At 44.1% G+C, this 72,089-nt stretch overlaps 1 protein-coding gene across 1 annotated transcript; it reads left to right on the plus strand.

Moving 5' to 3' along the window:
• The first annotated feature begins 8,379 nt into the window (after positions 1–8,379).
• LOC138266876 (thialysine N-epsilon-acetyltransferase-like) lies at positions 8,380–40,983 on the plus strand. Its single transcript, XM_069215591.1, has 6 exons — positions 8,380–8,756; positions 24,831–24,882; positions 34,278–34,361; positions 34,692–34,793; positions 38,244–38,284; positions 39,915–40,983. The coding sequence occupies exons 1-6, from the start codon at positions 8,694–8,696 to the stop codon at positions 40,089–40,091; spliced, it is 519 nt and encodes a 172-aa protein (XP_069071692.1). The 5' UTR covers positions 8,380–8,693; the 3' UTR covers positions 40,092–40,983.
• Positions 40,984–72,089: the final 31,106 nt, after the last annotated feature.

Below are 72,089 nucleotides of genomic sequence, written 5' to 3' on the forward strand. Positions count from 1 at the left end.
GCTGCCTATGGGCTTTGACATGATATAAGACATTGCATTTTGTATTCAGCTTAGATGCCTATTGGCTTTGACATGACACTAGACATTGCATTTGATATTTAGGTTAGCTGCCTATTGCCTTTAACATGACATTGCATTTGATATTTAGGTTAGCTGCCCATTGCCTTTAACGTGGAGTTAGACATTGCAGTTGAGAATAGTTCTGTATTTTTCCAAGCTGTGTTTTTGCACCAGAGAACCAAGATGTTTTGCTCTCACAGTAGACTAGACCTGATAAGAGAGAGTACATGGGCGTCGTTTCTCTTCCCTTGAGCTTGGGAACAGGAGTAGTCTTGGAGACCTGGCCAGTCTCCAAAAGGCTTGCTCAGTTTCCCAGGTCTGAGAGGAGGGGGCACACCTTTGTAACGAATGTAACAGGCTGCAGAGAGGCAGATTCGAATCTGCCGGACCTCGTGCTGGAGCTTGGCGCCAGTTGCCAGCATCCCGTGTGGGTAGATGACACTCTTTCTCGCGGCTGACAGGGGTCTCAGCTTGCAGACCTTAGAAAGATGTAGCTGTAAATAGTTCCTACACGGTGAAGTATTTGTTTTGCTTTGCATTCAATATCTTATAAATATAACCTGCTGTGTATATTGCAAACTGATATATTTTGTTTGATTAACGCGGACTTGAAAGCTACTAATTCGTCATTCATTCATAAACATTGTGGTTGGGGAAGAATAAAATAACAATAAAAGTCTTCTTTGACCTCACAAGTGCATTTCTAGTGTGTTATGTTAGTGCTTAGAAACTAAATAAGAGGAAAGCACTACAATTGGTACCAGGAGTGGGGTCGGTCATTAAGAGGTGATTAAGAAGGGGTTTGACGAGTTAGTAGATTTCTAAGTGCACACTTTAAAAGTGTAATTGTTTTTTTGTTGTTTGGAGAATTACAGAAATTGTTTTCTGTTTGGAGAATCACAGTAGCACGGCAGACCATGTCTGAGAATACATGTGTTGATGAACTGCCTGATGGTGCTAAGAAAAACTGTGAATTGTTTTCTGTTTGGGGAATTACAGAAGAAAATGCATGTGTAGCTAAAATGCCTGATGTTGTTTTGAGAAATAATTCCTGTTGTATATATGTAGAAAACGTGTGTTTTGGAAGTAATGATGACAGAAAGGTCTGGATACCTTTATCTGCTTACAGAGAAATGCAGGAGAAATGTAGGAAGTTGGAACATGAAAATAGGAATTTACGTGAGCAAATTAGCCCGACTGAAAGTTATAAAAAGGCTGTTTTTGAAGAATCTTTCTTGTCCCATTCCAGTAATGAGGGGGTTAAGACAGCTCCGAGCTGCACTGAGTTTCCGTGTGAGCCAGGGTTTTTGGCAGCCAAAGTGCATTCCTTAACTGATAACAGGGACGAGAGACCAGAATGTGATTTACGAGTTACGTTGCAAAATGCACAAGTAAAACGAAGGATTTTAGAGCAAGACACCCCGAGTTTCATTAGCTTGTTTGATTTTTGGAAAAAGAATAGCCCTCATTTGAGAGAAATCCTAACACTTTTGTACATGGTCACTGTGAAAAATAATATGCAGCTGCGCGCTTGGGATTTGGCAAATGAAATAATGCAGACTTTAGGTTTCTGCGCAGTGCAAGAAGGAAATACTTATGTATATTTAAATCAAGAACAAGGAAAGAAAATAGTGCCCCTAGCTAGAATCATACAATGGATCTGGTACTTGCAAGACAGGGCTAGAGTACCACAGGTAAAAGAATTATCAATGAAATTGTGTGCACCATTTGAATTCGTGTCTACTGAAGATAAAAAGCATGTTTGTTTTACTAATGATTCATTGACTGAAATGTTGCTTTCTGGCACAGTAGAAGGAACAGAGTTGTATAATGTGTGTCAGATTTTAAAGCAAGAGCTACGTGAGATGTGTCATTTTTACGCTGATTTTTGGTTCTTTGATAATGTTTTAGCCACATGGCTTGTACCTAACTGGTTCAATTACCTTGCAGATGTTAATGAGAAAAATGCAGAGAGAGAAGTGTTCACCCAGAATTCTGCCTTAGTGGGGATGGCTATGTGGGTGCCCCAGAAATGTGAAAAGGCCACTTACAGGTGGGCAGAGATGAGAGAGATGCACATTCCCCTAGATTTGATAAAAACTGTGCAGCACGCACAAAAGCAATCTGTCATGCAAGCAGTCACAGAGCAGTTGGGGAGAGGAAAGTTACCAGAACAGAAATGGCAAATTGATCAGGTTTTAGGGAAAGTGATTGCTGCAAATTACCAAGGAAAAATCGAAATTATGCTAATACCTAGAAAAGAATCTGATTCATTCATACAAATTGGAGACAGAATGGCCCAAATTGACAAAAGTGCAGTGAATGGAGGTTTGGTAAAGAATGAGTCTGCCCCAGCCCTTCTGACAATGCAAGAAAAAGGAAGCTGTGGCGCAGCAGATAAAAACCTCAGTACTGATGTGTGGGCCGAAGCCCCAAGTGACCCTCCAGAACCTGCAGAAAATATAACAAAGGGCCCCAAAAACGTCCTGCTGATTATAAAACAGGGAAAGAAAGAGGAAGGGTGCAGTTTAAATGAAAAATGTTATTTGCAAGAAAAGTCATACTTGTTTCTTTTGCAGATCCGACCACGTTTCGCCACTGTCCCTGAGTGCGCTGTGTGGTCCCCCTTCCGGTGTGTGCGTGTGGGGTCGGGGAAGGGACCGAATCCCCAACCTGAACCTGGCTGAGTAAAGTGCCAGCACCATGGATCCATTTTGCGCAAATTGCGCCTTCAGTTCAAGTTCAACTTGTTTGATTGCATTCTTCAAGCTGTGATTTCTTTTTTTTTTTTTTTTTCCCTCTCGTATGGAACTCTGACTTTTGCTTATCTTCCAGCAAACCTTTCAGGTGGACCGTGCACCTTTACATGAGCAGAACTCATGTCACATCAAATTGCTAACACTGTTGAATTAGAGACTCATTCAGAAAAAAAAAAAAAAAAAATGTGCCCAGTCTTTTCTATGTAGATGTATCTGATGTGAAAAGGTCATGAAATCAATGTGTTAATTCACTTCTATTGCTTTACAGGGATTGCTTTGATCATAATGTTTTTTTTTGTGCTGATGTTTTTTTTTTTGTTTGTTTGAAATATGAGATATGTGAAACAAAAATTCATTGGTCAAAGGGCGGAATGTCCTGCTATTTGATGGAGTTTTGTTTTGACCAATGACTTTGTGTTTCACCACTGCGCATATTAGTTGCTCAATGTTCACCAGTAGCACATGGTATGTTTTATTCAGTTTAGCGCCTATGGGCTTTGACATTGCATTAGTCATTACATTCTGTATTGTGCCTATTGGCTTTGACATGGCATTAGCCATTGCTTTCTGTATTCAGTTTAGCCGCCTATGGGCTTTGACATTGCATTAGCCATTACATTCTGTATTCTGCCTATTGGCTTTGACATGCTGTATCCAGTCTAGCCGCCTATTGGCTTTGACATTGCATTCCTATTGACTTTGACATGCTATTAGATATTCTGCCTATTGACTTTGACATGATATTATATATTGCATTTTGTATTCAGCTCAGCTGCCTATGGGCTTTGACATGATATTATATATTGCATTTTGTATTCAGCTTAACTGCCTATTGGCTTTGACATGATATTATACATTGCATTTTATATTCAGCTCAGCTGCCTATGGGCTTTGACATGATATAAGACATTGCATTTTGTATTCAGCTTAGATGCCTATTGGCTTTGACATGACACTAGACATTGCATTTGATATTTAGGTTAGCTGCCTATTGCCTTTAACATGACATTGCATTTGATATTTAGGTTAGCTGCCCATTGCCTTTAACGTGGAGTTAGACATTGCAGTTGAGAATAGTTCTGTATTTTTCCAAGCTGTGTTTTTGCACCAGAGAACCAAGATGTTTTGCTCTCACAGTAGACTAGACCTGATAAGAGAGAGTACATGGGCGTCGTTTCTCTTCCCTTGAGCTTGGGAACAGGAGTAGTCTTGGAGACCTGGCCAGTCTCCAAAAGGCTTGCTCAGTTTCCCAGGTCTGAGAGGAGGGGGCACACCTTTGTAACGAATGTAACAGGCTGCAGAGAGGCAGATTCGAATCTGCCGGACCTCGTGCTGGAGCTTGGCGCCAGTTGCCAGCATCCCGTGTGGGTAGATGACACTCTTTCTCGCGGCTGACAGGGGTCTCAGCTTGCAGACCTTAGAAAGATGTAGCTGTAAATAGTTCCTACACGGTGAAGTATTTGTTTTGCTTTGCATTCAATATCTTATAAATATAACCTGCTGTGTATATTGCAAACTGATATATTTTGTTTGATTAACGCGGACTTGAAAGCTACTAATTCGTCATTCATTCATAAACATTGTGGTTGGGGAAGAATAAAATAACAATAAAAGTCTTCTTTGACCTCACAAGTGCATTTCTAGTGTGTTATGTTAGTGCTTAGAAACTAAATAAGAGGAAAGCACTACAGGCAGAAATACAGGCCTTGTCCATCTTTGAGATACCTTTGAGGTATCTTTGAGGTAGAGGCAATCCTGCAGTGTGAGCAGAAGCACGTAGTGTGAAATGCTTTTGGTTAGTGGCGAACAAGCCCTTGAAAGCTGAAGCCTGGCTCGAGCCAAATGCCTGCCTGAGGCTTAGCTCTGGGTCCTAATAGACCCTCGAGCCCAACAGAATCTGAGCCCCTCCCTCTTAGTAAGGAACTGGGTGTCTGAAAGTCAACATTGTGAAACAGAATCACAAATACATTGCCTCTTGGCATCTCTGACCAGTAGACAATGCACCAGTGTTGTGAGTTTCATATGGTTGTCACACAGTGTTCATTTTATAGGCTGTGAAAACCATCATTGTGTTAAAACTATAAAACACCCACACAGAGGTGGAGGCAATGTGGTGTTAGGGCCAGATGTGCTGAATTTAAAACCAGGGGAACCGGGTTCGAGTCTCGGTGTCGGCTCAACATCCTGTGATTCTGGGCAAATCACTAAATCTCCCTGAGCTTACAAAGCGAATGCAATCTTTCTACTACATATGAAAAACAAAAACAGAGGGAGCTTAAGGGAGGGGATGGAACAGTGTACCTGTAATTTTCCCCATATCAATCCATACTTTAACAGAAAATATAAGAAGAAAGTCCTTTAAAACGTGCTCTAGAACGCTGTAGTGATCCCTGAGTGATCAGTAAAGTAAACAAAAGCAGTGAGGCCATGTTCCTCATGAATACAGACTTTATATGAAGTTCTGTTTAAGGATGCTGCCTGGCCTTCACAGATTTTAAATATTAACAAATCACCAATAGTATTCTTTTGGAAAGATGGGAAACCATATAAGCCAAAGCCAATGCAGGGACCCTTTACATCTGTAATTACCCCTTTGATCCCCACCCTCTCAGGTCTGGACAGTCTGAACATTGTCAGTGATGGACTCAACAGGGCAATTTGATTTTCCCCAGAGGAACTGGCAGATAAATACGTACTGGCCTTTGCAGAGCTCTTGGGCCTGCATGAGACTTAGAGGGTGCAACATTTCAGCCCCTCCTCTGCCTCCCCCACCATCACCAGCACAGTCACGGCTGCTGCAATCATGCATTTGACAACGCTTGCGATGGCGCATCTATACTAGGAGAGAGGAGATGGGGGGGGCGGGACAAGGACTGGGGTGAAGGTGCACTGTCCATTCTTTCCCCACCTTTCTCCCAGTTGCTTTCCTAAACAGGTCTGGTGTTAGACAAGGCCCTGTGATGTTCCAAAACCTATTCATTACCCTTACCTGAAGTAGGTTCTGTGGTTGTGTCACTCACATGCTGGTTTCCGCCCACGGCAGCATACAGCATGGGGGCAGTGGGTCAGTCTATACCTCAGCCACTGGTTAACTTCCCTTTGAGTTACTGCATTTTGCTCTTTCACAACGAGCTCATTCACACACAAGGTAGTTTCCTTCAGTCCCAGCGTTTTAGTTTTTACTTTATAGTTACTTTAGTGTTGCCTTTGTGTGTAGACTCCTAGGTGAAAGCAGAACCTTTCTACCAGATTTGAGAACAGGCCACATCCACGATTTATCAATCCCCGTCTCTTACCAGTACTGCTGGAAACTCATTGTGCATGGCCCTTTGTTAATCTAAATGCTTGTATTTCACAACTCAGATGGCAGCCATTTGACACTGTTCTGTATTAGGTTATCCTCTTCTTATCATGCATGCACCTCACAGACCGGAAGCTTCAATATTGTACATAGGAATTCTTAAGCAGACCATTCTTCAGAACACTTTTATTCTGGTCGGCGTTTCACCAATGGTTCTTTAACATACCTGGCCCAGTAAGAACATCAGCCTTTCTTGTGTTTAATGTGCAGCACTTGTAATACTTTTTTTTATTCCCTTCATTTCATTTTATTTTTCTTTCTTTCTGTTTCCTCTTTCCTTCTTTCTTTGTTTTTTCTTTCCTTCTTTCTTTCTTCTTTCCTTATTCCTTTCTGTTTTTCTTTCCTTTTTCTTTATTTCCCTCCTTCTTTTTCTTTCTTTCTTTCGCTTTCCTTTTGTTTTATTTCTTTCTTTTTCTTTCTTTCCTTACTTTGATCCTTCCTTCTTCATTTCCTTAATTTGTCATTCATTCTTTCTTCTTTCTTTGTTTTTCTTTCCTTCTTTCTTGCTTTTGTTGCTTCTTTACTTTCAACTTTTCTTTTTTCTTTATTTGCTTCTTTCTTTTCTTTCTGTTTTTTCAATCTTTCTATCTGTCTTTCTTTGTTTACTTTCCTGATTTCTTTCCAACCTTCCTTCACTCTTCTTTTTCTATTTCTTTTCCCCTTTTTCTAGCTTTTATAATTTCTTTTCTCTTTCCCTGCTTCCTTTTTTGTTTCCGTCTGTTTCCTCCTTTTTTGTGTTTTTCCTTTTTTCCTGGTTGTTTTCCTTCTTCTTTTTGTTCCTTCTTTCATTCTTACCTTCCTTCTTTCTGTTTGTCCTCCTCTCTTTCCCTCTTTCTCAAAGGCAATAGACTGGCACAGCCAATGACAAAACTATGGATTTTGTAAACTATTGAATTCTTAAGTTTAAAGTTTTTAATACCTTCTGATTGCACTAACATTATGTGTATGACAAAGGTACTTCCAGGGGCTTTTAGACAGACTTCATCCATTGGTCTGTTGTTGTGTCATTCCCATTTTTCTCCAAACCCTCAAGTATGCATCGACAGGCAATGCCTCAGCCCACCTCAGCTATTGGCTGACTTCCCTTTGAGGTACGGGCACGCTGTCATTTAACAATGGGCACCTCCAGACAGAAAATAGTTCATTTCAGGGCCAGGAAGTACTATGGTAATGTTAGCTTTTTTGAGACCAAAAAACATGTTTGTCTCGAAGAGTGACAAACACTGACAGCTTCCAGAGCAGTACAGTTTTCAGTAATCTATAACAAATCAAAAAAAGAATTGCAAAATGCTGGCAGCCATGTCAGACCTATTGGCTTTGCCTTTTATGTCATGTGGTGGTTGTTGATGTTTTTTTTTTTTTTTTTTTTTTTTTTGCAGGCTCAGCTCAAACTTGGGCTCTTTGAGGCAAGCCAGAACCCTAGAGTTGCTCTTTCCATGAATAGTTTGGCTCGCCCACATCTACTGCTGATGGGCCCAGCTGGCTTTAGCACTGATGGTGCCCAGTGCAACCGTCTCCCACCTACCCCTCATGACGTTCTTGTCCACAAATTCTCTCACTACCACTCACCAAGAGTGTCCCCATCTCTTCACAGCCCCTCTCTCTCATATACATTTCTCTTTTTTTTAGCGCTACTCATAATTCACTCACAGTCAGTGATCTGCATGGTACATGTCATCCGCAGCAGGCACATTAACCCTCTGTGATACTTCGTGATGAGTCAAAACTGCCACTAGAGAAAACTCGGATCTCTCACCAGCGGGAGCATTAATCACCAAAGTTGGCTAGACATTTTTATTGTTGCCTGAAAACTGCTAGAGGCTCAAAGAAGTTACTTATAAACACAGCGCCCCCACACAAAAAAAGAAGTCGGCGCCAGGCGCGGCTGCAGTGGTCTCACCGCCCTAAAGCCGGCCCTGATATGGTACTTCAGTCGAGATTAGATAGTTTACATAGCGTCTCATATTTTGAGATGTATAACGAATGCCGCATATATTTTGTGACTGCACGGGAGGGCCCGTGGTATAGTGAGGAGTGAACTGCTGTGCACGGAGAGGCGAGCACAAGTGGTTGAATATGGGAGGATGGAGAGACGCGAGGTGTCCCGCGTCACCACAGCCCCCTCCCTCCCCTCCTTCCCTCATGTCCTCAGTCACTAGTGCACGCCCTCACCAGGGCCTGCCTCCGACTGTACCAAGCGTATCAGCAGACGGGGGGGGAGGAGAGCTCGGATCCGAAATGAAATGTCTCAGGACCCCCCAGAGCCCCGGAAACCCTCACCCTCTGAAGTCCGGGTATTGAGGAGGGTCTGAGCAGGGCCAGGCGGGGGCACGACCAGGCTTCGAGGCACTGTGGCACGTCAGCCCTCACGCTCCCCCTCCCCACTTCTGGTACAGCCAGGCAGCCCCCCCAGGGTGTAATGTTAGCCGAGCCTTGGACGCAGGGGCCGGCTGAGTGCACAAGGGCTTGGCAGTGTCACCGGTTGGACCCTTGCAGGGACCAGACCCCGCAGCATGGAGTGCACCGTCAGGCTGGCACTGAAGGAAGACTGCAAAGACATCCTAAGGATGATTCGGGTGAGGAGGGATGGGGCGGCCGGAGGGGCTGGGGCGCAGACCTTTATGGCACGCGCCCTCAGTGGCGGGCAGGAGGGGTTAGACACAGGGGGGAGAGAAAAGGGGGGCAGCCCCCTGTCACATGCACTGGGGTCCATACACTGCTTAAATTGTAAATAAAAACGTGCCGGTGCCCAAAGCCCTCCTCTTAAACACGCGGCTGCTGCAATTATATGTGCGAGCGTTGAATACTGAGGCGGTACACCTGAAACCACCTCGGGTCTCTTCAATCCTTTTACAGGCACTCCCTGCCCCTTCAGCTCACTCTTGCAGCATTCGACTTCCTTCCTTTGTGACGCTTTTTCGTTGTTCTCTTCCTCCGTTTTTCCCATATGTGTCTTTTGCTCGCAGAAAATGCTTGAGGCAGAAAAATACGTGCCGGACCTCAAAAATTAGTGTCGGTGCTCAGCACCGGAAACAACCAGCACAAATTAAGCACTGGGTCCATACTCCCTCATTCGTTCACGGGGACAGCAGGGGTCAGAGACTGGAGAGAGCAGCCCTCATCACCGGCAGGTGGGCGACCCCCTCTTCTGTAAGAGGCAGAGACTGCATGGACCAGCACCCAGTCACTGACTGTGGGCGTTGAGGTTAACCCCAGCAACATAGTGTGGGACAGCTCTTAGTCTGCAGAGAATAAAACCATAGTCACACGGGTCAGACCTCAGGCAGCAGAAAATAGGACCATAGTGACTGGGGTCAGCCCTCTGTCAGCAGAGAATAGGATCATAGGCACAGGAGTCAGACCTCAGTCAGAAGAGTCACACGGGGCAGACCTCAGTCACCAGAGAATAGGATCATAGTCACAGGGCTCAGATCTCTGTCAGAGGGTAATAATCACCATAATCACAGAAGTCATCCCTCAGTCACCAGAGAATAGGACCATAGACCCATGGCAGACCTCAGGCAGCAGAGAATAGGACCATAATCACAGAAGTCAGACCCCTCAGTCAGCAGAGAATAGAACCATAGACACAGGGCAGACCTCAGGCTGCAGAGAATAGGACCACAGACACAGGGCAGACCTCAGGCAGCAGAGAATAGGACCACAGACACAGGGCAGACCTCAGGCAGCAGAGAATAGGACCACAGACACAGGGCAGACCTCAGGCAGCAGAGAATAGCATCATAGACACAGGGCAGACCCCAGGCAGCAGAGAATAGAACCACAGACACAGGGCAGACCTCAGGCAGCAGAGAATAGGACCACAGACACAGGGCAGACCTCAGGCAGCAGAGAATAGGATCATAGACACAGGGCAGACCTCAGGCAGCAGAGAATAGGATCATAGACACAGGGCAGACCCCAGGCAGCAGAGAATAGGATCATAGACACAGGGCAGACCTCAGGCAGCAGAGAACAGGATCATAGACACAGGGCAGACCCCAGGCAGCAGAGAATAGGATCATAGAGACAGGACAGACCCCAGGCAGCAGAGAACAGGATCATAGACACAGGGCAGACCTCAGGCAGCAGAGAATAGGATCATAGAGACAGGGCAGACCTCAGGCAGCAGAGAACAGGATCATAGACACAGGGCAGACCTCAGGCGGCAGAGAATAGCATCATAGACACAGGGCAGACCCCAGGCAGCAGAGAATAGGATCATAGACACAGGGCAGACCTCAGGCGGCAGAGAACAGGATCATAGACACAGGGCAGACCCCAGGCAGCAGAGAATAGGATCATAGACACAGGGCAGACCTCAGGCAGCAGAGAATAGCATCATAGACACAGGGCAGACCCCAGGCAGCAGAGAATAGGATCATAGACACAGGGCAGACCTCAGGCAGCAGAGAATAGGATCATAGACACAGGGCAGACCTCAGGCAGCAGAGAATAGGATCATAGACACAGGGCAGACCTCGGGCAGCAGAGAATAGCATCATAGTCAGAGGGATAAAATGTATGGAGAATTAATCATTCACACTCCTTGTAAGGTATACATCATTCCCAAGAAGGTTTCATAGAAACCTTTCGAGAGCCAAGTAACAACTTTACAATCAACAGAGGCACACTGCTGAAATGACCAATGCTGAGCTCTTAAACCATATCAAGGACCCACCCAACTGAGTTGCCAAGACACACACGTATCTGCTTCTCAGGCTCCTTTCAACAGTCAGCTGACTCCCACCCTCCGGTCTTTTTCGAGGTAGTGGTTAGATGTTTGACACTTCCTGCTGCCCAGAAGCCCACCCGCCTTCACTCGTTACCTCCACGCCTTTTCCCATCTTGGTAGTATGTCATGCAGTGCCCACAACGATGCACAGTGTAGCGCCTAGAAGCTTCTTGCACCATTAAAGCGTAACAGATAGCGCCAGTGCACTAGAATTCAATGAGAGTATCTGCCTGTACTCATGAATGAAGGTTCCTAGTGCCGACTCTCACAGGCATCCTGTCTGGGGTCCAGGACCCCCCAGCCACCCGCTGTGCCTGCGGGAATGGGGAATAACATGCAACAGGTGCAGGCCATCGCCCATTCGTGCATAGATAGAAAAATGCACACTGCAGATGTGCAAGCTGTGCTACTGCTGCATTGGTAATTTGTGGGTGTGCAGGTTACGCCCTAATTTATCAGCCCAATCAGGACGGGGCCCTTAGTGTCACATACCCGGATGGTCTTGTAGGCTGTTTAGCAGTCATATTGTTGGGAAAGGATATTAGAGAAGGGACCGTGGGAGTGACCTGAGCACTCTAATGGGAATTTCATAGTCTTTTATAGAGCTCTGAAGACCTCAAAAGCCAGCAAAGCGCTACCAGTACTAAAGGGCGTTCTTGTTCAGAATGTTATGTTGTGGCCTGTGGTAGAACCACAACATAGCAAATGGTTTGGGGGCGTCGAAGAATAAACGCGCGACACAGTGTGGCTTTCAACTGGTCGGCGTAGTCAGGTCAGGCCTGGTCGAGCAGCGCTCAAGCAGCACGGGTCCCGGTCTGCTCGCTGCGTGGTTCCCCCTGGCCTCCCGACCACGCCTCTCTTTATTTATAGTTCCGGGCCGGAGGACACGGAGCAAACCATTACACAAACAAGGACAAGGTAGAACCCATCCGAAAACATCGGGGGATTCCACCAAGTCCTCTAGAGCAGTGGTTCCCAACCTGTGGGCCGGGGACCCCTGGGGGTCCGCGAAGCCTCCTCAGGGGGTCCACGACTGCTTAAAACATTTAATAATATTAGGTCCCAGCTATCAGTAATGACTCCTCCAGGGTCCCCGTGTTCCAATAATGATTCAGTGGGGGTCCCCGGGCTCCAGTATTGATTAAATGGGGGTCCACAGAAGTCAAAAGGTTGGGAACCACTGCTCTAGAGGAAACAACCTCCCCCCACCATCCACACAGAAGAGGCCAATGTTAAGACCTTTCTGAGGGGTTGAATGGGGAGCGGTCTCGCCTCCGTGATTGCATCAGAGACGCTGCTCGATTGAGAAGGTTGGACACTAAATAATGTCCTATCACTCGCCCTAAGTTGACAGGTTTTTTGATTGTGGGGATGCGTGAACTAATGTGCAATTACCTGAGCTCTGCCAGGCTGATGCTTTTGTAAATTATCCATGGTTCACTCATGTTCTGCTTTAGCTGTGAGTGCTGCAACCTTAAAGCAGATGCTGGGTGTACCTGGGAGCCAGTGCCTCTTTCATAAAAACAGAAATATGGTCATTCCTCGTTTTTTTACCACTGACCTAGTTACCCAGTTTTGGGCCACTTTCAATGTATACAAATTGCCCTTTTGCATAGCGGCTCACAGAGGAGTCTTGCAATGTAAATCAGCCCCAATTATCACTCATGCTTTTTTTAAAAGTCAAATATGTATATTAAGTTTTCAAATTGTACAATGTGGCAATAAAACTCTAAATTTGATAAGAGGTGCACTTGGGAGTGTGCACGGCCGCTCAGAGTTGCACCACTGATACACACCTATAAGAATAGCGGAGTTACATATGTGACACATGCATAACTTCCCATGCACCATGCAAAGGCAGGACACTCCCAGTGCCAAAAGGGGGACACGGAGGGAAACATTGTGGCAAGCCGGAGCAGCGTTGGGTACCAGTGGAACCTGTATGCGTTTTCCCCATGAGTGAGGTGTCTGTGAGTTTTGGGGGAATCTCTCCACAGTCTCTCCCACTGTTTGGCTATTGTGGGAGTTCCCAGTGCAATTACCCATCCACTTTGGAAGGGGAGATTTGGGGGGTTTGCAATCTTGCAATGCCCTGTAGGTGTTGGAAATAAGTACTTTGGTGCAGCTGAATGAGCAAATCAATTTTTCAAATGGTGTGAGGGTTCGCGTGGCGGCTAGGGCATTGGGTGTTGCAGTTGAAGGTATTGAGGCGTGAGGGTTTGGTTAGATGATATTCAGTTTTGCATTGTTAGAAGGATTTCTTGGTATCCCTTGTGAAGAGATCACTCAGTGTTCCGCATTCGCCCTGCTCCCACTCAGGGATCCAAGTTGGGGCACGCAATGGAGTGAAGTCAGGATTCCGAGCGATTGGGGTGTCAGGGGAAGAAAAGGTGGTGAGACCCCTTTTCACGGCTAATTGATCCAAGATACCTAGTACTGTCCTGGTGGGAGCATCTACGTGAGGACTTTTGGGCCAAAGGTGATGTGGGAGCCAGGCCAGATCCCAAGGGGGCGTCACACCACCGCTCAGTCCATGTGGTCTGCCCCTTACCACCCATGCCAACAGGTAGCTTGGGTGTCCTGCTCTGTAGTCGTCCAGCAGGTTAGGGCACGCCAGGCCACCTTTATCCCTAGGTAGCATTGAGAGTTTCACCGAGATATGTGGTTTCTTGCCTCCCCATATGAAGGACAGAATCTGGTTTCAGAATGCAAACATGTGCATTGTACTGCATCTTTATCCATAGTAGACCAATGAAACATGAGAAAAGGTTCTGAATGCAAATACGTGCACTCCGCATGGGTATTTGGCCAGTTACAGTTCTACCTCCCCAAAGTTGCTTTCTTGATCAAAGCAGATGGTGGAATAATCTGGAGTTATGAGTAGGTCCTTCCAGGGTTGGTATGATCCATTTTGCCGCGTCTCACATAATATTATCAATTTCAGATTCAGAGTGAAAATAAACTCAAAAATCTCGAATTGGTATTTGGATGCGGGTTACGATTATGGCACAAGCAACCCAGCATAGAAGAGGTTACCTTGTTGCTAGGGGTGCGGCCCAGAGGGTCTCCATAACATTTTGAAGTAAGTCATCACTTGGAAGTATACTAGTTTAGATCAAGTAAAATGGACATTTTGGCCTAGGTGGAGGGTGGAGAGAGATCTTGGCCTCCTGAGATATGGGGCCAGATGTACAAAGCTATTTAGCGGTCGCAAATGGCAAAATTTGCTAAATGGCCTTGTATCATGTACAAACCCGATTTTGCGAGTCAGTAACCCACGACATTAAATAGGGTTTGCAGCTCGCTATTAGGAAGGGGCGTGCCAAGGGCTTCCCTTCCTAATAGCGAGTCGTAGGGAGGATGTATGATTGTTTTGCGACCGCATTACCGGTCGGAAAACAATCGCAGTTATCACCAATTTCAAATTGGTGGTAACCCATTCGGAAGCAGGATGCTTTGTGAATGGGGCACCATTATTTTTTCAGAGCAGGCAGTGGTCCCACGGACCAATGCCTACAATGAAAAGGAAACCTTTCATTCGTTTCGTTTTTTTGTAATGCATCCAGTTTTCCTTCCTTTAAGGAAAATAGGTTGCATTAAAAAAAAAACATTGCTTTATTTAAAAAGCACTCACAGACATAGTCTGCTGACCCCAGCAGGCCACCATCCCCATGACTGTAGCCAATCCCAATGGGTTGCAAATTGCCACCTGCCTTATGAATATTGATGAAACAGGTCACCTGCGACCCATTTGCGAATCGCAAACAGTGTTGAAAGCACTGTAGTACATTAGGGATTGCGTGTCACAATCCACAGTGGTCGTACACCTGGCCCAAAGTCCTCCGGGATGGAAATGATCGCCTACAGTAACAGAAGGGATGCAGCTCTCATAGGGAAGGGAATGATTTCTTGGCGTTCATGGCCTATTCTCAAAGGTAGCCTAGATAGTAGGGATATTGAGAAAAAAAGTTGTAGCTGTTTGATTTTATGTTAATGAGTCCAGATTGGAAGTTTCTAAAATTGGCGATTTCAGCAAAGAGAAGACCAAGCTGCAAGGCTAGTGATTCTAGTTTGTTAGCAAAGCGCTGAAAGCTGTTGATGGCATTTTAAGTGCATGATTGAGACCAAGAAAAAACTTGAAGTTAGATTAAATTTAACAAAGCTGCCTGCCCAACCTGGCTGAATAAAGGAATCCTTGAATTACCACCGCCACTGGCAACAAAAACTAAGGTGCTGATTCCGAGTTTGGCGGTCTTGAGACCGCCAGACTCGGGGTGGCCATCGGACCGCCGCGGTAGTGGCGGTCCGATCCGCCAAACTCCGACCGCGTCCAAAATGCTGCGGTAATACCGCCAATACCGCCACGCTGGAGATGGCCTCCAGCCTGGTGGTCCCGGCGGTTGTAATCTGCCAGGGCAGCGATGCAAGCAGCGCTTACGAGTTCCATTCCGCCAGCTTTTCCATGGCGGTTCACACCGCCGTGGAAAAGCTGGTGGAATGGGGTTGCTGGGGGCCCCTGCACAGCCCCATCGCACATTTCACGGCCCAAATTACGAGCAGTGAAATGCGCGACGGGTGCGACTGCACTGCCACATTGGCGCCTGCTCCATTCCAAGCCGGCGTCAATGTTAAGGCCCTCTTCACCGCAGGGCCGGGGGGCGGAAACACTGTTTCCGCCCCCCGGCCCTGCGGTGAAGTTGGAATATGGCCGGCGGTGTCCTGACGGCACCAGCGGTCAGGTGGCTTGTTGAGTATGGCGGGCAGCAAACTCGGAATCAGCATCTCATTCCCTGGCAGAATTTATCACCTAAAAAGAGATTTGTAGTGACCCATTGCTGCAAGGCAATCCTTAAAAACTTCTCATTGGGATTACCAGAAGTTAGCCAAACACTTTAAGTTGTCAGACACGTCATTTTTCAGTTCAGGGCTTTCCCTTCTTACAACCCAGTGCATTCTGGGAGCTGAAGTAATTTCAGCGGGCCAACCCATCTGAAAACTGTGATATGTAGAAGGGTATCTCAGGGCTGAAACCTGGTGCCCCTGATGGCATGGAGTTATATGGTCACTTCATGTTAGTTGAACTGCTACCACCCATCATCATTTAAAGGAGCATTGATTGAGCCCACAATGTAGCCACAACCATTTCCAGCAAAAGTAAACATGTTGAGCACACGTGGAAAAGTACATTATTCGAGGGAGGCACACCTATTGTGGTGAATGGTGTTTCCTTTATGAGGTGGAGTAGGGCTGACAAACACAGAACCGCCAGGCACCTAATCATTAATGAAAGTGATGCTAACCTTCAGCTGCAGGCAGTGTGAACGACAAGTACATGTTCAAGGTAAAGTAATAAAGAAGAGTAAACATTGCGGGAGCCTGGGTGGCACGCTTACAGATCCCATTCTTTGACACAACACAAACCGTGTTTGTTCAGGGCTGCAGCTCGAGATGCAGAGAAATAATCACACAGTCACCCTTTCAAACACCTAGCAGGTAGTGAGACTAGACCAGGGTTCTGCAAAGTCGGTCCTGGAGAGCTGGGTCCTTGCCAGATCTTTAGCATCTGTGTGCAGCTCAAATCTTCAGCCCTCTCTGGGTTAGTCCCTCACTCTGTTAGATTCTGGACACTTGTTAATTGGGTCTAAACAATTCATTAAGGTGTGTGGCAGGAAGGGTCTGTATTTGGGTTGAGTCTGCAAATTGTATTTAGCAAAAGCTGTGCTTACAGACATCAACCATAGCTACTGGGGACAAGGCAACAACAGCACCTTATTGCAGCAATCGTGGGAAGCCTCTAGACTTAGGTCACATGATTAAAGTCTTGTAACTGGGAGGCAGGTGAAGGAAACCGATCCAGAGGAGGGAAACCAGCAGCAAGTTTCATTCATTTGTATTAAGCTTGTTACTGAACACGCAAAACAATGTCTGAAGGTTCTTATACCAACTACAAAGCCCGCCTTGCTGTGGCGCGAAGGCTCCTGGTTAATTCCTTCACAAGGCCTGGTAACAGTGATGTGCTAAAGACAAGACATTATCTTTGGTGGCAGGTAGCCATCCGACAAAGAGTTGAGAGTAAATCTGTGCACATCTTCAAATTGCTGTAGGAGTGGAGGCTGTGATGCTGTGGACCCTAGGCCCTCATACTGCTAAATAAGGTGACGCAGAGACATAGTTAGTGTTCGTGTAACTGGTCACGGCCACGTGCGCCCAGGCCTTTTTATTGTCGGGGTCACCTGACTGGCGACGCCTGTGATGGATTGATGGGTGTGGGGAGAGTGTAGAAGCCAGCCCTCAGCAGAGTGCAGGTGGAAACACTAGAACGTGTCCAGCAGGACGCTACAGAGTTGTCTGCAAATTTGCTGCAGTTCATTAAACTGTGTGAACAACCACAATGGCTTCGGCACATCAGGTTAGAGTTAAGGAAAAGGCTCTCTTAGGTTGTATTGCCAACAAAGAAGCCCTAAGCAGCCTGAAGCTGGCACTCTAGGCAAACTTCTCGGACATTTTAATTTAATTTCTTTTTCAAATTTCATTTTATCTTAATATTTAGAACATCTGGAGTTATGAAAAGGTCCTCCCAGGGTTGGTATGATCCACTGGTCCTATCTGTTACGCTTTAATGGTATCATCTTCTCCCAAATCCCCCCTCCATAGAATATGTCATTTCCCTTCACCCCTCCACGTACCATAAATGACTTTGAGCTGCTAGTTACGGCTTCAGGCAAAGCAGTGAGTCTGCTTCCTGAACCAGCCAAAATTCACTGCTGCTTAGCTGTTAACAACACAAAACGATGAGTTATATTAGGTTTTGCATTAATTTCAGCCACTGGTAACCACTCGAGCCCCATTCCAGACCATTGTTTATTAGCTTGCCTGTGCCCGTATTGATGTATGAGCCATATACAAATCAAGCTTGTTCCAGTTGCAACAGGCCAAGCCCCCCCCGAATGGGAACACAAGCAACTTCAGACCACTTTAGGTCTTTTTTGGCCCCATCAGTGAGGTGCAGAGTGATTCCCATGGCTCAGAAAGCTCAGGTTTCAATTCTGGGCATATAACACCAAATAAACACAACAAGTGATGTGTAACATGCTTAAATTAATCTCAGCGGCTGGCAGTCATTCTAGGCTGCATTCCACTGCATTATAGACTAATTTGTGCAATTATAGACAGAAGACAGTGATATGAAAACCAAAGATAGCCCTATCCCAAATGGGAAGGTCCAGCCCAAACCGGTAGGCCACATTCCATCTGAAATAAAACACAAGCAACTCCAGACAGGTTCCGGCTATGTTGGGCCCCATCAGTGAAGTGCAGCCTGATTTAAATGGCTCAGTAAGTTCAGGTTGGAATGGTAGATTCAACCTCATTCCCTGGTAATCTCTCTGGCTCATATTTCATTCCATCATTTTAAGCTCATCTGTGTCATTACATATAGGGACAGCCATATGTAAGTAAACCTAGCCCAACATTGAAAGGATAAGTCTAGCCCAGAGTGCCAGGCCAGTTCCCCTGTGAATGGTAACAAGAAATTACAGACTGGTTTGGCCCTGTTGGGCCACATCACTAAGGTGCAGAATGAGTCCCATGGCACAGTTCTTATCTATTGTGCTCACTTCCATTCTGTTCAAATTAGAACTTCCAACTTTGGCACCTCAGAAGGACTTTTAAACAAGCAGATGTAATGTCTTTCCTTCATTCCACATCTCCCTAGATATATTTCTCCTTTGCCCGAGCTAGTGTGCTCTGGGCGGCAGCCCTCTAGCTTAAAGAAATCACAGCCATGAGTTACACCACTTCTGATCAGACAAGGGTCTGCCAGCAGGTAATAAGAAATGACGTCATCTCGGGCCGCTTGGCAAGGGTGGTGGCATCCAAAGGGTATAATCCTGAGGGTCAGGAGAAGAGGAGGAAGGAACATTAACCTTAGTGGGCTAATGCGATAGGCACTATTCAAGGTTTTAGGGAAAGCCTCCCAGTGCACCAGAGCCCCTTACTCAGTCATCACGTCTCCTTTTTGGCTTTACTGAAGGTAAGTGTGTTTCTGCTACACTATAGCACCTCCCTCCTACTCCAGGATGCAGGCCTTCGCAAGGACCATCATTTGCAGGCCGCTCAAGGCCACTCACTTAGTCTCCTTAGGTGTTCTAGTCCTCTTGTGGTCAGGAGGCTGTTGTCCTCTTTGACCTTTAAACAACACAACTGACACAGAGCTGCCAGTTGTGTTGTCCAAGATGTGGTTGTTAACTCTTGGTTGTCCCTGATTTGTGTTGCTTTAGAATGACCTTCCCGACGTCCTTTAAACATGTACCCCACTGATCCTTATACCCCAACTTCTAACCTCAAGGATCTTCTGTGCTCTTTGCTTAAGTACTGGTGACATCAGCAGCTCCACCTTCCCCGTTATCTGCTCCTTTTCCCTCAACTTCGCTATACCGATTCGAAGAACTGCTCTTGACTTAACTGCAAAATGTAGGTTCGGGTTGTTTCTGATGGATATTTCATCTTGTGAATATTGCCCAGGCATCAGACCGGATCCAGAAACTTTAAGCAGTACTCCTGTGCACAGGTAGATGGCATTCTGCAGCTCCACACTGATGTTGTTCTGCTTCGGAAGTGACAAGCAGAGCCGCCTATGAGTGTCGCACATGTACAATGACATCAGCACCTTATTTCCGTGCCTTCAGATGCGGATCCAGAGTTACTCCTTGATCTTTTCTGAATCTTTTTTTAATTTTCAGATGTTTTACTACTGTGCATAGGAAAATCTCACCTCCTAAGACTAGAGGGTGGAAAGCATGTAGTGATTGTTGCAAATGGATGTCTGTGATAGATCCCCATGGAATGTGTGTCTGGGACCCTAAGTGGGAGCACGATTCCAGGGACTGTGAGGACTATGCCTAGAAGAATCAGAAAGCTGTACTGGTTCATCAGGTGAGGCTGTATGTCAGCAAACATTGGAAGGCTCCCCTCCATGGCTGGTCAAAGTTGAAAGAAAGGCCCCATTTACGCTCCTGAAGTGATTCACATGGCAGTTCATCCGTGCATTAGACACCTTCGGGAATGTGCGCGAAGAAGCACAAGAAATCGAAGCAGGAATAATGTCCTTCCCACTATTCTCGAACTCTAGAGAGGGAGTGAGGGGACCAACCCTGTCTTGCTCCCGATCTTCATTGGAGGCATTTCCAAGTCTGGTCCCAATACAGCTCGAATTTCCAAGTCCTTCATTGATGTTGCAGCAAATGGCGGCCATTAGGGAGGCCATGCTGTGCATTATTGGCCCTTTACTAGCTCTCTGTGGCACAACGTTGGGCGCCAAGGATCTACATGAACTTTGAGTCGGACTTCTGCTGGTGGGTTTGTTCACAGTGCCCTTTATGCCCCTCAAACCTGCTTTGGGGTCTGCACAGGCTCCTGTACCGATTCCAGCACCAGCCACTGCTCCAGCTCCCTCTACGTCGAAGGATTATTTGCAGCCCATTGTGCTTTTCAGCGTCGAGCAGAATCCGCTGCAACCAAGGCCATACCCTACTCCCAACTCAGTGCAGTCGGCCAGTAAGCTTTCTGATTTGGATACCTTGCCCTTACAATGTGGTAGGGCTCATTTTACACATTCTTTTCGGCATGGACTCGAACGTTGGCAATGTTAATGAAGGGGATGATTTTGACTCGCGGTATGATGAGAAAGACTGGTATAAGGACCCACAGGATGACTGTGGCCTGGATACCTCTGGTCTTGTTTCTCCCCTTGGCACCACCATCGAAGAAAGCACGTCCTTCGCTGTAGTTATGTGGATGATGGCCTTAGCACTAGGACTACAACTACCTATTATGGAGGTGAGAGCTAATGTTTTGACAGAGGTATTCCAGCCTGGCCACGCACCTCGAGAACCTCTCTTAAAATGTGATGAGGCACCTCACAAACACCCTCTAGGGAATCATGTTCTGGACCACCAGTTCATAGGCTGGTTTCTCAGCATCATAACTCAGCCCCACGCAACCCTGACTTCCTTCACAACATGCCACCCCAGAGAGTTTGGCGGTGCCAGCCTCTGCTCATTAAGTTAATCTGAGTGGCACCCCCACCTTACTTAATTGTGAGTGTAAGAAAATAGAGGTATTTGGCAAATGCATCTTTTCATCCACGAGTCATGCCTGATGCGACACCGTGGCGCAAGTCTTACTGGTACTTCCAAACAGGTTCTGGACGTCCTTGTCTCAAGTTTTCCAATTTAGCTGCAACACAGCTTAATGTGTGATAATCTCAACTGGGGCACAACTGACTGCTGAGGTTAGGCTAGGAGTATGAGTGTGGCACTTTGGCACCACACCAGAATGAGGCCTACAGGCTTCCAGAGGGATGGTCAGCATCCCTGATGGAGATGCCACTTGATGGCTCTTGTCTGTTCGGGGAGAAAGCGGGCAACGCTGTGGAACATCCTACAGAAAGCAAGGCCACCTCACGTTCCTTAAACATGCCTGCCACATCCACACAGTTCCATCAGCAATTTCGCCCCTTTTGGGCCAATGGAAGGGGTTTCCAGTACAGCCACTACCAGGTCCCGCCACCAGCCCAACATAGCTCCCAGCATTTTCGTGGCTGAGGCCGCAGTTTGCAAAGATAACACACAGGACATCAATGACAATATGGGGCTCAGTCTCCCACTGCTCCATCAACCGCAGCCACACAATTGGTTGTGTCCTTTCTGGCACACAACCTCCCTGTCAGAGGCAGGATCTGATATTTAAACCCTGCCCTGGTGGCGTGCCATCACTTAAGAACAAGTGGGTCCCCCATATTGTACATTGGGGCTATGCTCTCCCATTTCTTTCCACCCAGCCACACTTTCCACCACCGCCAGGGCAGCTGACAGACGACCATCTGTCCGTCTTGCCGCACATAGTGCAAGCCAATTTAGCCAAAGGGGCCGTAAACAGAGTTCTGGCACCGGAAGTAGAAGCTGAGTGTTACTCCGGCTACTTCCTGGTGCTGAAGAAGGATGGAGATCTTCATCCTATTTTAGATCTTTGTTCTCTCAACGCCTTCCAGTAGAAGAACATTCAAGATGCTCACACTAGCTCAGGTTCTGTCTGCCCTAGGCCCCGGAGACTGGATGGTGGCATTGGACCTGCAGGATGCTTATTTACATATCCCCATACTGCAGGTACTGCCTGCGATTCACAGTGGTGTAGGAGCATTTTCATCATGCATTGCTCCCTTTCAGGCTCACCAGTGCCCCTCGGGTGTTCACAAAAGTGATGGCAATGGTTGCTGTGCACCTTCAGAGATTGGGGGAACCAGTCTTCCTGCACCTCAACAACTGGTTGTTGAAAGCACCCTTGCCCCAGGGAGTCATCAGCCACCCCCAGATTGTGAGGAACCTACTCATATTGTTGTGCCAGAGTCGTACCTGACTCCCTCACAGATGCTCCATTTCATCTCAGCCATTTTGGATATTGTACAGTTTCGTGCCTTTCCTCCCGGAGAGGAGAGTCCAGTTGTAACCTCTGTCCTGGATCTCAGTGTGGATGGCTCTTAGGATGCTGGGGCTTTTGGCCTGCTGGTGAAGCAGATGGCATATGAGGGCTCTTCGGCGGGACTTGAAGTCCCAAGGGGCACAGCATCAAGGGACTCTGTACACTGTATACATATTTCTGAGTAGTCTGCAAAGGATCTGCAGGGGTGGCTGCTGGACTGCTTTGGGGTCAGTTGCAGACCCCTATCCTTAAAATGTCCAGAATTGTCAATGGTCATGGATGCATCTCTTCTGGGTGGTGGGGGCCCTGTGGGAGAGGTGATGACCAGAGGCCTCTGGTCTCCAGCAGAAGCTCGACTCATTTCGCTTGACAATGAAGACCTTCCTACCCACCATCAGGTGAAGGCTGGTTTAGCTACTCACAGACCCCACCGCTGATACTGCAACAAGCATGGTGGGGTGTTGGGTCCTGTACCAAGAGGCTCTATGTGACTGGAGGTGGCTGGACCACCAGGGAGTTTCTCTGGAGTTGACCTTCCTGGTGTGATCTTTATCTTTAAACCCTACGGCAAACTCAGCCGCCAATGCTTAGCAGACCACAAATCGCAGTTACAGCTGGAGGTGTCACAAGGCGTCTTCCATCAGTGGAGAGAGCCTCGGCTCGATCTTTTCCCCATTGCTGGGAATGTACAATGTCAGCATCTTTGCTTGTTAAAATTCCCAAGAAGGCCGTCTCTCAGAGACGTATTATGTTCAGAACTCCTGTATGTCATCCTGCTGCGGCCTCTCCTGTCCTGAGTTCTGAAGAAGATCAGGAACGACAGGACACAAGTCATCCTAGTGTAGGGGTCTCCAACCTTTTCTGTAGTGAGAGCTACTTCTGATCAGTGAGAATCACTGTGAGCTACTGAAAAGTTGTCAACTCGCACATTGTTACCAGAAACCACCACACCCAGCCTCATAGACTTTAAGCCGAATTTCCAGACACTATGGGTGGAACAAAATACTTGATTAGGGGCCCTATGATAGGGCTGCCATGTAGCAGTGAGAAAGTGTTTTTTGGAAATGTATGCACATGTGTGTGTATGAACAGGATATAAGTATGTGGGTGAGTGAGGGCCAGTGTGAGATGTACATATGGCACAGGATATATCTTTTGCCATATGTGGCAACGTTACATATATAAAACAATCATTCAACCATTTTCTTTAAAGGGAGAAATTTAAAGTGCAGAAAATGTTATGCGGCAATTACCTCAGTGCTTCTGTTTTACACCTCTGTGCCCCTGGGTCATAAAACTGACGGAGCATTGCATATTATCAGGCCCTGCTATCTGTAGCCTGATGATAATGTACAATAAAAACCACCTTCCCTTAGCTTTAAAGGAAAAAGGCTGTGATCTGAAGGCGTCTGTGAGCTGGTGGCAGCTTACAAGTGACTTGTTGGAGACACTGTCCTATTGGGCCAGGAGAGGGTGGTACCTGGAACTCCGGGCATGAGCATCTGTCCTTCTGTCAAGCGGCCGCTTCGGGAGGCTCTTGTGCCAAAGCAGCCGGGCAGTGTGCTGCACCCAGACCTGCACAATCTGCATCTCTGTGCCGGGAAATTTACCATCAGCAGTTGACCTCATATGACCTATCTTTAGAAGTTGTTGATGTCATTCTAGCAGCAAGGCATCCGCTAGTTGTTGGGACAGATTTGCGGCTTGAGATGGCACTCGCCAAACTGACCCACTGCAAGCCCAAAGTTTTGTCATTTGTTCTATCCCAGGCCCAGCAAAGACTTGTTTTGGGCACTGTTATACGTTTTTTGTTGATTCTTGCACTTTTTTTTGGTTGCCCAAGTAACTTTCTTTATTTAAATCCCCTTTTGTGTTTAGATTTTTGAAAGTTTTGCAACACTTGTTCCCTTCCACACCCTTTGCCATGTAACAGTGGGACTTGAAGTTATTTCTCACTTCTTCAATGGGCACCCCTTTTGATCAGCTGTGCAGTTGTCCATTAAGGTTTCTGATGTTGAAAACGGCCCTCTCAACACCATAACATATTTTAGGCATGTGAGCGAGCTGAAGCCTCTTTACCTCAAGCCATCATACACGGCATTCTTTGCAGAAAAGTTGGTGTTGAGGCCCTCTCTGTGTTTTCACTTTTATATTACACATTTTCACTGTCCATAAGAGGACTAATCTGTAGTGCATAAAGGAATATAAAGGTACTATGATAAATAAGTCAGCCCCAGGAGAGATCTTTCTAGTTTACCAAATATTGACAGTCAGTAAAGGATGTTGAAACGTGGGCAGTGGTGCCTGGGAGGTTTGTTCAAAGTCACTGGCAATGACAATGGGTCAGTTTTATTAGAAAATGTCAGCACTGACACTTAGAATGAAAAGCCATATGCCCTCAAATGTGTTTTTTTAATATATTTTCTCTTCCCTCTAGGAGCTGGCAGAGTATGAAAAAGCATCAGAACACATCAAAATAACAGAAGAAAGTTAGTTAACTGTTTTTAACTATTTGTATTTTCGTTGTTGACATATCAAGGAAAAAGTCACTTTCATGTTGACTTCTGTATTTGCACTTCTAGACTAACTTCCGTGCCAAACCCGTGAGTAACTGGGAGACCGATTTTGGGGGTTCTGGTGCACATCATGATTACCACTGATATCCTGTGGCCTGGCTGACTTAGGACACTGATAAGTGAGTGACAAGTACTACCCTAGAGTATTTGACACTCGGTGTAGCAAGGCGTGCAGTCCAAGGCTTACTCAAGGAGGTGGCGCTTTATTTGAGAATCAGAAGTCAGCAGTGCGCCCAGTACTGACCAATGATGCAGATTCCAACCAGCGCTCTTACCGGTACCTAATAGTACATAAAGTTATAGAGCGCCAGAATGCAAGGATACTACTAATATGATATTACCGTAAGGAAATATGTTGGGTACAGGGGAAAATCTAGATAGGTGCTGCTTGTAGAATGCTTGTTAGGCGGCTTTCTGGTTGGTATTTTTGGCTTACCCCTAAATCTAGTCCGCTGCGGTTCTCTATCTCTTGTGGGGGCTTGCATTGTGAGGGCGCTGGGTTCACCCGCCAACAGCAGCAGGAAGGACCTCGGACACAAGGCTGCTGCTGATGGATTCAGTGCATGGCCAGCTCTGTGCGGTGACCTCCGTCTCCAGGAGATATCTGGCCTTCAAGCTATGGAAATGCATGGGAATGGCTGCCGTGCTTCTCAGGCCCTAGGTCAGAGGTCTTCAAAACGGGGGGGGCCCTAGTGGGGCCTCAAGTGATCCCAGGGGGGGCGCTAGGCTCTGGCCAAAAGAAGCATTACACAGATAATAGTGTTTTGTTTTAAGCAGAAGCATGTTATTGCATTTTTTAAAAAGGTCACAGTACTTAATTGCAGTGCTTAAATAGGTCTAGACATATTTAAACATTGACATCTTTATATAATATTTGTGAAAGATTCTGAAGGGGGGCCCAATGATTTTTATTTTTCAACTGGGGGGACGTGGCGCGGCATTAAAAAGTTTGGAGACTACTGCCCTAGGTAAACCTCCACAAAAAAGGAGCAGAGCAACCTATAGAAGTTCAAAGGGGGGGGGGGGTTACAACTGTAACTGAGTCTAGAGCCTGCTATCTATGATCCCTTGGGAGTTGACAGGGGTTGCTAGGTCTTCAACTTATACACTATAGGAGTCAGTCACCTTCTCAGGTCAATCTGGACAGTGCTGCACACATAGCTCAGTTCTTCTGAACCACAGCAATACGATTTCGCTTTCTTGTGGAGGCGCAACATGCCAGGTCACCTAGGACCCGTTTCTGAGCTACTATCGTTGGTGTGTTCTGGTCTTTCTACAGCAAACACGCCGCTCACTCTCAGGCCTGATGGGAGGCACATTACAGTAGCAGAATCCACCACAAACTTTTCTACAAATGTAGGTGCAATTTCACCCAGATGATTCACGCAGTCCGCTTCCTCTGGGCAGCTACACTTTTGCCAGTTATGGCAGGGACTATCCACAAGGCAGACTTCTTCCTGTACGGGTACCTCCGCAAGCCTCTTCCCCTGGCTAGGCAGCTCCTCCAGCAGATAAATGTGGATTCCTCAAGGTGTTAGCCCCTGACCTCTGGGAAACCGGCTGCCAAGGACATCAGCCTTGGATCTCAGAATATTCCTCAAGCCCGCTGTAGGGCGTCTCGCACACACTGGTCAGTAATAAGTCCTAGATCACTGACTGGCAGATTCAGACCTTCTCTTACAATCCTTTCTTAGACAAGGTTGTGTAATTCACATGTGCTATCTTCAAACTGATTGACAGTGGTTCTTTTATTTAAGCAGACACACTCTTTGCCTCCTGTTGATGGCAGATAGCAAGTAGTAAAGCTGGCAATATTCACTGGGAGGAACCCAGCTGGGCACAGAGGAGAGAAGGCTTCACACCTGACAAACATCAACTTTTTGGCAGTAGCACCGAAGAGGGAACAAAGTTGGCAATCCCTGCTAAAAAGGATAACCCTCTACTCAGAGGAGACTGCTGTGTCAATATCCCCTACACCCTCTGTCTGATCTAATGGGAGAGCTCCAGGAAGGAACAGAAATCAGGACCCACAAAATGTTCATTTATGCACTTCTGGAAAGAGTGTGGGCTCATCCTTGCCGCACTTCAGAGTGTGATGCTGCACAAAAGCTTCAAGAATGCTACTAATACACAAAGTTGGTCTGTGGCAAGCCAGGAGGACTTTCACTGAACTCCATCCACACAATGCACACAGCTCAGACGCATGCTTTCACTCACTTCTGCTACACACATGCACTACAGGGGATGTGACAACAGGTCTGGCTGCATGAGATTAGGCAGCAGCCTGTAGGTCGCTCCCTCAAATGCAGAAAACATGAAAAAAAACATTTTTTGAGCTGTGCTCTGGGTCACACAGACTGTTCAGCTAAAGCGGTCTTCAGTGCACATGGATAATGGTAACGTACGCTGAGGCCTGAAAGTCAAAACCGACACAGAAACTTGCAATTGGGCAGGTCCGGGAAGGGTGCATGCTTGCCACATAATGCATGGGCCCTAGCGGTCACAAAAATACCCAACCATATGGTGGTCTTCAAAGCATTTGTTCCCATGCGGTGTGAGTCCACGCACGCTTTCACTGTAAGGTAATTCGTAATATAGATCACAATATCCAATTTTCAAGATGTTATCGACTGCATGGCTGAAGACTATCCATCGTTGGGAGGGTGCAGACTGACCCTGTGAACTGTATTCTTCTGGAGAGACCCAAGGTGTGTATGGGGTTAGGTCTCTTTGAAGTCAAGTGTGTAGAGAGGCTTGAGGGCTAGGACTATACTGGATTCTAAATCTGCACTTCACTCTGTTTGAACGAGTTAGTGTTCAGGCTCAGTTTCGGTGGGTGGACTTCCTGAGGTCGCAGGAAGGGACCACCATTGCTGCTATCTTGGTAAACATCCAATGAGCAGAACTGAGTACAAGCTCAAATGCCCTGTGCTGTTAATTGTTAGTTTCCCAGCTTCATCTGGAAGAACTTCCTCTGCTTTCTCAGCACAGGCATGTGATAGCCTGTGTCGCAAAGGCCTATTGTTCATATCCAGCCATTGCGTAGTGCAGCTGCCAATACGTGAGTCGTGTTCAGCATTTTTTAACATCTGCAGGGAAGGGGACTGTTTAGATAAGTGGATCCCACCCAACCTGTGGTCTGGGGACCCCTGGGGGTCCGCAAAGCCTCGTCAGGGGGGTCGTGACTGCTCAGAAAATTATCTAATATTAACCGATTAATAAAGTGTATTTAAATAAAGTGGCTAAATGTACAATTGAAAATTTTAATATGTACTGTAAATGTCGAGGAATTTGAAATTGGGTGCTAAAAATTCAATTAGTATCCTCAGACTGATTCATGGGAGCAGTGTGGGTGCATCAGACAGAATATAGTATGGACGATGTGTGGCTTCAATTGAATATAGAAAAGCTCAAGCCTTTCCATTAAAATGTTTTTTTTAAATTTTGTTTGCAAATTATCGTTTCTGTATTTGTTGCGTATTGTTCTGAGGTTCAAATCATCAACAGTGTTTAGACCTGGGCCCTGACTGATATTAATAACTCAGTGAGCGGCGGATTCCAACAATGATTCAGTGGGGATCCCAGGGTTCTGGTAATGATAAAGTGGGGGTCCACAGAAGTCAAAAGGTTGGGAACCACTGGTTTAGATCACAAAGGTTTAAGATAGACCAGTCCCTCCACCTTTTTCCTTAGAAAGATGTTGTGGGGTAGTATATTTTCCACTGTTCTGGTTGGTGGGATAAGCTTGATTGGTCCTGAAACAGAGTCCTTCTGTACTGCAGAAGTTCTTGGGATGTTCACTGGGACCGAGTCGGTCCGGCTGGTAGCCACAGTGGCAGCAGAATATCGCGGCTCGTCATCACCACTAGGATGACCCATCCGCCTTTGGTTTCCGGAGTCCGTAGTGGTAACTTTGGGGAAAACATGCCCCATCACAGTGAAATGGGACACCTGAGATGATGGAGAGGAAGGGGGCTGGGACACATGAAAATTACTGGTAACATTTGCCTTCACCGGGGCCAGTAGAAATGGATTTGTAACAGGCCCTTATTTCTCTGAAGAAGACAATTAAACCAGCATCTCTGCTTCATGGGACTCACTAGAACAGTCCTAATCCTCCATGTAACCATTACTTTTTATATTTCTTAATTAGTTGCGTGCAAAAAATAATGGTTCTTCTACCTATATTAAAATACTGGAGTTAGTTGGAAATAGGGTTGAGCAAATCCAACGTTTAAAAGATTGCAGCTTTTTAATTGTAACAACATTTTTAACTCGTGTTTACTTTTAAGTCTTGTTTTCATTTTTTAACTAGTGTTTGCATTTTAACTTCTGCTTGTATTTGAACATGCAGTTGCCCATAGCATTTTAGCTCGTGCCTACATTTGCCTGGTGTTTACATTGGTAGAGCTGAAACACACGGAGTTACATCTTCCATTTAAATGTCAAAGAGAGTTTGTTTTCTTTATTTGCTACAGTCGGGCTTGGCCTGGGGTACTCCTGCAAGACTGCTCCTAGGCTCACGTTGCAGGGTTTGCTACAAATATGCTAGGTCTTTGGGGCAGCTTTAGATGTTTTGCAGGCCCCACTCACGTTCTGTTGTTTGATTCAGCCATCTTGAAACTCGTGATTTAAAAAAAATCTTGTTTTATTTTAAAAATATTTGGAACTTTTTTAAAGTTGCAGTTTTTGCGCTGTGAGACACCTTGAGAGGTTCCCGGCAGCAGGGGAGTACCGATGGACATCCAGCTAGCGATGTGGAAAAATGAACAACTGGCATAAAATTGCAATGGTTCTGAAAATCCCAACATTCTCTGCTGAAAATTGCACTTTTTATTAAAATAATTTTGACCTCCTTGTCCTTTATAGAACTGAAACTTTTCTTTACGGTAGCTAGGAATTTTTTTTCATTTTTCACTAAAAATAAAAAGGTGAAAACAATTGGGCCCTAACGAAAAAAAGAAGGAAAGAAACCCTCTGTGCACAGCCAAAAGGCATGCCTAGTAGGGGTTGGGTGCCTGAGGGGGTGCGCCCAGTGGCTGGTTGATTGCAGGGCCCGGTTGCAGGCCAGCCCCTGCGGCTACTGTGTGCTGGGCACAGCCAATGCCCATGTGCCAAGGGGTCGGTCGGCCTTTGGTCATGTGCAGTAACTTTTCACCACCCGTGGCCATGCTATGTGACCATTCCTTGCTTCGAAGGCCCGAGAGGGCTGAAAATTAAGCGTGTCATAAAAACCACTGAAATTCATTAAAAAACACAGTTGAAAATGCATTAGGGGTTTGGCTCAAATCCCCAAATTACTGAAATTCCCTTGTTATAGTTAGCTACGTGCAGAATGCATGACATAACTTGCACCACCTGACATGCTTTAAACATCAATTGAACCTTCCCGGCAGAATAATGTCAACATTTGGAACATCCAGTTTTGTTTTAAAACTATTTGATATCTTTTTTGATCAAGGAATTATCACTTAAGTTTCACTTGCAGGGCAGTGCCCCCAAGCTTCCTCCATGAAATATAAGTGTAGCCTGCTTTCGGATTTGCACTGTGCTTTCAAACATGTATATAATTAAAGTAAATCGAGAAGGTTTTGTATATCCTCCTCACATGAATTATTTTTGTTTACTTTCACAAATAGTTATTCAGAAAAATGCCATTGGCTACCCAGAAAGATACCTGGTGTGTGGACAACTAACAATGAGAGGACCAGCTTTGATTGTTGGTTTTGTGACAAGGTGTTCAGCACATTGGGGTTTGAGGGAGTTTTCAAATTACTTACACCCTCATATCGTCATACCATAACAAAAGACATTTGCACCATAGTAATGTGGGAATGTGCGTTTATTGATACATTTGCTCCAAATAATCTGTTTTATTGGACCACACTTTTTTTCACAAACAATTTTTTTGTTAGGAGGGCCTACAGTTACTCACACCCAGTTACCAGACTGTTCTCTTCTTGACTTTCAAGCCCAGTGCCTCTTAAGGCACCAGATATTAGAGGCAGCCATCTTAGCCTGGTTTTTCCTTCACTTTATTTCTAGTATATCTTTCAAAAATAAAGTGTGGCAAAAACCTTTCAAAGATGGTCGCACATGCTTGCACAAGTACCTTTGAATGTTTTTGCATATTCTATCATCCTTACTATTTTAACATGGTCAATACATTGCTTGTAAATGAATCTGTCAGCATGAAATGGACAGAATAATAAAATATGTAAAAGTAGTCAAAGATGGCCGCCAATGCACGCCCCCACAAGGGCGGCCATCTTTGAATGTTTTTTGCAGTTCTTTATCATTGCTTTACTGTTCCTGTTTTTTAATAGCGCATGCGCTGCATTGTGCCAAGAAAGCCTTACCAGGTGATAAGTAAGTAAACAAATTACTGGAACTGTGGTAGGGTTGCCAGCTGGCTGGTATTTCACCAGCCCCAAAGATAATTATAGATTCAAGAATGCTACTGATAATGATTAAATAAATACTTCCCGGTAAGGTGTATTCTGCTATAATGTTTACTCGTTTATTACAGACGCGTTAATGCAGCTTCCTGTTTGTAGGTAATGATATTAAGGACCATTGGAACATTTACAGCTCCGGGGCATTAGGAGATACGAAGCATGGTATTTATATCTTTGCATTACTGATAAGTTGCCCAGGATCACACAATTTAAAGATAACTATCAGGGCTGGATCTGAACTCAGGATCTCAGGTTCAAAGTTGGCAGATTTCCCACTAGACGAATTTGTCTAGTTATGTGGGGCTGAACTTTTTACATAGGCAGCAACAGCAAAACCAGTATGAAAGGTTCTTGCTGGCCTCAATGTAACAGAGTTCTCTTGCTCAATTTGCCTTAGTTGCTTTAAATCTTAAATATCACAAGCTTCACTTGGTTCAAAGTCATGAATCCTTAATGGAAAGGAAAAGAACAGCTTGTTTTCCTGTGAAAGGGCAGCACGGCTTAGGTGCGCTTCGTGATGTACAGACTGTCGGGCAGTGGTGGGCCCCTGTGTTGCTTCACTGTGGGGAAGCCTACAAGGGTCCATCTACACTCTAACGGCAGACGAAATATACTGCATGGCCACTCGATTTACACGTGAGAATTGTGACGATGAGTATTGCGATGAGATATTTCAAACAAAGGTGGCAACCGCAAGTTTGCATGTCTCTTTTAATTCCGCGGCTACGCCATCTCAGTTAGCAAGCACAGGAGGTTTCTCAGAACAACTAGGAGACACCTCCGGGTTAGCTATATGCTGGGGGTTGGTCTACGGGCCTGATCTGCATCTAGGCTCTGCGGCCAATCCCCAGCATGTATCCAACCACCCATCCCACCCACGTAACCCTTTGCGGGGTTGGTGAGTGTGTGGGACTGGATGTGTTTTTTTTTTTCCATTGTGCTCCAGATCCGCGAACCCATTTGGATTTCTATCGGGTGGCCGCGCTGAGCACCACAGTGGCCCCCAAAAAATGTAGGCTAATTTTTGCCTATGAGGGGTCCCTGTGGGACCGTTCCATGGGTCCCATGATGTCAGGACCTCTTATGTCACATTTTACTTTTATTTTTTCCTACCCGCACCGATCCAATAACCAAAATGGCAGCTGCAACTTTTCTGTCACGATGTGGGCAGCCAATCAGGACCTTGCTTTGGCTTGAGTCTCTGCAGATCCACACGGCAGATCAGTACCCCTAGATATATACATTTCTTTTTTCTTTAATATCTCCAAAAATGCTGGATTGATTCACACCATATTACAAAAACACGCTTTCTGGACCAAGGTCTAGCTTTCTGCAAAATATGGTGCAATTCCATCCAGCGGCTCGGGCTGTAGTGATGTTCAAATTCCTTATGGGAAATTGCATGCTTTTTGGGGTCCCCCACCACTTTTCTCTTCCCCACTTGATGAATCAACCCAAAACCTTCCAGACAGCAGCTGAAGTGAGTGGTAAACTAGTTCTGAAAATGTCATGAAGATTCGTCAAAGAGCATCAAAGTTATTAGCAAAACAATAAATATTATTCTTATGGAAACTAGGTCCTGACTATAACTACCTACTGGCAACCACCAGCATGTTTCTTATATCAGTTAATTTAATTCTAACGACAGGGTATTAAGAGATTTGCCCTACACTAGGAATCTGATCTGATTCCTCAGATCCAATGTCAGCAAGTAAATATCAGCTGCAAAAATGCTGAAATGTTCACCTGCACTCTTGCTTGGGAATACTTGTAAGGGTTTGTTTTAAAACTGGACCTAGGGACATTGTTTACCACCTTTGGATTGGTGCATAGGGCTTATCCTTTTAAATAGTACCAACATATAGACAGGACTTTCACAACCCACAAAGAATTGGCTCACAACCCACCAGTGCATCCTGACCGACAGATTAGTAAACGCCGTTTTAGTGCGTGCCCTGATACTTGGAGCACTCCATGAACTTGCTGATGCTCCCATCACAGATGTGCATCATCGCCTTGTAATGCCTTCTCTTCTGTAAGGCACCAGGCAATATCATAGTTATTAAGTCCATGTTGTGACACTTGATCAATTAATGGCACTCCATTAGTGGTCACATCTGTGACCTCCTAAAGCTTTCCTAGACCCTCTGATAACACAGTGTTAATAAAGTGGCGTGGTAGATGTACAGGGATATTTGTTCATCAGATATGCTAATTTAGTTTGAGCTTCAAAGTATAAATCTGTACTTATAAAATGTAAATGGCCAATGTTTATGTACAGTAGCACTCAGTACTAGGCTGTGATGTATTATGAGGGTCCTGTTAACCTTTTATTAGTGTGCAGAAGAAAATGTGTTATTTGCATGTGTTTGGCATATCTTTTTCCATTAGTCTAAGAGGGGTGGAGGTATTAACACAGGACTCACAGAATCACTTGCATCCCAGAGTTGTGTGATTAGCAATTGCGAGAGCAGTACATCCACCTGGCATTGAGAGATGAGAAGAGTTGGCACTTGCCTTTGCTCAGGTCACTAGCCTCAAATGTCACCTTCGTTCCTATCTAGCTAAAGGGAGGAGGGAGTAAATGCCTATTTTAGACTCCTGGCCTGGGTCAGGTGCTAGAGTCTCCATCACTAAGGTCATCCTCACCCAGTGAGGTCCTACAGAAGCTCTAGACATCAACTGGTGAGATGGGGTGAGCAACCCCCTCCAGACCGTGTGCCCTGCTTTTTGCCAGTTCCTGAAAGTGCTTTCCATGCAGATGGCTTGTTTCTGTTTTCCTCTCTCCCCAGCCTTTCGTTTGTGTTTCTCTTCTTCTCCTAAGCCTCTTCCTTTTTCTCTGACACTTAGTGCTGATGGAGGATGGCTTCACAGACAACCCTTCCTACAGGTGCCTGGTAGCTGAACTCCCCCCAGGACAGACAAGCAAAGAAGGTAATGAACCATTCATTTCATAGCGCCTTGATGTTCGATGGGAAAAAGACCAGGGCAAATCAACCAAGGCCAAAGGGCTGCCAGAGTGTGATAAACATTGGGTGGGGAGGGCAGGGCATGTGAAAAAGCTCAAGTGTATGAGGAAGACCAAAGCTGTGTCTTCTGACTTCCACGGTCACTAAATGTCCCTCCTCTCTCCGCCTCTGATTCACAGTATGGGTTGTTGCAACGTCATCGCAGTGCGTGAACACTGGAAAAGAAAGAAAGAGATTCAGGATGCCTGACTTGATTGACACATTTATCTCACTCTTGACTGTTGCTCTTCTTCAGGTTTCAGCATTGTTGGCCATGCCTTGTTCGTCTTCAGCTACAGTAGCTGGAAGGGCCGCATTGTCTACCTGGAGGACATCTACGTCATGCCAGAGTTCAGAGGTAGGAGCGTTTATGGGGTGCGTATGACAGAAATGGTTTGCGTTATGTACGCAAGCTTGCATATAATAGTGAGCGCTTGGATACAGTCGTTATTGCAACGAAAAGGCAGACCACATCGTATTCATGAATGCAAGTGTACCACAAAGCTCTTCAAACACTTCAGAATTCTAACATTCCAGAGACCTGTTACATTGTATGTTTTCTGTGTGCCTGCTCTTCCTTAGAGATAAAACATTTGACAAACTTGTGTATATGAGGTAAGTACTGTGAGAAGTGTTTCTTTTTGTTCGGTGTAGAGCACGCACCATGACCTGCTTCTTTCTGCTAAGAGCATTACCGTATCCCAGGCTTCAATAATAAACAATATCGTACCCGAACCTTAAAAGTCCCCCACCCCCTCCCCAATAGCCATAAACCTTGCTGTTTCAAGACCCTAGTTTCATAAACTCCATGGCACTGGGTTCTATCCCGGATGCTGCTTTTGTAAAAGTGGGCTATTCGTAAGGTGATCATGTCAGTTGGTAACATGTGCTGCTGTAGATAACCGCGTGTGCACTCCTGCCAGCTAGTGTTGGGCTCAGACTTTACAAACTGCTTTCCTTTCTATAAGGAATTTCAGTTTTTCAGCTTTGAGGTGACCCATCAGACCTTCCCTGAAACCCATAATTGCCAGAAAGTTACTTTAGGCTACAAGTTATAGTTTCTTAACATAAATAGAACTATAATTGCTGAGTTTCTATGTTTTTTTTTTTGTGGGTAAAACATGAACCTTACTATATATATATATATATATATATATATATATATATATATATATATATATATATATATATATATATTCATATATTCTCTACTGGCGGTCGCCACTAGGTAGTTATAGTTAGGACCATGTTTCCATAGAAAAAGCGTTTTTTTTAACTTGCTTATATCCTTGGCACCGTTTGACGAATCGTCATGAAATTTTCCAACAAAAAGTGTCCCTGTTATTCTTGTTGCACATGGGAAGTTTCGGGGTGATCCATCAAGCGGAGCAGGGAAGAAGGGAGCTTGAAAAACATTGTGTTTCCCATGTTAATTCCCATAGAACCTGTCAACACATCCACAGCCCGAACCACTGGACGTAATTACACCAAATTTGTCAGAAAGCTAGCTGCCGATTCGCAGATTGTGATTTTTGTTATTAGGTGTAAAGCCGTTCAGTAGTTTAGGAGATATTAAAGGGCAACTAAATTTGTATATTTCTGGCTGTGAATAATTCATTAAATTCAGGAATTTTCATGACTACCCGTGCAAAAAGAAGCGTTGCAATTGGCTGACCGCAACCTGACTAGAAAGTTTAGACCTCCATTTTATTTCACTTGACACTGTCCCGGGGGTGAAAATTCAAATCGAAAGTGGCATAAGGGATCTGGGTGGAGTTACCCTGACCACAGGTTTGTGATATAGGTGTGTTTTAGGGGCAGATTATAGATTCAATATAATTTTGCATCAAGGTGCGTGATATTTGTGAATTTCTGCGATTTATTCACAAAATATTCACGATTATGGAAAAATTCTCAAGCGAAACCACAGACTCATTCATACACTAATTCATTCACTCATACGTGCACTCAGAAGCTCAGGCGTCCACTCAAACACCCACTCAGACACTCATGCACCCACTCAGACCCACTGATAGAGTCTCAGACCCACTTTCAGACCCACCCAGACACTCACGCACCCACTCACACATCCACTGACAGAGACAGGCCCTGTGGCCAACCTGCGCTGCGCACGGCCAAACACAATGCGTGGTGCGGGGTTGGGTGGTTATAAGGGCTTGGGTTGGAATAACATATAGTAAATAAAATTACTTTACAAAATCTTAGAATTTCACAGAAAAAAACAAAGGTTACAGGGACGTTATACTTAGGTTCTGAATTTACTCGCACAAAACCATAGAAATTCAGCAGTTATAGTTAGAGTTCTGTCAAGTAACTATAACTCGCGCCCTAAGGTAACTGTAACTCGCTCCTTCACATGCACAGCTAATTACATATTATGTCATTGATGAGATCTTGCATGGTATCTTTGATAATACTGCAACGTTTGCAATAATGTTATTGATAAGAAAACCTAGCATGGCAAGGGCACGAGCTATAGTTAATTGAAAGAACTCTAACTGCAACTCCTGAATTTTTATAGTTTTGTACGAGTAAATTCAGAACCTAACTATAATGTCCCTGTAACCTTTTTTTGTTTTTGTTTTCCAGTGCATACACACACAAACTCTCACACTCTCTCTCGCTCTCCAGTGGAATGAATCTCTAATGTAAACCATCCATTATTTGTTCTTGAGATAATCAGCCCATATTTATCATTTTTTGATGCGACGCATTGCAGCAAGCCACTTTGCTGTGCTGTGTGTAAAGGAAAGGGCAGGAGTGGACCTTATTTAACATTATATGGCACATTCCTGTCTTTCCCTTGCACTGGTGCACTTTTGGCTGCTTAGCGCTAACGCAGGCACCCTTCTCTCGTGATGCAAGAGAGCCTGCGTTTTAGGCAGTATTGTTTTTGTGCAGGAAGGTCACCTTCCTGCACAAAAACAATCCCCAAAGGCACTTTCCCTCTTTCTGCGTGTGCTGCAGAATGCAGCACATGTAGTTAGAGGGAAAATAGAGGAGGAATAAAGATATTTCTCTTCCCTACGCCTCATCTGAGGAGACATAGCTTTTTCATGTATTCCCATGTCTACCACTAATGGTAAATCTGGCAATGCTCCAAAATCCTTGGGTGGATGCATGGGAACACCTCCCTGGGGCAGAGTGATGCAGCGATTTGCAATGCCTTGCGTTACTCCAGATTTTTTAAGCCACGCAGGGCCACACACGGTGCCCTGAAAAAGTCTCCTGGGCCATCTACTTTCTTTTCTTTTCCTTAAGTTGCAGATAGAGACTCTGCTTAGCTCTAGGATCACCTTCCCAACAGTTACTGCCTTTTTTTGCGAGTGGTAGAATCTCGTTTTATCACACATAACACGTGCCTCTTTCACTTCCGTGACATGGTCGCCCTAATGTAGGGTCTTATTAACATGCATAGCCACACCCATATGTTTTTATATGTGAAAAACAGATCATGCCCCCTAATTCTATTTCAATAATGCCAAATTGGCCTTAGAATGTGTAAGGTTTGAAGATCTTAAGAGCTAACTCTCTGTATAGATGTACTTACTGTTGGAGGTCCCCACAAGCTAAGGACTGGAAGGCCTTACTCACGGCGTCCAGTGTTCATTGAAATGCATAACAAGGTCACTGTGGTCACAGCCCTCGTGTAAGTCATTTGACTCTCACTTCCATTGCATCATGCCTTGGCTATCAGGGTGCATTCTGGTCTTGAGACACTCATACCTGCTTCTGCTGTCCAGCAGTGTACTTGATTATAAGGCTGCCATCTCTCTTTCTTTCGCAGGGCATGGGATCGGCAAGAAGTTTATGAAAATGGTCGCCAAGGTAAGTTTTATGAGCTTGTTTTGTAAACTTTAGTTTACGCATTATCCATTGAGAAGTGGTTCTCGAGAGGAAGGTGGTCTGGGGGACTTTTCCGTTGTGCTTAAAAAAGCAATGTCACCAGTATGGTTAATGAGCAGAAACCATTCCTAAATTCCAACAAGATAATCAATCAGTCAGGATTTATAAGGCGCAGCAAATCACCCGTGAGGGTCTCGAGGTGCTGGGTAGATAAGGATGCACCCCAAGATCGCTTTCCCCTCCTCTACCCTCCAGTGGAGCACTCGCTTCCATAGTTCACCATTTGTTTGATATGAAGCATCCTTACATGGAATGGTCTTCCTGCAAGAACCGACGACTGCTACCAGGTTCCCGTGAAAAAAGGGCCTATTTACCTTTCGCTTCCATGCAGTGATATTCTGAAGTTTTCAGGCAACCCGGACTCTGAAAACTAGTCATTGCTTAATTTGTGCCATTGGTTGCAGGTGATGAGCACCTGCACTCGTTTTTGTGGACCGGGACACATTTGACTTCTAGCTTTAATCCAGAGAAAGGAGAAAAAGAAGGAAGTAGAGACTGGGGGACAGTTACAGAGACAGAAAGCAGAGATGAAAAAGAACCCAGAAGAGTGAGAAAAGCATCCAGCAGTTGAGGGTGGTGGAAAAAAAGAGGCCTGACAAGGATTCAATACCAGACATGGGCTCTCTTGATACACAACAATGCCAACATTAGGCTTCCCTGGGGGTGTGCTCCAGCTTGGCTTCCTACGCTTACTTTGAATCTTTTTTTTTTTTTTTAACAACTTAAGCAATGTCTCCAGCAATAGATGCAACCAATTCTTAGAACTTCTAGCTGTAAGTAAATCACAGGGAGAGCAAATGCACAATGTTTAATTAGTCTCCAGATAGAGCAGGCTGTACCAGTAGATGTTAGCTTCCAAGTTAGAGAATATGTAACAGCACATCACTAGGTCACATAATCTGGTCTTGTCGGAGGATTCCTTATTTTTGGAAGATGGTAATAAATCCAGCTGATATGCTAGTTGGATACAATGTGCCTAGTTCTCCAGTGATAACTGGTTTCAATCTGCTTCCATTCTCTTCAAAATTGGGACATAGTAAGCAATGCTGGATATTCCATGGTTTTATGATAAACAAACTAATTTTAAAAGTATGGTAATCTAAACCCTCTCCGTTGATAGGATGCTGGGTTTAAGATCTGTTATTATCAAGAATATAATGAATTATGCCATCTTCTAAATAATAAGGAAGACTCAATCATTGAAACTTGCAAAGATTTTTGAAATTTATATGTTTAATCTAAAAATGTGTCCCACTTCCCCATTTTGTATGTCATGCTATTCACCTTTCAATCTGAAATCTACTTATTCTGTTAAGGTTAACATATACATTTATTCCAATATAATACATTGTTCGCTTGTGGTAATTAATGCATTGCTAATACACATTGACTTACTTTGTCTTATTGGTTTACATGAATAATATATTTTTTGACAAAACAATACAAATATAATTTCAAGATGAAAGAATGGGCCCGGAATATATAAGTTACATTTACTCTCATGAATTTCCAGATGCAGCAATGTAAGTTAACATGTTGCTTTCTTTGACAGATTGGGGTTGAGTCCAAGTGCTCTGCCATCCAGCTGGCTGTCCTGAAGTGGAATGACACAGCCATTGACTTCTACCTCCGGCATGGAGCCACCGACCTGACCAGTGGAAACGGCTACCAGGTCTTCCGCTTCGACGAAGAGGCCACAAGACAGCTGGCACTGGAAGAAGAAAAGTAAACATAGAGTCTGTTTCCCTGTATGTTGGTGGCTACAGAGGAGGAGGAAGACGGGATTTTCCATGTAGCATTAGATCGTGTGTCTTCACCGCACCATCCTCAGATGTGGACAGTGGGTAGTATTCGTGATTTTGCACGCGGTACAACATGTTTTGTGCAGTCGATTAAATCCGCCCTATGTCAGCAGCAGTCGCTGAAAACAAAGCCACCATCATAGTCGATGACCAGTAGCGATGTCAGTGGAGCGCCGGAGAATTTGGTTGCTCCTGGATTCTGCATACCTTTTGCATGCCCTCTGCAATAGGTTTTTAAATTACATCCAATGAGTACAATAAGCGGAGAAGGAGACTTACGGAACAGGGCTTCAGTTTACGGTGCTTGAAATCCCCTGCAAGCGGCGCTGCATTTCTCAGAACGGGCCGCAACACGCACTTTTATTGCAGGATCGCCACAGCAAATCTCACCACCGTTAAGAGTCTGTTTGTCCTGCAAGACCTTTTTGTTAAAGTGGTAGTTTGGTGCATCCCAATGTACCTTTTTGTCATTGTTGCTTACAAGTGATTTTGTGCACCCCACATGCGAAGCATTGCACTCTCTCAAGAAGGATCTGCACTGGCTGTCAAGTCTTTTCAATCTCTTACCAAAGAACATCAAATTCTGTCGACATGGATATTTGTTACGCAGTAACATGGAATTTTGTGATCTCAACATGAAACCTGGAAGTATTAAAAAAACAGAGAATCTTAGTCGCAATACAAAACCTAATTTTATGGTTGTGGCCATCGCATTTTGAAGTTTCAAGTCAAAAAAATTTGGAGCGTCTGAACTTTAAAAGTAAATCAGTCCTCAAAAGAATGGAAAAGTTTTAAAACTATTTTAATGTTTTCATATAGCACCTCAACCTCACCTCTATTGTTTGTTAGCGCTCAATGTAAAGGGAGTTTGTCTTCCCGAGCTTATTATATAGAGAAACATAACAACAAATGGATTTCTTGATTTCATTTCATCTCTTGGTATAGTGCTTCACAGAGTAACACATAAAGATACAAGAGGCTTTGATGTGACATTGAAGATGCATTTGTACTGGAGCAAAAAGGCCTTTCACCTGTGAGCGATAGTAACAGATACCAGGAGTGAATAAATCTCTGTGGTAAATGCAAAGATACAAGGTGGAGCTCAGTCTCATTTTGGGGACAAAATGAAATGGGGAACAGTGCTGGCCCTCTGTTCCCAGAAATAGCAACAGAAGAAGACAGCAAATACCAAGCTGTACCACTCTCTGCTGTTCACATCCACACATAAAGGCACAGGTGTACGTGTGCAATAATCAGTGCTTTCACTATACTAAATCCTTGGGAAGTGAACTTGGCTGACTCAGCCTGGTTAAAGGGATAGACGGGGAGGTGGCTAGTGGTCAGTCCATGATAAGTGACCTGCAGCGTTTTCTTATCAATGCCCAATCTCTCCCCAAGCACAACTGGGAAATATTTAAGACTTCATTTTTCAGTGTTTTTCTTGTGAATTCCAGTGGGTGTTTATCAGTGTTTTCACAAAGTCTGAAAACCTGTGGTTATCAGTGCTTTTACATTTTGCTGCAGAAAATTGGACAGCTGCTGTGTTTTTTTTCCAGTGTTTACAAACCACATTCACAAATAACATTTTTATTTTAGCAGAAACATCTCTTATATAAGGTGACAAGTGGGACTGTACATGGGGTCGCCGTCACATTGCAACAGATACTCTCACATGCAGTAAGCGCTGCAGGGCCCCAAGAACATTTTATCTCCTTTTGACTGTGCAATAGAAGTGCAATTCACACAAAAAGAGCCACACAGTTTGACTGGTAGCTTGAAAGTGAGCACAAGGCAAATATGCTTTGGTAAAACTGCAGTATATTAATAAGTGAATCATTATAATTTCTGTAGGTGGGAAGAAGAAGTGCTGTGGCCACTGTTTGAAGACATGCTTATTTACTCTTCGTGGCTGACTCTCAGGGGTGTCTCACCTAATGTCTCTTTGCTGGCTAGGATGGCCCTTTCTGTTGCACACACCTGCTTGTCTTGGAAGATTTGGTTTGTGACGTTGGTCAAAATTATCTTAGGGTTACCAATAAAAGAGATAACTTTTCAAAATTTTTCTAGAAACACAGAGGTCGGAATTCTCAACCCCCGGCACAGAGGAGTTAGTCAATATGCCTACCCGGATCAGAAAAACGTCACCATTGGACAGCCCACAAAGCAATATTTGAGCAAGATGTGTTACAGTAACTACCAACTCCACGAGACATTACAGGAATAGTCAGTGGAACCCCAAACCCTATTTAATTAAAGAACTACACACGCAAGAACATGAGGGATATATTTTAAATATTTATTTAAAATCAGAATCCTACTCTAGTGCACAAAATATGAGTTGTAGCCACAATAAAAAAAAAAAAAACAGCAGCAGCAACAATGCTCACCAAAATTGTAAATGCGAGGTACCACTCTAATATGGTTGTGGTGATAAATCTATAGCAACCCTACCCTCTTTCTAAAAACATGACTGCAGACCTCCTGTTTGTAGCTTGGCTATTGCAGTTTTTAACCGCAAATTTGACCTTTTAAAATAACTCCTTTTGACAGGTCAAAACCCTGCATTTATATATTTATAAGTCACCCTTGTGTAGGACCTTGATGCCAGTAAGGCAGCGTGCATAGTATTTAAAAGTAGGACAAGTAGGAATTTAATATTAAACATGTCGTTACAGTGAAAAGGCCCCAAAATATTTGTTGGACCGCACCAAGGTTGGCTGTTCCATAGAAAAACACTGTTTATATTATTATATTTAACAATGCGAATTTTGGTTGGAAATTACTAGAAAAATAACTCATTTTTTTAAATAGCTAATATAATCCAATTCAAAGGTGCCGTTGGATTTTTGATAAATATGAAAGAAAATGTACTTTTTGAAAGTTACCTTTTCCCCTGCTTAAGCCCCTGGAGGACCATTTGCACTTGATCTGCCACTTCTCTCAGCTAGTAATTAGCATTTGAATAGGTGTGAATGGATGTGAAATGCCTCTCAGGAGCAAACAATAGACTGACCTGAGATCACCCCTCTGAACCTGACAGAATATGCCAGGTGGGGTTGTGAGCACCCCTTTTGACGTTACAGATGAAAGACTGTTTGAATGTCCAATCCTGCTTGACAAGTCTGCTGGGGCTTTACATATAACACTTGGGACATACTTCAAAGAGGCCTTCACTTTCACAGGCAAATTAGCAGACACTTTTCTTTATAAATCTGGGTTTGCACATAAATGGTGCAACTACTTGACAGAGATGTTAGAAGGAGCAATAACTTCAGTAATCATTACCTCCTCGTTCCATGTGTGCATTCATGCCACCGTTGTTAAACTGCAAAGAAGGAAATTTTTGAAAAACAAAATTGAGAGAATTTTTTTCCCATTGACTTAGATGGATGCTGAGGCAATATTAAGCAGGAGGGTAAAATCATGAGTAAAATCATGAGTCTCGCACCTAAATCTTTGGCATGTATGCGTGTGTTCTGCATTCTGAAACACACATGGAAAAAGGAAAATGGATCTAAGACTTATTTTGCGCAGGAAGGTTCTCTTCTGGCACAAACCGATTCGGAGTGTAACGCAGTCACCCTTGCACGATGGTGCGAGGACGTCTGCGTTTACACTAGGCAGCACATAGTCTGTCACCACTAGGAGAGAACAGAAAAGCACTTTATCTTAGTAGATATGGCTAATGTCTGCTCTCTGTTTCATTCAATGCAGCAAGCTATCATTGCATTGCGCGACATATTAATAAATATACTCCAAGCGTGTAAGTAATGTGGATGGATCTGTCTTCCAAGCTGATCTGTGGACCAAAGGGGATTTGGCTCTGGGAGAATTAAACAAATGAGAACTTGGAGCAAAACACAGCTGTTCAGACACCAAAAAGACTTTTAAAAAATATGAGCAATCCTTCCCTTTCGAAATGCAGCAAGTATTGTTCATCATTGGCTGTAAGTTTTATGGAAGGGGCTGTGCTTTATCAATAGAGAATTCCTTCAGAAACAGAACCTTGGGATCCCTGGAGAAGTCATGTTGAAATGACGAAACGCTTTGGCTGGGCTGAGAATTCATAAAACATTTTTGGGAAGAATAAAGATCTCTATCACACTTATCTGCTTTGGCTGACCTTAATGGACTGGATGGATAATTGATGTATATACCGACTTATATTGGACTTAACATTTTTATATTTTGTTAATGTAGAGTTTTGTTTCACTTTTGTACTCCCCACCCCTTGCAATGTGTTCTCTGGATTATTACAAAGAGGGCCTACTGGCAGTGGGGCCCGAGGAGTGAATGCATACAATATATCTGTTCCAATGGATCACTTACTTGTGCGACATTATGCTCACTGGTGTTGGTCTCTTTCATAGACGAACCATGTTTCAAAATATGCAAAGAAAGCTTAAATTCAAAAGGAAAACATAAGAGACGTTTCAGTATGAAAATTATAAATAAAGGACAAATAACTTAGGGGAAACTTAGATGAGAATCTCTAGGGAGGAGCATAAACACAGAATAACAACTCCTATGTGATTGACGAGATCCCCAAATTACATGCTTAGATAAACTAATGTGTATTCCAAAGAGGCTCGAGCTCCTTGTGATGCAATTCTGTTGTACTTTTAGAACCCATATTTATTAAAACCTTAAATAATGAATTAAGCCCATAGATAGCCAGTATTCTCCATCAAACATGGTATTTGACCAAACATAATGGAACCTAGGTACATTTCCTTGTGCGGCAGGTCTATAAAAGAGTCAAGAGCCCACGGCTACGTTCCTGTCTTCTACATCATTGAGTCCTGTGGCAATGGAGTTGCATCGAAAGATCCAAGAATATTTCAGTCTGGACAGGATGACTTCAACGTCCTGCTCCTCGCGGATGCTTCTGAATAACATCGGCAGCTTGCCATGAAGATGTTGTTCTCAATGTGGCCAGCTAAAATAAATCGCTTAACCAGGGGGGATTTGGCCCCTTGCGTCTTTTCCTGGTGTGTGCCGGCAGATTTGTGCCTTAAATTTTGTGAAGTCTGGACAATGTACATCAGCCAACAAGGACCTTTGCTAAAAGAAATCAAGTTTCAGGTATTATAGTTAGAGTATTGAAGTTCATGATTGATATGTTAATGTTTAAATACTTTGGTACGCCTGGGTAAATAGAGGCCACACATCTGCACATTTGAAATGATCCTTTAAATTCCCCCGATCCCATATGTCGGTGATCATGAGGATTGGTTACACAGGCTCCATCAACGCGGTGCGTCGGATTACAGCCAAGCTTGAGCAAGAACATTGGCAGGTCCAAGGCACGTTCACAAGTCTTTAGAATGTCCCACTGTTTTTTGATTATTTTGACCACTTTGTTTGCTGAGAGGACGAGTAGTAACACTTGATTTATTTAAGAGATTTATTTAAGAGAGTTCTTCTCTTCTGGTATGAGAAGCGTTTCTCTCGAGGTGTAATTTGCTCTCTTCATGGATCGTTTACCTAGCTAAAGTGGCACCCCCTAGGTTTAAATTTAACAGATAGAAATTGGCTTCCCCAAGGAAGTTGTGCTTTCTTTTTAAAGTTTCTGCAAAGGTGAAGGAACTGGCCATAGGGAAGTCCTTCTTCAGGGCACGTGGATTGGAACTGAGTTATTTGTGGAAGGTATTAGTTGCAGTATGTTTTCAATAAAGTGTTCGTGTTCACCCTGACCCCCGACACTAAGCCCTTTCCTGAAGTGGGTCAGCGAGGGTGCGGTACGGAGGTGGAGGGAGTGTGTGTTCTAGGCTTTGGCGGCGAGATGGGAGAAGGCGTGTGCTCCGGAGCGGCAGGGGCGTACGTAAGGGTTTGGTGTGTGGACCGGAGGTTCCTGGGAGGTCGCGGGAAGTGCTGCCGATGGCTCAAGTATGCCAATTACGCCCATATTTATACTTTTCTAGTGCCGCATTTGCGTAATTTTTTGAAGCAAAAGTGACGCAAACTTACAAAATTCAATTATATTTTGTATGTTTGTGCCACTTTTGAGTAAAAAAATGGCACAAATGTGGCGCTAGAAAAGTGTAAGTATGGGCTTATGTTTTCAGGCCTGTCCCTGTGCAATTCTGAAACTAAATATTTGAACTGGCAAAATAAACCCTTTGCCAGGCCTAACCTACCTGTTGAATACCTGTAATTCGCCCCAAAGGTATGCCCTAAGTGCCCATAGTTTTCATGAGCAGTAGGTTACATAGATCATCGTACTGTGTGGTGCCACCAGGCATCTGTGCAATTGTTAAAAATATATCTGGAGCCGCAGCGAATGCAATATAAATCCACATGTGCTTAAGTGTGAATGAAATGAAACACTTCTAAATGTAAGGATTTCTTCTTCCCGGCTGTATCTATATGGCAGCCGCGGGGTACAGAGCTATTTTTCAAAAGTGGCTATTACATCTGCCCGCGGGGTATTGGGTGGAAACCCGCAATCTCTTTGTTTTCATTAGTTGAACTTCCCTTTATTTATTGATGTTTAATTTGACATGTACCAATGTATTTACGTCTCGTCCTAAATTGAATTGAGTAGTAAACAGTGATTTATAATTGACGACAAACATGAAAAATTCAACATAAGTGACCTTCCTTGTAGCAGTCCTCCCTCGTTGCCATGACATTAGCACGCACACTGCTAGCCTGAAGCTTGAGTGACCTTCTGTGATGTCATAATATGAATGATACGTTTCTCACTATGACGTACTCCGCGTAAGCAGTAACAACATATGTTGTTCTGATTCGAGTAACCAGCATCTGGCTCCTTGCAGGCTGCTGGTTTGATTGAGTTCAGTTCTACAGTTTGATCAGTAAGTTCTTCGTCAATTTTATTGATCAGGATTTTGTGCCAGCATACGATTAGGTAGAAGGGGGCTGTTATCTTTACTTAAATGAAAATGTGATGTTTTAAGAGTTTCTAATCAGGACTGATATAAAATGTGTTTCTGGTGTTTCAGTACTTGATAGAACTTTATTAAACAGTTCTAACGTTTACTTTTGTTGAATTAAGTGAGCTATAATGCTATTCATACTGGAAGGTAAACTCTTACTTGTGAGAGTCCACTGTATTTGCTGAGCGATTCTAGAGAGATGAGCCAGTCTCTGACACGGTTCTGTGTTGGCAGATTCCACTCTACATGGGACTTGGGCTGCGTTTTTTGTGAGAATTAGAACTTTTCAGATAGTTGTTGCAGTTGCATGTGTGGAGTGCTGTCTCCCACGTTTGACACCTTGGCTATGATTGCTTGCGTTTACCAGTTATTTGTGATTTTTTTTAATTTTTATTATTGTTGGTCCCCGGTCAGGTATTGCATTCCTACCAGGGGTTACACTTTGTATTTGTAATGGTGGATTTCTGCAGCGCCCCCTCTGCTACAAAAGAGAATAGGGTGCATTTTGGAAAAACTCAACCTCTTTTTTATTGAACTTTCCACTTCCCAATGTATATGATTTATTAAGCGAAGTGTCTCGTACACTTTGGTTTCCCCCCACATTTACCATACACTGGGGTCAGGACCGGCTTTAGCGCTGGTGGCGCTCTGTGCGACGGTCTTTTTTTTGGTGCGCTCCACAACCACCTCCGCAGATCCCTCACTACCACCCGGCAAATGTGCCCCTCATCTCTCCATAGCCCCCCTTCACATACATTCATTAGTTTAAAGGGCTTGTAAAGGCTGGCTTTGCTAATCCACTCAGCTATCCACACAAAATATCATTCTGTTCTTTGCAGCAGGCACATTAACCCTCTCCGCTACATGCATTGTAAGGTGCATTGAGAAATATTTTATCTTCAGAAAACTACTCAAGAGTTGGCTTTTTCCTTCATAACCACCATAGTCAAACAACTATGGACTGCATATGCCTATGTTGATAAATATATTTTTTCTGATTATGTGTATATTTCTAGTTATGTATAGTTCTTTAGAAAATATGTATCGCTACTATGTCATAACAATAAAATACACACACACACTCTTTAAACCTGTTTGACTAAGTATATTTTACCCAAGGTTCTAATTATGTATTGTATGTGCATATGTGTGTGTATTCATGTGTATGTGTTTGTGTATGCATATATATGTGTATATGTTCTTTCTGTGCTTGGCATGTTCGTGGGTCATTGCATGGCTCGTGGGTGGGTTGTTATACTAGATATCTATGAATCCCTGCTCTCATCTTATCACACTTATCTACCCATCATCATATGTCATGTCTCTATCAAACTATCCTCCATTCCCACTCTGACTCATCCCAAATCCTTTCTACTACTTTCATCTCCTAAATATCTCTGCCTAAGCTCTTCCCTCCGCTTCCACATCTAACTCACCAAACCTCACTCTACTACCGTGACCTCCCACACAACCCTACAAAATTCTCCCTCGTTTATCTCACCCTGCTACTATGCTCTCCCTAACCCTTCCACACTCTTCCCTCCTCCACCCCCCTTTACTCATCCCAAGCCTTTGGGTTGAGTAAATGAAAGATATACTACCAATTAACACTTCTGGATTTCTTTCCTCCTCCACCCCTCCATTACTCCGGTCAATCTACCTAACAAACACTTATACCCGCGGCTCAAATTAACTCATAATAATATTAAAACTGTACTCATTATTTAACTATACTAATCCACCACTAATTCTTGTTGGGTTCCAGAGTAGCGTGCTACTCACTGAAAAGCGCTTCGACGCCTCATCAGGGGTAGTAAGCGCTATATAAATACGATTACAGTACAATACAATACCTTATGGCGAGTCAGAGTTGCCGCTAGCGTAATCTCCGATCTTTCCCTCTAGCAGGAACATTAATCACAAGAGGTATCTTGACATTTTAATTGTTTCCTGAAGGCTGGACCCACAAGAAACTTTTCAGCAGGTGCTTTTAAATAACACGTTTCGTAAATTATCGCTAAACACAGCACCCCCTGAGTTTAGCACCCGGTGCGGTTGCACCGCCCTAAAGGCGGCCCTGACTGAGGTACACTTTCATGTTTCAATTAATATTACAACCAGACTTTGCAGGTTGCAGCTGGGCACTGGCAGGCTGTACACTGTGCAGATGGACAGTGTGATGATTGCAGCACCATGCACAGCGGAGGTTGTACTCAGATGCGTCGGGCCCTTTGTGTGGGAGCCAGTGGAGAGCCGAGGAGGCCCCGGAGCTGGCTATTGCCGACTTCTGGATAAGAGAGTACAAGGGCTTGAACTGCAGGTCTGAAGCTGATTTCTGGAAGGAATGGGTTCACTTTCTTTAGTAGCGAGTGTAGGTATCAAGCCAATGTGGCTCCTCGAGGGAGAGCATGGTGTCAAGGTATTGGAGCACAGGTACCAAGCAGGCTTTTTTTTCATGGCAATGTGTTGTTTGACGGTTTGTTTGTTGTCTAAGGTGATTTGAGCACTGGTACCAGTCGTTATTTTTGATAGTGTGTTCCTTGAGGGAGAGGTTGGTGTCAAGGACAATTTGTTTTTCTTGGAAATTGCTTCCTTGAGACAGAACGTAGAGTCTAGTGTGACTCCAAGTGACTTGTCTATGGTCGAAAGTTGGGCTTTGAATCTGGCCAAGTCCATGTCATTATTCCAGGTTTGGTCTGGTTTTTGCTTGTTTTGAGAAACAGGAGAAATTTGTTTTGGTGCCGTTAAAACTGTGTTGTAACCCCACCAGCCGAGGCTTGTGGATGTCAAGCTGGTGCGGTACCACGTGGTGTGGTATATCATTTCACAAAAAAATTCAACTGCTGTATTCAATGAATTCATAAAGTACATAGAAAATCAAGATGTCCAAAATGAAAATTTTAAACAAATTTAAAGCAACACCAGCACCACATTATAGACCTGGGACTCATTTAGGGATGCAGGAACTCAGCACCACAGCGGTGTGATGTGTCCACCCACCAGCAAATGCACTGTTTGGCCAAATGAGGATTTGATGTAACTGGAAAACTATACTCCAAGAATACACTCACCATTGTTACTTTTTCTTATTTCTATTCATTTTAACACATTGACTATTTCTAAATTTATGAGTTCATGTTGGGTTGTGTCTCCATGACAGCTGTGGGAGCTTTCGCTCAATGTTTAGTCTCATTCCTGAAACAAGTTTACACCTTATTGAGGAGTGCTGCTCCAGCATCTGCATTTATTGTTCAGTGTGCACATGGTCTTCTCTGATTTATTCACAATTATAATTTATCTGAAGCGTAGTGAGTAGTTGTCTCAACGCTGCCGAATCAAGCCTTCATTCGACATATCCTTTCAACTTAACACATTATTAAAATCTTGACAATGAGTTAATTTATTCAACAGGGGCAAATTTCCTAGAGTTTTATAGGTACGAATAAGGAAATGAGGTCACTTTCTACCACAGACCTTGTCCATGGAATCAAAACTAATGCCTTCTTCCCAAAGCTCGCTCTCAAGGAGATCATTCTTGTCTGCCAAGAAGTGATTCCCCAACCCACAATGGAACTAATACAGGTATTTCCTACCTAGTTTCAGGAGGGCTGAATCCTTGCCAGATGTTCAGGCTGTCAACAGAGACAGATTTACATACAGTGATATCAAGTGGAGCTCATTACCTAGTTCAAAGTTATCTTGAATGTCTCGCTTGATTCCTGTCCTCTTGGCCTGATGTTGGACACACCTGCCCTAACACCCCTGCCAGAGTCTGTCCTACTGGCAGTACGCGGCCTGTCAGTAACCAGGTCTTCCCTCTTTATTGCTACCACCCTACGTTTTTACACCTCAACATTTTAATTCCTAGCGATAGGAGACCAGACCCCTGATCTAGGTGGCGCTGTGTAAGTGGTCCGATTGCAGAAATAGTTCCCTGCATTCTGAGTAGTGTAAACATGTAATTTCTTCATTTAATTTAAGGTTTCATTCTATTGACTCACTCATAGGCATATGCTTTTGGTGTGTGTATGTGGGTGGTTTGTTCTTACCACCACATGAAAAAATAATTCTTTGGGCAATTAAAAACACACTGAAACCATTCGAAGTGAACATTCTAACAACAAATAATATTCTTGTAAGTATTTCTATTGGGTGAGATTAAAAACTGTTGTCTCTTACCACATGATATGTATTGTCCATGATTTTTATTTTTATGCAAAAATGCCAATAAAATTTATTACATAAAGAAATTTGGAACTTTGGATGTGATATTAAAATGTATTTTTGTATTTCCAGGATTTATACTTTCAGCCAGGAGAAGGCCAAAGGGTGAGTAAAAAGACAAATGCCAAAGTGTGTGAAATAGGGGTGCATGAGAGTGGAGCTCAAGGGCAGGTAAGGGGACCAAAGGAGTGACCTGCAGATGAAGATGAGGGAAACAGTGGGTGTGCAAACTGTCCGAGGGGGATTCTAGGAGGGAGACATTGTCTAATGTCTCCCCAGTGCCAGGGGGACCCAGGGTGGGAACAATGGGTAAAGTCAGAACAATGTCGGAACCATAAGACAAGAGCGTGTGAGGGAGGACTGGGGTCAGTGTCTGGACAAACACTTAGGGCCTGATTACAACTTTAGCGGAGGGGGTTAATCCGTCCCAAATGTCACGGATATCCCGCCCGCCGTATTACGAGTTCCATAGGATATAATGGACTCGTAATACGACGGGTGGGATATCTGTCACATTTGGGACGGATTAACCCCCTCCGCCAAAGTTGTAATCAGGCCCTGCGTATCAGAGGGAACCAATGGCAAAGTGTCATGTAACACCACAGCCGGCTGTGACTGCGGTGCTTGCAACTTTTCTCTAGAAGTTCAAACGCTCTGATTTTTGTATCATTCATTTTGTTTTCTTTTTTTTAGAGACCGTGTGCCGGCATTCTTGTGCTGAATTTCTTTACGGATGGAGAACAACTGGGAGGTGAAGTAGACGTGAAGTGACTCAAGAAGGATAAAATCATGGAGGTGAATCCACTGCAAAAGGGAGAGAATAAAAATACTCCTCAGGAAAATCCTCAGGAAAAAAAGATCATTTACATTTTGGAATGGGGTGGAGAAGGGAGAGGTAAAGCTCTTGGTTGGGAAGAAGGACAATATCAGGGGGGTAAAGTCACTGGAAAAAGCGAAGGATAACAAAGTGAGGTGAAGCTCCAGGACGATGAGAAACATTCCACCAGGAAGTTGGACCTCAGTGCTGAGATTTATAAAACCAGCGAGGGGAAACCACAGAGCTGAGGTCCCTGGAGGACGTGATGGGTAAAGCTAGGAAATTGACATTCCGGGGGGGAAATTTTGGCACCAGGAGGGTGACACACCAGGAGGACGAGACGTATTCCACAAAGAAGGTGGAAGTCAAGGATGGGAAGGCCAATGCCATGGAGGTGAGGCCACTGGAGGAAGTGATGGATACAATTAGGAAGATGACACTCCAAGAGAAGAAGGATATCACCGTGGTGGTAAAGCTACAGGAAGACGGTAACACCACTGAGGTGAGGCTCCTAGCGGGGAAGAAGGACACTTATGTAGGTGACCTCCCTGGAGAGAGAGACGCAAAATGCCAGTGAGTTGAAGACCCAGGAAGATGAGAAGCGTACCACCAGGGAGGTGGAAGGCAAGGAAAAGAATTCTTACACCAGTGAGGTGAAACCGAAAGAGAACAGTGCCCTGGAGGTGTGGGGTACCTGGGGATGTGACGGATAACATTAGAAAGGTGATCCTCCAGGAGGAAACAAGATCCGCCCCGGAGATGATGCTCCAGAAATACATATGAAACTGAGTCTGTGTCACTTCGTAGTGATTTTAAGAACACATAGAACAATGATATCAACTAACTTCAGTCATACACCCTTGCACAAATTTATTTCATTGTTAGGTATATGAACATGTGAACCTTGTAAATTGACTGTGATGGAATATGTATCATCAGCATGAGGAAAGAAACCCTACCACCTGGCAGCAATTATAAGATGGGTACTGTCATTTTACATTTAACAAGCATTGACAAAGCCAATAGGTCTCTGTCGTGAAACCCGTTTGCCAGTGTTCTGCCGCCGCTGCTGTCTGTTCCAGATGAAGAGACACAGGCTGGTCGACATGTCAGTATTTGGCTCGTCCTCCGCACTGGGTAATCTCCCGTCTGCTCAAGGCCCATGCAGAGCACTTTGCAACAGTCACTAACCAGGCTACACTCACAGCTAGATTAATTGGTCACTCAACTGTACATTAGAAAAGAAATAGTGAAGAATCACATGCTTTGTTGTTTTGTGATTCCGAGGGGTTTATAAAATATCTCTGCCTGGCTTTATTTGATGCATCGTATCATATCGTATTTAATATTGACCTAACAGAAAACATTTATTTCTCCTTATTCTTTTATGAAAGATCACCCTGCAGCCAGGAGTTCTAGAGTTAACCTTACAGGAGCTCACGCGACAGGTATGTCCTGCAGGCTGAGTGGCTTGAATGTCTGGACATGTGTCCTTCTCTGTGTACCCTCGGTTTGGTCGTATTTTATGTTGGTCTCTTGGCTGATCAGCGTTTAAAAAATGTCTGATTGTCTGGAACATTCGGAGTTAAAATGAAGATCACAATTTACTGGTATTTCTTGACAGGGAATGCAGAAACTTTGAAAACAATTTGACTTACAGTGATTAAAGCAGTTACAGAAAAAGACATGGTAATTGTATTTGCAGGAAAAAAAAAACCAATACCTGGCAACCTCCTACCCCACAATTTTAAAACTCTTTACTCCCATCCACCCTCAAATGTAAAATAAAAACAACATAATGTCAGGTTTCCAGATACCATCTCAAAGCACCTTCTTAAAAACAAACTCCTTCACCCTATCCCCAAAAAATCAACAAAAACATAGAAATATATGGTCTCCTGTGACCCACCCCTCCAGTCCCTGGTCCTCCCCTCTCCCCTTGAAGCTTTGCTTTCTCCTGTTCATAATGCAGAGGCCAGGTGAGAGCTGACATGTTCTGGGGGAGAGCAACTCTCAGCTTGGCCTGGGGTGGAAACACCTCTCAGAAGTGTTTCTGACCAGAGTTTTACTGACCAGGACTGATAGGGGTTGAGATTCTCATGCTTCTCTTGGGTTTGCGAAGAATCGAGAGAGGCAGGAAACGTTGGGTGAGAAGCAGACAGGAACCTTCGTCCACCAGTCTACCGCTGAGTGTGGGTCTCTGGGCACCCATGTGGGTCTCGGGGCACCCATGTGAGCCACAGGAAGGGAGAGGATGCAAGCACTTCCCCACTTGCCAGAGTAATAGTGCTGTTGCTACATCATAGCTGAGAATAACCAGATTTAGAATTGGGTTTTCACATTAATGGCTCTGTATGCATTAAGGCTTTCCATGGTAATAATGGTTCCCTCAGTGCCTAAGTCTGCTTTTTCGTATCTACAGCTCCCTTGGCACAGCCCTTGGGGTCAATATCCATTCTGGCTGAGCATCTACGTGGTGTTCCAAACGGAGGTGCATGCTGGGATAAAGGCAGCTACACAATAGGTAGGGAGTGGGTACATAGGAGAGATGCTCCTTCTCCCCCGTTGCATTGTGGGACATCTTGTGCTGTTGGGGTCAGGCTTTTTTGGGATCTGCCAACCAGCTAAGAAGGTGAGGCGTATGGATGTTAGAATCTGTGCTGCTAGGAAACCAACCTTTTGCTTGCCACTACTTTGTGACACTTGTTTCTTCTAGGCATATTTTCCACATTCTTGATACACGTTTTACTTTTGGTATTTTTCCTAACTATTGATATATAACTTTGAAATATTTGAACAACTTCAGTGTACAAGAGAAAATAAAGTAAACAGAAGCGCACAGAACAGCATCTGGCTGCAGTTTTTCTGTATTGACGATAAATGGATAGATTTATGTGTTTTGCATCAAAATTTTGTAGATTTGGGTTTTCAGTGTCATTTTTGTAAGTTTTCTTCCATCCCTCTTTTTGACATCTCAAAACTTCTCTACTCACCCCACTTCCTCTAGAAAAGATCTCATGTACCATTAGTGCCTCGCGGATAAAGGGGCTGGCATCAGGGCCGGCTTTAGCGCTGGTGGCGCCCTGTTCGACAGTCTTCTATGCCCCCTCCACCCCATGACCACCTCCTCAGATTCACTCACTACCAACCGGCAAATGTCCCCCTCATCTCTCCATAGCCCCCCCTTTCACATACGCTCATTTGTTTTAAAGCGCTTGTAAAGGCTGGCTTTACTAATCCACTCAGCTAGCCACATAAACTATAGTTCTGTTCTTTGCAGCAGGCTGTTAACCCTCTGCACTACTCTATGGCGAGCCAAAGCTGCCACTAGACAAAATTCCCATCTCTCCCTAGTAGGAACATTAATCACAAGAGGTATCTTGACATTTTAATTGTTTTGTGAAGGCTGGATGCACAAGGAACTTTTTAGCAGGTGCTTTTAAATCACAAGTTTCGTAAGTCATTGCTAAACACAGCGCCCCCCCCTGAGGTCAGTGCCCGGTGCAGCCGCACTGCTCACACCGCCCTAAAGCCGGCCCTGGCTGCCATTAAGCAGGACAGATAAGATAGCCCAGTATCACTTTGCCTATTTCCCAATGCCAGCTTCAGTCACTGAGCTTTCTTCTTTTAACTCACATAGAAAGAGATGCTCGAGTATAAGAGGGCCTTCCTGCAGTAACAGGTGAGTAACATTGATTTCCACTGCTTCACTTGAAGGCTGAAGTGGCAAAGCGCAGGGGGTGGTTGGGAAGTAGTGAAGTTGGTCTTTGGTACTGTGGTGTTGCTAAACTCTTTGTAGAATGAGGCTTTATCATTTTTCCTGGACTTTCCGGCTTGTAGGTGAAGCGGCCTGTATCTAGGCAGTGCGCTGAAGGTTGGGCCACACGTGCTCATGAAGCACATCCTCTGGTAGATTGGCTTGGATCAAGTCATGTGATAGGACAAAGTGCCAAAAGTTATTTTGCACTGAGTGTCGGTTATCTAAGTGCATGGTCTCTGGGAAGAATGTATATGGCAGTAGTACATGGAAATAGTGGAACACAAAAACACAAGTGGCTTCACATTAGGATGGTGCCTCTGAATTGGAGGTATGGCACACCTGTCCAGATTTCTCTATTGCATGTACCCTGGTTGGGAGGGTGGATGGTGCCCCACATTTCTCTGTTGGCCTTTCTCTAGTTGGGAGGGGCGATGGAGGTACAGTTTTCTCTGTTACCCAGCCTCTGATTTATTTATTTTATCTAGTTATTTTAGAGTTTTATTTAGCGCCTGCAAGATCCAAGGGTTTCAGAGCACTTTACAATAGTACATGTTCACAACAGATTAATCATATACACAGTATAGCTTCCCAGAATCGCACATATCGGAGAGTAAACAGGAGTTAGGTGGAGAAATCGCAGTGGAGCGGAATAGGTCTTGTGGGCGATGGATGACTTGTTTGCTAAGATGTTGGTTGAGGAGGAGATCTGGAGGGGCGATGGAGCCACAGATTTCTCTATTGCCATGGTTCTAGTTGAGAGGAGCTATGATGGCCTAGATTTCTCTATTGCTCAGCTTCTAGCTGGGATGAGCGACAGAGGCCCAGTTTAGCTCCAATGCCCTGGTTCTGGTTGGGAGGGACTAAGTGGCACTATATATCTCTTGCCCTGCCTCTAGTTGGGAGGGGTGATGGAGCAGCAGTGGCTCTCTTGCCCTGCCTCTAGTTGGTAGGGGTGATGGAGCAGCAGATGTCTCTCTTGCCCTGCCTCTAGTTGGGAGGGGTGATGGAGCCGTGATGGAGCCGCAGATGTCTCTCTTGCCCTGTCTCTAGTTGGGAGGGGTGATGGACCAGTAGATGTCTCTCTTGCCCTGCCTCTAGTTGGGAGGGGTGATGGACCCGTAGATGTCTCTCTTGCCCTGCCTCTAGTTGGGAGGGGTGATGGAGCTCCAGATGTCTCTCTTGCCCTGCCTCTAGTTGGGAGGGGTGATGGAACCGCAGATGTCTCTCTTGCCCTGCCTCTAGATGGGAAGGATGATGGAGCCGTGATGGAGCCGCAGATGTCTCTCTTGCCCTGCCTCTAGTTGGGAGGGGTGATGGAGCTGCAGATGTCTCTCTTGCCCTGCCTCTAGTTGGGAGGGATGATGGAGCTGCAGATGTCTCTCTTGCCCTGCCTCTAGTTGTGAGGGGTGATGGAGCCGTGATGGAGCCGCAGATGTCTCTCTTGCCCTGCCTCTAGTTGGGAGGGGTGATGGAGCTGTGATGGAGCCGGCGATGTCTCTCTTGCCCTGCCTGTAGTTGGGAGGGGTGATGGAGCCGCAGATGTCTCTATTGCCCTGCCTTTGAAATGGAGGAGTGGGGGTGGAGGACAACCTTTTCTGTAATATCTGCAAAAGTTCTGAAATTTTATGAGGTGCGACAAGAAGGTATGATGTGGCTTGGAAGAGGAGAAGACTAAAGCACACCCCTTTTGTTCTCATTTATACCACTTTCTAGGTAGAGAAGATTGAGAAGGATATCCTGTACCTGGAGAACGGGGTGAGTGTGTGGGGAATCAGCAGTGATTTATCAAGTGTATACTTACTCACACTGGGTTGTCTTCAGGGCTAACAAGCATTTGCAGTGCTACGGGTGTCGCGTTTGCTCGAGTTAGAGCTATTAGCATTGTAAATTCCTAAGTGGACTTTTCTTGCAACTTAAATTGAAAATGAAAAGTAAACCAGTTGACATAAGCGAGCCGATTCACAGCGCCATGGCCTCCATGAACATAAGCACGAAGGAGAGTCACAGATGGAAATAGAACTTCGCTCGCAGTCAAATGTATCCGCAATCGTGCAATTATCCATGTAACACCGGCAATCTGCAAGGCGGTAACAAAACAGCTCCAAGGAGGTACAAACTTAAAGCATTTACCAATGATAAAGGATTTTTGAAAGGCAAGCCTGTGAACGAGTGAAGGTGATGGGCAGGTGGTGGGCGTGGTTAAAAGCCCACAATACTTACAACTGGCCAAAGCGTTTGCATGCTCGACCGAGAAATATGTTTTCATTTGTTGACACACGAATAACTGTTAATTACTGTCATTATTCTTCATAATTTACTATATGCAAGTCTGTGGTTTCGAAATGTATAGAGGATACGTACATATTGCACTCCAGTTTTTCATGTGAATCTTTGTAAGTGTGGCTGAGTTGTGTTTTCAAGAATACACGAAGTGTTGATATCAACTGGCGTCAGTAATGTACCCTTGCACATATTTATTGACCACGTCAAAATATTTTAACGTTACGCATAGGTGCATGTATTCCTTTTATGTTGACTGTGATAAAATATCTAGAATCAGCATAAAGAAACAGACCTTACCCTGTGGAAGTAATTATAGGTTGGACACTGTCATTTCACTTGTAACAAGCATTGGCAAAGCCAAAGTCTTCTTAGTGAAACCTATTTGCCTTACCAAAGTTTTAGTGTTATCTAAATAGTTGCTCCAAATATACCCACATCTGCAGTGGCCATTTTTGAATGGGTTTCCTAAAACATTTGCAGTGCGTGAAAAAGATGGCAGCTGTGGATGCTTCGAATGTGTGTGTAATAACTTAATAAACCCTTCAAAGATGGCCTTGGTGGATTTGTAATAATCCGTGGCCGCCATCATTGAATTTCTTTGGTAAGATAATATAACTATCCAGTTCTAGGTGCCCACAGCACATACATTCACAGGTTCTGTGACACTGGCCATCTTTAAATGGCTTAAATTACATTTTGAGATGAACATCCTATTTAATGTGGCAGGCACATAATAGTTAAATAATAACAACTAAAATCCAAAAGGGGAAGTGCCCTGGAAAGCAACACATGGTAAGAAAACACATGCACTCTCATGGAGTGCTTAAAGTGAAAGAAAAATGAGTTACCTGAATGCAAGCAGCATCAGCACTGGACGATACAAGTCAATCAATCAGAACACAGTGAGCTAGGAATGCGCAAGAATAGGAAGGAAATCCATAAAATCAGACAAAACAACTGTGATAGACTACAAAGCCATCGAGCACGAGCTGACCCAAAGTCCACTCTATTTGTATTTGACACAATAAGTCCGGCGCACAGATGGCTGAAACACCTCACTAGTCCTAAACGTAGACACATAAAGACACGCAGAGGGTGACTGATAGATATCCCCGGTGTCAGTAGTCCCCGGTTTGACAGAAACACCAAGGCAATGACAGTGTCAATAAACACCAGACACATTAATACACTAAAACAATGAACTGGTCAGTTCTTAGTGCATTAGTACAGTCCCATGTCACCACCCAGAAAAGTATGGGTATCCCTTCAGTGTCAACACTGATAGGCTTTTTTTAAACATCCAGACACTGAGATATCTTTTAGAGTTGATATAATCAGATGCACAGAAATATCCAGACAACATTCACAAAAAATGTTCTTTGGCTCTACCCATCGAACTCATTAAAATTCCAAGACAACTATCTGCGTAGACCATACATGTCACTACTGGTCAGATTCATTAGAACACCCTGGGAATGTTCAATGGATCTGGTTGGCATCAGTACCCCTTAGAGCTGTTGAAAATCTAGAGAATCATTAATTTATTCCTTCAGTGTCTGTGCTCCACAGATTCAACAAACTTTCCAGGATGTAACCAGCACGTGTCCTCAGTGTCACGAAACACCAGATAAATTAAAAGCCAAGAAAAAGATAAGGACATCTCCGTGGTGTCAACACCCAAGCATTCCTTAAACAAGAGCCATAGAATTACTATGTCCAGCGTTTTAAAAACAGAAATTAATTCAGCAAAGTGGAGCTTTGTTGTTGGTACATCAGGCTTTATGCCCTCTTCAGTTTGGGACTTCTAAGTGAGTGAAAGCATGTCCTACTTTTGCATCCATCCACCTTCTTTTACTATGGATTATAGTCTCAGAATATGTACCTGTTTACTAAATAACCAAAGTCGGCCACCCTCCGCCTGGTGTCGGACCATCTGAAGATTGAAAATGATCCTCTACTGTGATTTAAGGAGATATGAGCATGTCACATGCAGCGCGTAAGGGGAGGGAGTGTGGCAAGCGGTCTTTAAGACACATCCTCCCCTACATTAACCAAACTCCACACAATACACACAACCAGTGTTCTCTTGCCCCGGATTTATCTTCAATCGTTCCCTTCTCACCACCAGCATCTCCAAAGCTCCATCAACAGCCGACACTAACCAGGCTGGTCTATGCGGAAAACAAAACCACAGGCAACCCTCAAAGTGCTAGATCTACTCATTTTCATCCGCTGCATGGACTCAAGTACAAACTGTAAAAATTGTAAAAAAACAAATTGCATTGTGAAACTGACATAGCGTGTGTTTGTATTGCAGTTTCAGCAGGCCAAGGAAAGGGGTAAGTGATTAAAATCAGCTACTTTAATTTTTCTTGATCTCTCCTTTGTCTTCTGTTGCCCTCATCTGGTTTATCACATGTTGATGGACCAGCTCATGTTAGGCCACCATCTGTACTGGGGACCCTCAAGCTATAACGTGTCACAAACATTTACAGCTCCAACCTTTAGCTGCACCATTTTGCTCATTTTGTAAAATGACTTTTGTTTCTCACTTACAGCAAAATCTGAGGAATTTATGCTATGTTCATTCACTGGGCACAAAACATATACAGGGGCAAATGTACTTTGCTTGTTTGGCTGTTGAAGTGCTGGAGAAACACACACATCAACTGTTATTTTCTGGAAGGCAAAAGGTTTGATTGAATACTTGGAGGTCTATTCAGAATGCCACAAGGATCATTTTTAAGCACACGATTTGGATATGAACGTTCAGGGTATCGTTTTGTCTGTACAAATTTTGAAAGTGATTTGAGCTATGTGTATGATAAATTTTAAAGGTGATTCAGGCTTTGTCTATGATATTTTGAAGGAGATTTTAACGTGGACTAGTTACCAATTGAGGCGTGTTAGTGTGAGAGCGTTGTAGGGATAACCATGGCCATTTCACTTAGAATTGTTTGTACATGGTAAGTATATTTTTCTGATAGCCTCCAAATAAAGTATTTTAGTAGTCTGTATTTGTTACAGTTATTGGTACATCCATTGTGGCTAAGGGTTTTTAAAATATGGACCATTGCATGAGTTTTGTTGGCATCCTGGAGAAATGGTAGTATCCCAGAGAAATATTTGCTTCAGAAATAAAGTAGAAACAGTTCACAAAGAATGTGACTACACTCACTCTATTGTCAATTATACCCAATCGCCCTTCAAGAGCGGCAATAGGATGGTAGGTTTTGATCATATTTCACAGTTGACTGTTGATCAAATGGTTAATCTTGTTGATCAAGTAAAATCTGGAGCCCCATCTGACCCTTGTCCAGTGGTTGCTGACCACATTGCGCCACTCTTGACGACCTTGTTGACCGTGGCTATTGCGAATGGCGCTTTTCCTGCTATGTCGAGAAACGTCTCAATCCTACCATTGTTAAAAAAAACCTTCACTGGATCCTAACGAAGAGAAACATTTCTGCCCTATCTCAAGATTTCTCTTTCCTGCAAAAAAAAATTGGAAAAATATCTCAGTGTCAGCTTATCACGTTACTTGGAAGAAACCAATCTAATAGAGGTCACACAATATGGTTTCAGACCAGGCTTCAGCACCGAGGCAGCTCTGATTGCTGTCTCGGAAGAGATTAGAGCCGTAAAAGGTAATGGTGGCCGATCGCAGTGAATCCTACGTGATATCTCTGCCGCTTTTGGCACAGTGAGTCACACGGAACTCTCAGACCGTCTGTCTGACATCAGCATTTCAGGTCCAGTGCTTCATTCTTTAGTGATAGGGGACATTCAGTGGCCCTTGGGGGCTTCCGCTCAAAACCTTTTTTTTCTCCCGTGTGGGGTTCCCCAAGGGTCATCGCTGATTCCCACACTTTTTAATATTTATGTGGCGCTGTTGGCTAAACTAATTCACTCTTATGGCGTTGTCACGGTAGCCTATGCTGATAATACACGGATTGCGGTTTCTATCCCGCGTAATGTAGAGGAAGTGGCCGACAGGTTTAATAAATGCATGAAGGCAGTAGCCAGCTGGATGACCGCCAACTGTCCGAAACTAAATTCAGAAAAAACGGGGGGTCCTTATCTTTGGAAAAGCATCTACTTTTTGGGGCCACTCACGGTGGTCTCAAGGCCTGGGATCTCCCCCAATACTGGTTTCCAAGATCAGAAACCTTGGGGTAATCCTGGATGCTGACTTATCTTCTAAAGCGCAAGTCAGTAGGCTCACTTCATCCTGCAGCTCAAGTTCTTAAAGAAGGTGCTTTCTTTTATCCCTTTTCAGCCTCAAGAAACAGTAATTATCGCTTTAGTGATGTCAAAGATTGACTACTGTAATGCTTTATATATGGACATATGACAATCAGTACTTAAATGGCCCCAGACACTGCAGAATGGAGCTGCACCGCCTAGAGAACGTTCCTAAGTAGACGTCAGTGGCAAAGGCTCTAGGAGATCTCCACTAGCTCCCTGTAAAGAAGTGTGTGGCCATCAAGGCACTTTGCCTAGCTCAGAAGGCTCTGTATAGTACTAAACCCAATTACCTGCAAGGAAAATTAGGTGGTACCGACCAAGCCGAAATCTGAGATCAGCTGCCTCATTGTTTGTGGTGGCCACGTGGGGTTGTCTATACTGCCAGCTAGCTGCGGAATAAAATACCCCTCCATCTGAGAAACTAACGAAGTGTTCTCAACTTTGGTAAACTGTTGAAATCTTGGTTGTTTACATAGCCTCTCTAACCGCCACGCCTTCTAGCTATGAGTATTCTCAGTATCTGTAGGTCTCTAGCATGGAGACACCTCTGGGTATTTGTGTGCTGTAGAAATTCCGCTCATTCATTCATTCAAAAATAAGATTAAATCATGTTTTTCCTGGGTACCAATGTGTAAAGCATGGGTAGTCATGGTCGGTCCATGGTCTATTTTTTACGCTAGAGTTTTCCTTGGCTGCACCCACCGCTGTAGTACTCAGGCCTTAGTACGTAATTCCAAGAGAAAGCCAGGAGTACTTTTGACTTGTACTGGGGCGCTCCTTGAATACAGTGATAATCCAGGAATTCTTCAAGAGTAAGTCTGAACAAATGCTCTGCCAATTGGGCGATGTCTTCATTTAGTGATGGCGTGACCAGTAGTAGTTCTCTTTTGGTACTGTTGACTAATGGATTTCGCACCAAAGCATTCATCGATAATGAAGTGAATTGCACCTCGGTTCTTTGAGTCTGTTATGGAAATACAGAGGAGTTGAATGATTAAGTTGTTGTCAACATAACATATATTTAGGATGAGTTCTCTGTGAGCCAAGAGGTCATGCGCTGGTTTGTGTAACTTAAAAAGGGCTGGTATTCACCTTTCGAGTATGTGACTGGGCTGTGGTGGATGTTGCATACGCGTGTCATACTAGTGGAATCTTGCCTGCCAGAAAAGATTCCAAACAGCTGGTGGATGTGTGGGATGCTTGATGATTTCTGTCAAATTCTTTACATTAATTACATGCAAAATGTGTGGCCCAGTAGGAGGATTCAACAGTCACCGTCTTGCCAATATTTTTGTCTCATCACTTGCCGTTGTGTGGGACTGGAATTTAGTGGACATAGGTGGAGACATTTGGGGTTTTCCAGAATTATTGCCTGTATAAGTTATTAATTTCCTTTTGCTTACTTCTGAGATCCTCTTGGGCTGTGGGGTAAGATTGGAGAAGGGATGTTTGGTGTCCCTTGTTCTCGTGGACGGTCAGTTGACCTTGCTACGGCAGTGATACCCGCATTGCACTAGATGGTAGTCGCTGAGGAGAATTGTGTTGCCTTCAGTCACACTATGCAATAGAGTGGGAAGCTCTTTGTGTTTTTATTGCTGGAAGGATATTGAATTATATACTTTTTCTTTTCACAGCTGCGCTGCCAAAACAGCTGTCTCACAAGGTACGTGATCTCCCCATAGTCCCACATCATTCACCTGAAGGCCTCCTGGGACATGGATCCTTTCCAGGCTCCATAATCCACCTGGTCTGGCTGTTTACCTTCATTCGTCACCTTCAGTGACGCGTTAAGGGGTGTAGGTAAGGGCAGCGGGACAGCATTAGGAGTGATATGTAGGTTGATCATTTTTACTACTGGACAAGCATGAGGAGTTGCTAAGTGTTGTAGGAATATAGGGCTATGGCTGCTAATAGGAACAGCACGCCGAGTGCAGCCTGGAAGGGCGACTCCCAGTAGATTGGTGTAATTATATTTTTGCATTTGTTTACTTTACATACTCATGTAATGCACTTTGTAGAACGGGTATAAGTACAAGACGTCATTTTTCAATACCATAAGAGCTGAGTCACCTTTGGGCACCTCCAATGAAAGGCTTGTTAAAGGGATACATGGAATGCTTTGGAGGCTAAAGTCCTGCAACACAGTGCAAAGTGTACCCCACATTGATGCTTCTCAAGGCTCCGGTGGATGGCAAGAAGCTGTGACGGGCGTGGGGAATCTGGAAACAGTGGAGCAGGGCAAGGCATCTCAGTCCCCACTGCCCCGCCACAGACATGCAATCAAAAAAGCAGTGCTTAATTTGTAAAAGTTTTACTCAGAATCCTGCCGCTGACTTGGGCGTTGGATACTAATGCTGCCTAGTCTTGATTCCACCTCCAGGGACGTAGCTTCCATTGGTGCAGCAGGTGCAGTGCCCTGGGGAGCCTTCAATACCTGATTATTGCTGTCTGTATTTAGAATTCAGGCAGCCATTGGGCCCATTCTCTTCCTTGCATTAGGGCCCATGTCCACCTCTTGTCCGTGTCCTCCATCCAAAGACACTCCTAGCCCTTTAACTCACTCTTTCAGGCTCTTTTATACCTGCTTTCTGTCTTTAGTATTGTTTTTCTGTCTCTTTCTTCCCCGTCTGTCTCCTTTTGTGTGTTTCTGCCGGTTGCCCTGGTGCAAAATGTGCTGAGGAAAAATGAGTGCAGGCGTCACCACCACCTCAACTTAACACTGCTAATGAGCTTCCAAGGTTAGGAAGAGGAAGGTCATGTACACATGAGGGAGGATATACTCAGTAGGATGCACTTATCCTGTCTGCCCGGCCAATCAAGTTCAGATAACTCTGGGATCGGGAATTGACAGAGTCCTATTGAGTCGTTTGCCCTTTTGAGGCCCGCTCTGGGCTTCTTGGGCATGCATTTGCATTGCCCGAAAGGGTCCACCCTCTCTTCCACATTACTTTTTCTTCTAAAATATTTTAGGATGATCAAGTTGTGAGTGTAGATGAATTACCCACTCCAGCTGCTTGAGATCCTTTTCAGGCCACTACACTTAATGAACCACAAAGAGAGAGTAGTGAACATTGTAACACTTAATGCTGTCCCTTCTTTTTCTTTCAGTCTCTCAGCTGAGGAATTTATCTTCTACCTCTATTATGAGAAGATGCGCATAGTAAGCCTGTCATCAGTTTTGCATTATGTTCTTCCCAGTGCAGTTGTTACATGTTACTCAATGTTGCATTTTTGGTCTGATCTGGCAATAACTTATCTGTCAATTTTTGGTTGCTTGGGATACCACCAGAATCACAAAGTTTAAAAATATTTTTAAAAGCCTCTTTGGAAGGAGGTGTGGAGCCGAAGGGTTTGACAGGCGTATGTGGACTAGGCAGAAGTCAACCTGGAGGGCAGGAGTTTGTAGCTCAAACTCCTTGTTAGCTTCAGGAAGGTTGCTGTCTAGAGACATGTCTCAAGTGCAACAGTTCTCAATCAATCAAGCAAACATAGAGTGCAGCAAATCACCCGTGAGGGTCTCGAGGTGCTGGAGAATAAACATTTTAGGGAGAGATCAGACTACTGAGCACTGGCTTTTTCACATCCCATCAACAAAAGTATAGGCAGCAAGAAAGGTGGGCCTCTGTTATGGTTGTCGGCGTTACTGGACCGGTGTGGAGTTTGTCATCTTCCCCATTCAGAAGGTTCCGCCTTCAGCTCACATCTCCAGAAAGATATAGATTAGTGACAGCGGTAATTGGCTAAAATGATAAAGGCAAACTCCAGACTCCTAGTCAGAGGCACCTTCTCCAATGATCATGTGCATCAAGCACAAGTAAAACAACCTAGAACAACTGTGGTGTGCCAACATCAAAAAAACATTACTATGTGCTATGGAACTGGAAGAATAAGAACTACTATGGCTTTATAGCCCGCAGTAGCATTACAGGGCCGAGCCGAAAACGAGGGCCTTTAATAAGGGAACGGGAATTTAAATGCCGGTACAGGCCGCTACGGTAGGCTATAAAGCTATTAGAACATTTCACCCCAGAGGGTAAAACGTTCTAATTACTAAAACAAAGGCCTCTCCAAGCCCGAGGGGGTGGAAATCCCCTCGGACTCCGTGAGGCCCTGGTTCACCGCTGTTGATGTGAAAGACAACCGGTGGAATGTTTGAGCTCCTGGCTTTTACCAGCCATTAGAAGCCCGGAGCAACTGCATTGTCTTCAATAGAGCGCTCAATGTTCTCTTATAGTTTAAGAATCAACCAGCAATCTGCACTTCAGATGTATGAATTATGATATTTCTTTCACCAATCATACTACCTGTCCTCAGTCTTATTCCTCACAAAGTGTGTTTCAGCGACATCACTAAATCTTAATTTTTATCAAAACTTTATTGCTCACTTAATGAAAACTATTGCAGTAGTTAGGACTTATTCGACCGACCCGTCCTGCAGTAGAAAAATTGAAACTCGTTAATCACAGGAAGGTCAATAATACCAGCTAATTACAGCCACAAATAATGGATACCAATATTTGCCATACTTGCCCCGCGTCAGAAAGTGCAGACCAGTTGTTTTCCCCTAAAAATGTCAAATAGCACAAAATTAAAATATCTCTCGGTGTAGCCACCCCCTCAGAAAGTTAACTTTGGTGATCTTGGCACGCACAACCCCTCAGCCAATTTCAACATGTACCACCATCTCACAGTGCACGCCATCTATGTCACAACTCATTTCTACTGCAATAAATTCAAAAACGTGTCCAAATATATCATTCAATCAATCAAACCCCGTTAGGGTCTCAAGGCGCTTGGGGGAGGGGGTGTTATACTGCTGGAAGCGCCATATTTTGAGGCGCTTCCTGAAAGTTAGGCGGTCCTGGGTCTTGCGTAGGTTGGTGGGGAGGGAGTTCCCCACCAATTCAAATTAGGTGACAGAAATAAGCACCCATTGGTGGACAGGACACAAGAGTGATACACAGCAAGCAGTGGAAACACAAACACACTTCTTCTCCTGAACAGCATTGCAAACAAGCAGCGACTGCCTGCTGGTAAGAAAATGTCCCAATATCAGCCATATTTATGCAAATGAGGGAGATGTTAGTCCATCTTGCACAACTCGTCAGACAATTGATGTCTGGTCAAATTATTTCTCAAAATGAGCTGCTTTTCTGAGTGAGAAAAAGTTGAATTTGTGGTAATGTCGCTGTCAACCACAATAATGCACATCAGATAACAATTTCCATGCCAAATGGTTTTCCTGGAAAATACAATGCAACAATAAGAAGGTTCAATATTTTCTAGGGTGTTGGTATTGGCATACTGCTCAAATATCACCGCCTGCAACTAATCAGGTTTCCAGCATGCCATTAAAGGTAAGGTGCCCATTATGTTGGCCTGCCCAGGGTTCTACTGAAGTATGCCAGTCTGCCTGGCACTGATCCATAAATAGGCCAGGCCACTTCACTGTGCCACGATTTTGTCCACAGTGACATCGAGATGCACAGTGAGCCAGGAGTGTACTTAAAATGATTGAACAAGGGCCTGTTACTTATGCAAGTTTGTTTTCATCCTTCACATGAATCAAACGCGTCACAGAGGTTGACAGCCCTTTGGACCCAGAAAGAAGTGTGGTAAACTGTTAACGCGTCCCTTTATGATATTTTATTACACATCAGGACTCGTTTTAGGCCAATGAATCTTTTGACCCAGTTGAGAGACACCTTAGGACGAGATAGCTAATCAATATATCAATCAATACATCAATAATGTCATCAGTATTTATCACGACAATGCATTTCACTTTAGTCAAAGTCATTAATCAATTTAAAGACGCTACCATGACCTTTCAGCCATGAATAACCACACCTTGTTTAGTAGAATTTTATGAGTTTTATTCCCTAATAATTACAGTCTAATAGCAAATGCGTTAATCTCAACACCAAGAAACATAATAGCATAGTCACGATATGGCAACTTTGGTAAGCTTTCATTAAAGCGAGAATCACAAACATCAGAACATAACACGGCGTGAACATAGATCAATTTAGCAAAGTGTCAATAACGCGTCAGTTAAACAAAGCATAATCTCGGTCATTTGTCTATTTGCGTCAGTTTGGTGACCTGTCCTAACCACTGATTAGCATTCGCATGTTGGGCTTCATGCAAAACAATTTAGTACACTAATTTGGAAAACATCTAACTAAGGTCTCTGTCAAAAGTAAGCAGTTGGTACCTAGAAAGGAAAAGCAAACAGACAAATCACAATCGCATTGTCATAATTACCCTCCAAAGTTTAGGTCAGCGCACAGGTTCAGTCTTCGTCCTCAGGACTTCAGTCAAATTGCCATCAGGCAGCACTCAGCTCCGGGGCAAAAGGGCACTTTCCTCATAAGGAGGTAACGTGTAAAATGGACAATTCTAAGGGTGAGGATGGTTTTAAGTAACCCACCAAGTCACCAAACAGAGTGACAGAGTTTCTGGATAAAATCAATAGCATTCCCTAACCCACCTAATTGACTCCCCATGACATGGGTTTTTATCCCTTTTTCTATGTACATTTCCCCAAAATTTTATTGGACATTTGTTATACCCCACTATCTTTAACCTATCAGAAAGTACATTAGGTAATCCAATTCTTCACCCCATATTGTTTTACAAGTCTTTGATTGGTCTTCGTAATTGACGTCTTCAGAGGTGGTACGTCCGGTATGATTTCATCCTTCTGTAATTCTTTGCACATCTTTTAGTCAGCAGTTCCATTGTCTTCACCGGTTTGAATGACCCTGTACATTCCATTAATCTACACTATTTCAAATTACTTTTAACATTTATTCTGTAAACGAGAGAAAGTGATGGGAACGGATCTAACATGGTTACATTCATCTTCCAAGTTGGAAGAAAAAGAACAAGCAGGGTCATGTCCCCTTGTGAGTCAGCAAACTGAAAAATAGAAAAATGCATTTAATATGAGAGCCAGGGCAGCTAAGCTTCGGCTCATGCTAACTTAAGGCCTATGAGGATTTCAATACAGATTCAATAACGCAAACATTAGTATAAACTTATTTAAACATAATGTAAACATTTTGGTCATTATTATTAGTCTACGTATACATTGGTGGCCACTCCTCGTGGTCACAATTTAAAGTGCAAAATTACTATTATTATAGTTTCTATGCGGCATCATCACACATTGATTCATAAACATTTCATGTTAATATAGATTATATAAGCTACGCTCTTTCAGAACCATAAACCAAATTTACATCAATACTGCAAACAATTTAGACACCATCAGCAATGTGGCCACGGAAGGAAAACTCCAATCTGAATAAAGTTTCAAAGCTTTATTACATGCACAAAATTAGCGTCATAGACAACGCGCAAAACCAAATTGTAAAGATATATTATCACCGTAGATTGCCCAAAGAGGCAAAATAAATTCCATCGAATTAGCATTAACACAATTAGGCACTCAAGAAGAATCATACATGTCATTAATGATAATATTTGGGATACAGAAATAAATCGTAGGTCAGATTTTATCAACACTGGTCAAATTCAATTAAACAGAGAATGCAAATTTAATCTGGGAAAAGGTTATCCTTATAGCTAACCAAATTAGGAAATGCATGTGTTGAGAGGGGCAAACACATGCATGCAAAATGCAAAAGAAGACAAGAATAATTTAGAAAAATATAACTCAGGGTACAGAACACTAACTAGAAAAATAAGAGTGAGTATCAGCATATTAATTCCATTCTAGAAAAAGGGAAAGTTGAGGGGCAGTGAGTATCAGCCAAGAGGGTATACATCTCCAAAGGACACGTCACTAAGGGATTCTTCATCAGCAGAGCATATGAGTCACCAGCAAAGTTGTTACCAGGAAAAGGGTACGAAGAGGAATGAAAAAATGAAAAGACTGACTAAAACTTAAAAGTATGTCCCTTATATCCATCTCACAAATAGATTTGTGAGTTTGGTGGCAGTACATCGTGCAAAAGAGGCATTGTCCAGTCATGTGCAGCTGGTGATCCCAAAGTTGCAACAATCCACAGTATTCTCAGACTTCTCCTGAGAACCATCTACCATCCACATGACTCCATGCAGGGTTGCAACATTTTATTCCATGTTAAATCCACAGGCCAGGATGTTCCTTTCCCAAGGAGATAATCTAAAAGTCTCTGTAAATTAAACAAAGAACGTACTGCTACTTTCAAAGTTTCTCATGAGAACTGAACCTAGCGAAAAAGCTCATGTTACGGAAAAATGATTGCAGTACTTGTACATGACTGCAAATAATTTGAGTTCTGCGGGCCTTGTTAAGCTAACATAAGAAATTCAAGTGCATTATAGTTTATTCATTGCAGCTTAATAAAGCATGTAAAATATAAGCCCGTAAATGTTAATAGGTAAGTAATAAAACAATACATTTTGCTTTAAATGAAAACTTTGTTTGGGATGGAGACGAGGTTCAAAATAAAAAAGCACTTGCCTTGCCTCCTTTCCTGCCGCCTCACGCTCCTCTTCTGGTGTCCCAGCACAGGCTGCCCAGCAATTTTGGCGCTGCTTTCATGCTTAACCTAGCATGAAAGCAGCACCAGGATTGGTCTGAGTGGCAGTGACTGCTGCTCAGACGCAGCCCTGGGGTCTGTGCGGTTTCTCTAGCCCATCTGTTAAACACAGCCGGGCTGGAGAAACCTAAGTGTGCATGTTTGTTTGGTCTGCCTCAGACAGCCGGCCAAACACACATGTGACCTTAGGTGCACTCTCCCCGTCTCCCCCTACCACCTCCCATGGCTCAGTCCCGCCCCCTTCCTGCACTGCTGTCTGTGCCAGAAATTGAAAAATTAAACAATAGTAAATATTGTTTTCTTTTTCACATTACCTAAGTACATACTACACAAATCATCATTGCCACACACATTTATAAATTGCCACAATATTTGAAGCACCATTGCTAACATACTCCTATTTTATTCTTCCACCTCTTGTAACGCAGCTTGCAATGCCAGGCTGCGGATATACCCAGTATGTAAAGTACACTTCACCAGGCCAATTTCAACATTTACCCAGCATATTAAAAGACCATCACCATGCCATACCCCACAGTGCCTCAATATGTAAAGAACGCTGACTATTGGTTAAAGAGTGCAGCTCTTTTGTGGCAGCTGTGCTTGCGCTGGCCGCAGACCATTAAACGGCGTGGTTGTCGAGCAGGATGGCCAATCCACGAAGGGCGGGACCCGACCTGAGGTTAGAATTTACCCTTTCAGTACTGGTATGGCTAAGTTCCTTATAGCCGCCCTGCTTTGAAGGTAGTACTTGGATTGCCTTGTGTCCCGCTGGACCAGTGGTGCCAGATTTCCAGCCTCCATTCCTGCTGTGTTTGGTCCGGCGAGGGACTCTAAAGCCCAACATGAGGTCAAAACAAATCAGACCAAAACTCACTAAACAATTAAACTCCAGACAGCACAGTCTAAACTGAAATGGTGTGATAAGTTGTGATCAGCTGCACCATGCTACAATTAATATATCTCACATGAAAGGCTTAAACCCTTAAAACTATAAAATCTGTTGTAACCTGATGCTATTTTATTTCTAACCACATTAGAGAGATTACTTTATGTAAACGAGGTAATCTAACTAATACATTTGTTTAAAAGCAACCTATCGAATGAAGGTTTGTCTGTATCTACTGCAGTGGAAG

The sequence above is a fragment of the Pleurodeles waltl genome, chromosome 12 (assembly GCF_031143425.1).
Source record: "Pleurodeles waltl isolate 20211129_DDA chromosome 12, aPleWal1.hap1.20221129, whole genome shotgun sequence".
Classification (NCBI taxonomy): domain Eukaryota; kingdom Metazoa; phylum Chordata; class Amphibia; order Caudata; family Salamandridae; genus Pleurodeles; species Pleurodeles waltl.

Bases quoted from the DNA above. Each gene is read 5' to 3' on its own strand.
- LOC138266876 (XM_069215591.1), top strand. From the start codon at position 8,694: ATGGAGTGCACCGTCAGGCTGGCACTGAAGGAAGACTGCAAAGACATC. The intron at 24,883-34,277 runs GTTAGTTAACTG...TCTGACACTTAG, and splicing joins CATCAAAATAACAGAAGAAA to TGCTGATGGAGGATGGCTTC. The intron at 34,794-38,243 runs GTAGGAGCGTTT...TTTCTTTCGCAG, and splicing joins CGTCATGCCAGAGTTCAGAG to GGCATGGGATCGGCAAGAAG.